The 71,915-nt window shown below is 47.3% G+C and overlaps 1 protein-coding gene across 1 annotated transcript; it reads left to right on the top strand.

The window, feature by feature from the left end:
- The first annotated feature begins 33,889 nt into the window (after positions 1–33,889).
- GAS1 (growth arrest specific 1) lies at positions 33,890–36,076 on the top strand. The gene has a single exon (XM_062207105.1). It carries the CDS (start codon positions 33,905–33,907, stop codon positions 34,970–34,972), a length of 1,068 nt encoding a protein of 355 aa, XP_062063089.1. The 5' UTR covers positions 33,890–33,904; the 3' UTR covers positions 34,973–36,076.
- The last annotated feature ends 35,839 nt before the right edge of the window (positions 36,077–71,915 follow it).

Here is a 71,915-nt window from a genome sequence, read left to right as displayed (position 1 = left end):
TTTGAATCTCTGCCTATTTTGCAAAGGCTTAGCGTCAGATTACATGCTCTGAGCTTCTGTTTTTTTAATATTATGTGTCTGTACTATTTAAACATACATGGAAAGTAGTATTTTTTTCCTAACAAACTAAAGCTTGCTGGCGCCGGCGTCGCGTTGGTGACTGTGACCGTTGTGTGAGTTGTGTCTCTGGGCTGTCTTTGAGGGCCTTGGAGAAGCAGTCGGAATGCACAGGACGGAGCCGGCATGGGACATGGACTGGGGGCTTTCCCTCGGCATTTCTGGAAAGTGTGATAATTCCTGAACTTACGCAGGCTTTCCGTTAATGACTCAACTGTCGCATCCTGTATCTCAAGGCGGGCCACGGATCCCAAATGTTATTCTCTTTATATGTGTAGACACTCCTTTTTCATCAGAGGATTTTTTTCCTTTCTGTCCTCTTTGTCAGGCTTAAAAAAAAATAAAAATAAAAAACTCAGCCCAGGGACCTAGACTACAGCAGCACGTGTGATGTGTAACACTCCATATTTCAAGAGGACACAAAGAGGTCCTCCGGACGTATTTTCCAAGACTCCCGACTGATCGGGGATCTGTCTTATCTTCCGTGTCTGGTGAATAGGCTGCCAGTGACGTGACCAGGGTCCTTGAGCCCTAAATCTCCTGTAGCGTCGTCAGGGTGGACCTCCCTGGGGAACCTGTGGGCATTTAAGCAGCAGCTGCTCTGATACCACGGTCTACAGTTCAGGGAGGAAAGGGTGAGTTGAATAAATGAATAATATAGATAAAGTTTTGGAAGGCATTTTACACTTGATCTTAGGCAAAAGGCCGGGAAGCGACGGAAGGCATTTTCAAAGCAGTTAAGAAAACAAGTGATTTCCAATCACCTCAGATAAATTATTAACATGCTAAATTTGAATACCAACTTTCTAGTTTGCTTTATTAAACCAGGCACTACCGTTCTCCCTGCTAAGAAGGCCCTGTTGAAAAAAAGTTTAAATTATTCTATCAACCTCAAATAAGTAAAACTACCTAGCTGAAATTATTAATCACCTTTAAACTTTAAGGCACAGAAAATGAGAGAGAGAAAGACAGGGGCCAGTGCTCTGGCGCAGCAAGTTAAGCTGCCGCCTGCAGTGCCAGCATCCCTTATGGGTGCCAGTTCGAGTCCCGGCTGCTCCACTTCCAATCCAGCTCTCTGCTATGGCCTGGGAAAGCAGTAGAAGATGGCCCAAGTTTTTGGGCCCCTGCACCCGTGTGAGAGACCCAAAAGAGGCTCCTGGCTCCTGGTTTCGGTTCGGCACAGATCCGGCAGTTGTGGCCAATTGGGGAGTGAACCAGCAGATGGAAGACCTCTCTCTCTCTCTCTCTCTCTCTCTCTCTCTCTCTTTCGACCTCTTTCTGCCTCTCCTTCTCTCTCTGTGTAACTCTGACTTTCAAATAAATAAATACCAAAGACATTCTTCTCAGATCTGGAAAAAATGATGCTAAAATTCATATGGATACACAGGAGACCTTGAACAGCTAAAGTACTCTTGTACAACAAAAATAAAGCCGGAGGCATCACAATACCAGATTTCAGGACATACTACAGGGCAGTTGTAATCAAAACAACATGATACTGGTACAGAAACAGATGGATAGACCAATGGAACAGAATAGAATAGAAACACCAGAAATTAACCCAAACATCTATAGCCAACTTATATTTGATCAAGGAGCTAAAACCAATCCCTGGAGTAAGGACAGTCTATTCAATAAATGGTGCTGGGAAAACTGGATTTCCACGTGCAGAAGCATGAAGCAAGACCCCTACCTTTCACCTTACACAAAAATCCACTCAACATGGATTAAAGATCTAAATCTACGACCCGACACCATCAAGTTATTAGAGAACATTGGAGAAACCCTGCAAGATATAGGCACAGGCAAAGACTTCTTGGAAAAGACCCCAGAGGCACAGGCAATCAAAGCAAAAATTAACATTTGGGATTGCATCAAATTGAAAAGTTTCTGTACTGCAAAAGAAATAGTCAGGAAAGTGAAGAGGCAACCGATGGAATGGGAAAAAAATGTTTGCAAACTATGCAACAGATAAAGGATTAATAACCAGAATCTACAAAGAGATCAAAAAACTCCACAACAACAAAACAAACAACCTACTTAAGAGATGGGCCAAGAACCTCAATAGACATTTTTCAAAAGAGGAAATCCAAATGGCCAATAGACAAATAAATAAATCTTTAAAAAAGAAAAGAAAAGAAAGACAGAGACAAAATCTCGCATCCCACACGTCACTCCCCAAGACGGGGCCAGGCTGATGCTGGGAGCCAGGTACTCAATCCAGGTCTCCCATGTGGATGGCAGGAACCCAAGGACTCAGGGGATCAACATTTGCTTTCTAAGGTAGACATTAGTAGGAAGCTGAATTGGAGAGCAGAGTCAACATTTGAACCCAAGCACTCCAGTAGGGGGTACAGGCACCCCGAGTGGTATCTTAACCACTGACTCAAATGCCTGCTCCTGAAATTAGTGTAAAAAAAAAAAAAAAAAAAAAAAAAAAAAAAAAAAAAAAAAACTAATGGGTTAATCCCTTCCTTTTTTTCCACTTAGAATTCCCTTTCAACTTCCAGTGGCCTTCCTTGAGAAGTGTTGCAAAATCCTGGTCCTTGCTTAACTTTGGCCCCTGGTCCCGGCTGCTAACCAAGCAGTGTTTCCAAGAATGTCTGTTACCCGAGTCCACTGGTGAAGTGGATCAGTGAAGTTGTTCTGTGCCCTGCATTCCACCTATGCACTCATAAAGGATACCTCTCTCTTCTAGGTCTGCATATGTAGAGGTAGAAGCCCACACTGTTGGTCTGCCTACTAAGCGCCCTGTTGTATGAAGCATCGCTGGATTGCATCCTCCCAGGACACCAATGACAAGAGACCAATGCCCTAAAACTTCCTTTTCTGCTTAGAAGAGCAGGGATTTAGGCTTAGGACCATTTGACCCCTAAGATCATGAGTACCATTGTCCCTCTCTGCCTGTGGGGGGCCAGGTCCCAGGACACAATCACTCCAGGAACCAAAACCCATGAGTGCTCATTTTCTTTATATAAAATGGTATAGCATATGCAGAGAGCCTAAACATCCACCTATATGCTTTAAATCATCTCTGGATTACTTATAATACCTAAGCAATGCAAATGCTATGTCAATAGTAGTTATATTATTTAGGGGATAATGACAAGAAAAAAAAGGCTCTACATTTCAGTACAGATGCAACTTTATTTCTTTTACAGATTTTATTTATTTACTTACTTGAGAGAGGGAAAGGCAGAGAGAGGTCTTCCATCAGCTGGCCACAACAGCCGGAGCTAGGTCAATCCTAAGCCAGGAGCCAGGAGCTTCTTCTGGGTCTCCCACATGGGTGCAGGGGCCCAAGAACTTGGACCATCCTCCATTGCTTTTCCAAGCCATAGCAGTGGAAGATGGATCTGAATAGGAGCAGCCAGGACACGAATCAGCACCATGTGGGATGCTGGTGCCACAGACAGAGGCTTAGCCTACTGTGCCACAGTGCCAGCCCCACAATTTTATTTTTTAGGACAGTTTTGATCTGAAGTTGGTTGAATCCATGATTGTGGAACCTTACAATGGAGGGCTGACTGTCTCTTACACCCAATAAAAGATCCAATAAACTATGCCGTTGAAAGAAAAGCAGAAACAACCTCACAAGTTAACCATTTCAGTGCAACTGAGCAGCTTTTTGAATTTAAGGAGACAGCTGGCTGACACATAGCTCTGTAGCTTGTAATGAATATTTCTCAGTAAAGCAGCGGTGTAACCACAAATCCTCGCAGCCTGAGTGTGTTGGAGATGGCTCGGCTGGAGATGAAGCCAGGGGTTGTTTATCCTTCGGCTTCTCAGAGTTGTTTTCTGTTTAGTCCCTGAAAGAAGTGAGATGGGAATTCTTTCTTTTCCACTTAGACCAGTTGGGCTTGTTGTAGCAAGGGGAGAAAAGCAAGGCATATCCAGAATCATCTTTAGAACCTGCAAAGTCGGTTGTATCATTCTCCACTTCTAAACACTTTAAGAACTCCCCAGCACCTACGATAAAACTGTCAGCTTCCGAGCAAGGCACACGGGGCACACGGCCTCAACCTGACAGTGACACCCTTCTGTACCAAGCAGAGGTGCTCCAATAGCAGCACATCACACGTGCTGGGTGTTGTTGGCCACCTTTGCTCCTATGTCCTGTGTCAGAAAACAATGCCTTCCTAAACACAACTTCTCTTCTTCTCCTTCCCGACTCCATGCAGCCTCAACATGGCAGCTGCTGGTGCATTGGGATCCCAGGGTTTGCACGTGGACGTCTCATGGACGTCCAGCCTGCCAAGGACAGACACTGTGCCTCCTCCACCTGGTGTTTCCACAGCTTGATGAATTCATGCTGTATGTGCAAGAAAGAATTCACACGTGAGCCCACTCGGAGACCTGTAAACCCAGGTCCGACAAGATGGCAAAATGAGGGAAATGACTTGATGCTTAGCTGGGCTCCGGACTCCTAGATGGCTGATAGCACTGTGTGTTTCTGCACCACAGGCCCCTCATCTTCTGACACTGGACTCTGGATGTTGTGACGATTTCAGAGCCTGCTGAGCTTACCCAGCACTGAGTCTGTAGCCAAAGCCTTCCCAGGGTGAACCACAGCAAGACCCCCGACCCCTACATCCCCAGTTCCTGCGTTTCCTATTGATTTGGTCTGGGCAAAGTGACCACTGGAGACATTATAATTCAGATCCTGCCAGCCAATGAGGTTTATAAACAGCGTGGTGCTGGGGATAAAGCAAGGGAGACTTTCCCTGTATGTTTTTTTTGACAGGCAGAGTTAGACAGTGAGAGAGAGAGACAGAGAGAAAGGTCTTCCTTTCGTTGGTTCACCCCCTACATAGCCACTACGGCTGGCGTGCTGTGCGGATCTGAAGCCAGGAGCCAGGTGCTTCCTCCTGGTCTCCCATGTGGGTGCAAGGACTTGGGTCATTCTCCACTGCCTTCCCGGATCACAGCAGAGAGCTGGACTGGAAGAGGAGCAACCAGGACAGAATCAGGAGCCCCAACCCGGACTAGAACCCGGGGTGCTGGCGCCGCAGGCGGAGGATTAGCCTAGTGAGCTGTGGCACCGGCCTCCCTGTATCTTTCTTTATAGCATTCATGAATTGTGATTGTCCACCAAAATGCTCCTTGGGTATACAATCTCCGACAATGGACAGTCACAATACCCTGAAGTATGTAAGTTTCAAAATTGAAAAAAAATAATATATCAAGGAGAGACATGAGCCCAAGAGGAGCCAGTAGTTCTTGAGAGTTACACAGTCAACCCTCTGGATCCACATGGTCCACACCTGCAGATTCAAATATCTCTGGGAAGAAAACAATGTTGTCGGCCCTGAACAGACTTTGTTTTCGTCATTATTCCCTAGGTACTACAAACATTCTCAGAGAATGTATGTTTTTATTAAGCATCTAAGTAATCCAGAGAGGATTTGAGGTACGTGGGAGGATTGTGTGGGTTACACGCAAATATTATGCTATTTTTTTGTAAGGGATTGGAACGCGGAATGTACTAGCATCACTGTCTTCCACTAACGAGCGACAACTACGCAATATGTTACCAACCAGGCAAAAAGAACATATCGGTCCAACTTACAAATCCAATCAGAAAAGCACAAGAAAGTGCCTTGTAAAAGCACATCCATCAGTCGATAAGGTTCCCTGAGTCCAGTTCTGTGCTGCGCTGGACCCTTGTGCGGGAAGAACACTACAGCTTGGGAGTATTTCATCATCAATTCCAAAGACAGACTTCCGTCTCAGGCTTTCGCAAGTTAGCAGACACGTTACCTATCTGAGGCTCGTGGCGAGAACGCACCCAGCACACAGCTGACTCTCTGTTGCCTGCTCTGCTCCTACAAAGCACAATGAGAGAGACCAATCCCTGCAGGCATGAGATAGGCTCTTTTTTCCCAAAAGGAGTTGCTCTTTCAAGATTTCCCACAAAACAGCTGCAAAAATACCTACAGTGGGGCATCTGGAATTCTTAAAAGTGACTTGTGGGTTTGTGGCTAATGAAACATTGTGAAATAACACTCACCATGTAGTAAAAAATACCCTTAAACATTTATTAGCATTTTTTAAGACAAAAATGGAAGGTTCCCTAAGTGTCTTAGCCTCAGTTGCTTAACAGAAAATACTAAAGTGACCAAGAAAGAGCGTAAAAAGTCGCCTTGCCAGAAACAAGGCTTGATGTAGCGACACGTCTGAATCTTGTTCAAAGGTTGGGAAGAAAGTGTGTTACAACCCCAGGGATCGGCTTGTGAGACATCGTAGCCAGCAATTTCCATGTTCTTTCAAAATGTGGTTTCCTATTGAGACCAAGCCTTGCTCCCAGGGAATTGAAGGGGGGGGGGGGGGGGAGAGAAAGAGAGAGAGAGAGAGAAGGAATTCTCTTAAAGATGTTTTTCATTTTTACCTCTCACAAAACAGGACTATCAACATGAAAGCAATGGTCTTTCCATGAGAACTTGGGTCAAATAAACCATGTATTGTTCAGTCTTAAAATGAAACATCTGGCTGATTTAAGAAGAAAACGAGCTTAATTATTCTTGAACATCTAACAGAGAAAGGTTAACTTCAAAATCTATATGTCTTTCCAAGCTAAACAAGGAGGGAGAAAAAAAAAAACTATGAAGTTATTTTTTCACTCAGGAAAGTAGATCTGGAGGTAATTTACTGAACACAAATTACCATTGACAAGGGAAGAAATAATTTATTCTCCTGGTGAGTTTCTTTATGTGAGTGGGCAGTGTGGAGCTGTCACCAGGGAAAAGGCATTTGGGATGGATTTAAAATAATTGAAATTCAAGTCCAAAATCCTCAAAGATATACAGGGTATCCTATGAAGTTGGGAGGCTTCTTGGTTTTAATTTCTAAACGGAAGTCTGAGAATGAAGCTAAGAGATATAAATTGAGGTGGAGGAGAGTGTGTAGCTTGGAGATGAGCGGATTGGAAGAACCACCAACTCTGATGTGCAAGTTGGTAATGGAATTAAAAGACGATGCATATTTTTGCACAAAGTTTTTGAGGACCCCTTGTGTTTCTTCACAAGTATCACATGTAAAGGTATCCACCTGTTCACTGCTGGAGCCATGGGGCATGCACAAAATAAGATGTTGCTTTGGTACCTGGCTATGCTGTTCCTCAATGTTTCCTCTTCTCCACCTGGGCATCATTTGAGACTGAAATGGGGGGAGAGGAGGCATTGAGCCTCCTGGTTAAGACGTGGAGTGAAATGCCCACATCCCTCACTGGAGTTCATGGGTTCAATCCCTGGCTCCGGCTCCTGACACCAGCTTCCTGCTAATGCAGATCCTGGCATATAGCAGTGATGTCTAAGTACACTGGGTCTACACTGGGAGACCTGGATTCAGTTTCCTGCTCCCAGGTTTGACCTGGCCCAATCCTGACTGTTGCAAGCATTCGGGGAATAAACCAGTGGATGGGGGTGTCTCTCAAAAATTTTTTTTATATTCTTCGTTTTTTTTTAAAGTTTTACTTATTATTTATTTGAAAGACTGAGTGACAGGGAGATGGAGAGGCAGAGATAGAGGTCTTCCATCTACTGCTTCACTCCCCAAATGCTTGCAATAGCCAGGTCTGGACTGAACTGAAGCCAGGAGACAGGAATTCCATGTTTCTCACGTGAGTGACACGAATCCAAGTACTTAGGGCCGTCTTCGGCCTCTCGGCCGCATTAGCAAGAAGCTGGAATGGAAGTAGAGCAGCTGGGACTCGAACCCAGGCACTCCAAACTTAGATACAGGTGTCCCAGACAGCACAATGCCACCAACCCCAAATAATTTTTGTAATTAAAAAAATTAATAAGACTGAAGGGATGATCAGAATTTTCTGAAGCTGTGGGGTAATTTTAGGATAATTACATCTTAAAAGAGGAAAACTCACAATTATGTTCCAAATCTGTCTTGACTCGTGGTCCTAAGTCCCTGGGGACAGATCTTGACCTCTCCGGCCTGTACCCCTCCCAGCCATTTCTTCTTCTACTCTGTGTGATGTGAAATTCCACGCAGCCTTTAGAGAAACCTCAACCTCCTTACCTATGTATCTGGGGTCCAACCTTTTCTCTGACCCGTGCTGTCTGACCATTTTTTTTCCCTCAAGTGTATGATATTTTCTCTCTGCGAGGAAGAGCTCTATATTTATAGAAATCACATCTAATCAAAAAAAGAAACAAAATAAAAAAAATCACATCTGTACGGAAGAGGTATAGGCATCTCTTCTTGTCATTATACCATCTCCGATGCAGCGTGAAAACCACCTTCCTGTGTGGGAAGTGCATGTGTATGAAAACCCCATGCATCAATTTCAGAACTCTGCACGACTTTGGATCATGCAGAATGTGCCTGGTGATTTGCAGGTAGCCTGCTCTTTATATGAGGGACTTGAGCATCCAATGATGGTGGTGTCCACGGGGGTGGGAGGTGCCATGGAATCAACCCCCGCTTTGTAGCAAGGAATAGTAGTACCAACTAAAATGCATGAAGAAATGGCGAGGTGATTTTAATAATATGCTTAGATAGCCAATCTGAAAACTGATCTCTGCCAAAGAGTCTTCATTCCTACATTGATTCCTGGCCATGGCTCTGAGTTGTTTGGATAGTCCTCTGATCATTCCAAGAACCGTTAAGGAAGTCTGCATTTGAAATTCTCTGGAAAAAATAGAAATACTCATCATCCAGTATTTGATGATTTTAGTGGGGAAGGAGGAGGTGTTGGGAGGTTAGAAGGACTCATGACATGAAAACTAAACAATTGAATGTCGCAACTCTCTTAATAAAATCAGATCCAGGATACACAAATCATTGTGTCCGGAGAGAACCTTCCAGAAGAGGTTACAGTTCAAGTAAGAAGCTTTCTCATCAGGACAAGGCCTCGGGATTTTGTTTTGGGGGCGTTAGCCTTATTTCCAGGAGAAAGGGAAAAAAAACTGCACCTTCTTTGAACTGATCTTCATTGCTTTGAAAAACAATAGGAGAGAGAGCCAAAGCCAGAGAAAGAGGTAGAGAATTTTAAGGAAACTCTGACACATAAAGGGATCAAAAAGAAGAAACCTCTGTAGGATAATGAGCAAATTCCTTCACAAACAGAGTATTTACAACTTGAAGCTCTTCAACACCCACAAGACCACATTGTTTACAAAATCCTGTTTACTACCATTTTCTAGCCTACATTCAGCAATTTCCTTACAGAGGTAACCAGAAGAGGGAGTGACTTCTTACGTAACTGCCATTTCAAATCCCAATTTATCACAAAGTGTAGCTATTTTGTTTCTTCCAAGAGGGGGAAATCGCTCTCAATAAAACCTCCCAGCCCACTAGATAGCTGAGGCTGCCCACGCTTTGAACTAAATGAATGTGGTGTGTCTGGAGACATCACTTTGTAACTAATCAAGTTCAGGGGTGAGTTGTATTTTTCTTCAGGCAAACATCAAAGAGAGCTGGAAATGGTTGCGTCCCGTATTCCACGGGTACCAAACGGCAGTCAGTTAGCCTGCAAAATTGGCTGGCTTTCCAGGAGAAACAAGGAAGTGAGATCCGCTGGTATAACTGAAGATGTCAAGAATAAATGGAGGAGTGGGCTTTTAGCCCAGCAATGAAGACGGCAGCTGGGACACCTGCGTCGCGTGTCTGGGTGCCTCGTTCCAGCTCCAGCGGCTCTGCATCGGAAAACGTGCCTCCTGGGAGACAGCGAGTGGCTGAGTCCCTGCCACCCACGTGGGAGACCTGGATGTGAGTTCCTGACTCCTGGCATTGGCATTGGCCTGGCCCAGCCCCAGCTGTTGTGGGCATCTGGGGAGTGAACCAGCAGATGGGAAGATCTTGATTTCTCTCTCTCCCTCCCTCTTCTTCTCCCTCTCCCTCCCTCTTCTTCTCCCTCTCCCTCTCATTTTCAAATAAAATGAGAAAAAAAAAAAAGAATAAAAACACATTTTGATTGTAAAAGGGTAAGGATAGGTGAGTTGAGGAAATGATACCTCCCTGCTCTCTGAGCTGAGATGAAAGCAAATTGAAGGCCCCACAACTCCTCCCTTTGCAGGGCTGGGGAAACTTTTATCTGCCAAAGGCCCTTTGGGTATCTATGCCTTCATTCACGGGCCAGACACAATGACCAACCTCATGAACAGCAGCCATAGGTTTACTGGATGGAAGTCCTGCCTGCAGACCCCTTGACAGGTCCAGGCCAAATAATCTCTCAGGCTTTCTGTTCCCCACCCGCTCTGGGGCTGGCGTGCTGACAGCAGAGTCCCTCCCCTAAGGCAACAAGAGAAGCAGAGATGGACAGAAGCCAGAACTAGCTTGGGCAACAGCGTCTAGATGGCCATGGCTTTCCCCTTCCCCCGTCTTCCTTGTCACCCTCCTCCCCTCCACTTCTCTTCCTCGTCCTCCCCTTCCTCCTCTCCTTGCTCCTCTGCTCTAAGACCGCACGGATGCACCTGCGTCCTCCACAGAGCCCTCTGCTGGAGTTCAATACCCTCTTGTGCCACCACAAAGAGCAGGACCAACAGGGCAGTACCCGAAAGTCTGGGCAACGATGCTTGCTGCTCCAAGTGCCAGCCCTCGCCCCCGCGAGTCATCAGCTGATTTTGGTCTGTGAAAATGCTCTATGACTTATCACCCCAATAAGAAACCTTCTACACATCCCTTAGTACATCCAAACATTCACAGTTACCCCATCACAACCGTGCTTTGGCAATTGTCCCAACCACTGACTACTGTGACATCAGGAAAAATGGCCCACCTGCTGCTGCTTCCTTCCTCCAAGTCTTAACCTCCTAGCTGCTGAATGCATTATCAGTATGGGGGTCTCTTGGATCCCCTAAGTCAGTGATGGGTGCTACATAAAAGTTCTCAGCGGCTTGGTTAGCTCAATACCCATCTATCTCTGTTAAGAGTAGGAGGATGGGGCCAGCGCTGTGGAGTAGCAGGTAAAGCTGCTGCCTGCAGTGCTGGCATCCCATATGGGCGCCGGTTCAAGTCCTGGCTGCTACACTACCGATCCAGCTCTCTGCTATGGCCTAGGAAAGAAGTGAAAGACGGCCCAAGTCCTTGGGCCCCTGCACCTGTGTGGGAGACCCCGGGGGAAGCTCCTGACTCCTAGCTTCGGATCTGCGCAGCTCCAGCTGTTACTGCCAGTTGGGGAGTGAATAAATAAATCTTAAAAAATAATAAATAAATAAATACATCTTTTAAAAAAAGAAACTACAGTGTAAATAACAAAATCGGTTGCACATGTCCATTTGAGGGGTATGTGCTTTCCTGGATGCAAAAGTGTTTCCCAGGCTGCTTCTTTGGCAACGGACACCCGCCACCCTGCTTCCCACACTCTCAGATGACGTCCTCATCTATGACACCAAGGGCTTCTGACATGGATGTTCCCAAACCCAGCCAATTAATGGGAAGTCACTAGCAGTATTGTTCCCTCTAGTTATTTCTTTTTAAAAAATTATTTATTTATTTATTTGAAAGTCAGAGTTACACAAAGAGAAGAAGAGGCAGAGAGAGACCAAGAGAGAGAGAGAGAGAGAGGTCTTCCATCTGCTGGTTCACTCCCCAATTGGCCACAATGGCTGGAGCTGCGCCGATCCAAAGCCAGGATCCAAGAGCTTCTTCCAGGTCTTCCACACGGGTGCAGGTGCCCAAGGACTTGGGCCATCTTCTACTGCTTTCCCAGGCCACAGGATAGAGCTGGATCAGAAGTAGAGCAGCCGGGACTCGAACCGGAGCCCATATGGGATGCCGGCACTGCAGGCGGCGCCTTAACCTGCTAAGCCACAGCACTGGCGCCTCCTTCTGTTATTGAGCATGACCAGTTCTAGAGATTTTTTTTTTTTTTTTCACTTTGAATGTGTTCATTGGGCCTTGGCAGCCTGCATGACGGAGAAGTGTTACTACTCACTGGGGAAAAGCCTGGAGGTGACCCCTTGGAAAGGCGTTAAGTACAAGGGCTAATGCAACAGGCTCCACCCCTTCGATGCAAACACTGCTCTCCTCTCCCTCTGTGCGCCTTCCAGCTTCTCTGCCCTCCTGTTGGTATTGCTTTCTTCCCCTGTGCTGTCTCGTAAACACAGGGATGGCTCTCCATGAAATTAGACACATTTAATTATTTATAGAAAAGCATCCAACAGGCCGTGTTAAAAAAAAAGGGGGGGGATACATATCCAAGTAATGATTTTAAGGATTTTGTTATTTCAAAATTTAAGAAATCTGTCCGCGAGAAGAGTCCAAAAAGGAGACGACTGCTTTTCTTTCAGGGGGTATGTTGACATCTTTGGCAAATAATTTCCAAAACCCTATGAGATGTTTGAAGTTGTTTTTCTATCTAGGCAATGTGTGTGGCTTGCAAATCACATTTGGGAAGTCTGTTTTCTTAGATCGGCTTGCCAGGTGACCAGAAATAAAAAGCAGGTTCTTCAAAGTTACCTCCCCCAATGCCCATCTTCCTCCCCCAGTCAAGGGGCTTCGCTGCATTCCAACTCGACATTTTTTTTTTTTTGCTTGAACGCCCTGTGTGGCCTTGCTCCGTTTAGATTTGAACCCAGTTCAAAAAAGCACAAGTCCAGGGAGGGATTGTGCAAGAGTTCATGTTTACGCTGCGCTGTACATTCTTAACAATGCTAGCCACGTAATCCAGAAACATCCATCTAAATTTTATGAGATTACCAATCACTTCTCTGCAAATATTACAGACCTCAAGGCAACTACGGAGAGCATACTAAATAAAGCAATGTTTTTCCCAAGAGTTTATATGAGACCATGAGCGCAAGTGCGTTCATCAAATCGCTGAGGCACACATTCGTGGAGTGGCTACTTTGGACCTGGCTCCACCGCTGGGTGCTCAGAACGCAAAAAGGAGGAAGACCAGCTCTGTGATGGATTCCGTCTCAAATTATTAAATTGAAGATATTTTTTGAAAGGAAGATTTATACACACACACACACACACACATACACACACAGAACGAGAGCGAGAGCGAGAGAGAATCTTCCATCTGCGCTTCACTCTCCAAATGGCCATGAAGCCAGGAGCCTGGAACTCCATCCAGGTTTCGCACGCAAGTGACAGTGACAGGGACCTCAACGATTTGGGCCATGATCGACTGCTTTCCCAGGCGCACGTTAGTGGGGGGCTGGACCACAGGTGCAGCAGCCAGGACCTGAGCAGGTGCTCACATGAGACTTCAGTGTCGTTGGCAACAGCTCAGCGTGCTGTGCCGCAATGCTGGTCCCTCCAGTTCTTAAGTTTTAAGGGTAGGTAACAGTAGTATTTTATTAAATAATTCCTCAAATTTCCCTATGCTTATCTTCAGAACTTTTAAAAAAATTACTTGTCTGGGGCTGGCATTGCGGCATAGCAGGTAAAGTTGACACCAGCAACCCATATGGGCACCAGTTCGTGTCCCGGCTGCTCCACTTCTGATCCAGCTCTCTGCTATGGTCTGGAAAAGCAGTGGAGGATGGTCTAAGTGCTTGGGTCCCTGCCACCCGTGTGGGAGACCTGGAAGAAGCTCTTGGCTCCTGGCTTTAGCCTGGCCCAGTGCTGGCTGTTGGAGCCATCTGGGGGGGGGGGGGTAGGGGTGTCTCTCCCTCTCTCTCTGTAACTCTGACTTTCAAACACACACACACACACACATATGTTTGAAAGTATTTATTCGAGAGGCATAATGGATCTTACCCATTAGTTCATTCCTCAAATATCCTCAATGACCAGGGCTGGACCTGCCTGAAGCCAGGAGCTAGCAACTCCATTCAGGTCTCCCAGGTGGGAAGGACCCCAGTACTTGAACCATCACCACCCACCTCCCAGGATGGGCATTAACAGGATGCTGGAATTGGAGCCGAGGCACACTGACATGGGATGCAGGTGTCCCAAGTGGTAGGTGAACTCCTGGACCAAACATCCACCCCCTGGATGTGCCTTTCATCACAGTCCTCTCAAAGTTAACACTTACTTGGTAGAGCCTCCGTGATTGGTCCAGGCCTAGTCCTAAATAATTCCCATGCAATATCTTCTTCACTTCTCAGAACAGTTCCAGAGATGGGATCCCAGTTAACTTTTGCTACGTAATCAAACTGTGCATTCTTGCAAATTAATCAACAAACATTTAGTGTGAGTTTACTGGGTGCTGGTCTCTGTGCAGGTTCAGGAGATGTAGAACTAAACAAAGTCGGAAAACACTCTTCTGTTAGTGGCTTATATTTGGTTCATGGGAGACAGGTAATAGACAGATAAACATATAAAGGCACTTGCACACCTGGGAAATGCGCCCTGGCGTGTTTGGTACATGACAGGTACTGGGGCTGGAACCCCTTCAAGCCACGGAAACAGAAGCTCAAGGCAATTGCAACCTCATCTCTCCTCCTCCAATCTTGGATGAGTGGCTTTATGAATGTGGTGTTGGTGAATTCTTCACACCCTGAGGGGAGGAAATTTTCACTGTCCAGGGGCCTTGGGGAACCCAAGCCAAAGCAATAACATATTCAGCAACACAGGCTTATAATGAGGAACTAGAAGTTTCTGTCGTCATTGGCATTTAAGACATGAAGAAAAAGAGAGACTTCTATGAAGAGCTATTTTTTTCTCTTCCTTTTGAGAAGATACTTTGATATAAATTATATAGTATTTTTGAATGCATGGAAACTTTTTTTATTTAGATGTACTTGTTTATTTGAAAGGCAGTGTTAGAAAGAGAGAGAAAGAAAGAGAGACAGAGAGGGAGATCCTCCATCGACTCCCCAGATGGCTGCAATGGCCAGGGCTGGGCCAGGCTGGAGCCAGGAGCTTCATCCGGGTCTTCCATATGGGTGCAGGGGCTCAAGGACTTGGACCATCTTCTACTGCTTTCCTAGGCCATAGCAGAGAGCTGGATTGGAAGTGGAGCAGCCAGGACTAGAACCAGTGCCCATATGGGATGCCGGCACTGCAGGGTGGGGCTTTAACCCACTGCACCACAGTGCCAGTTCAGGATTCATGGAAATTGAAAGAACAGAATTTTTTACTTAAAGTTGAACTTCCAGGAATGGAAAATCAGAGCACAGCATTAGTCTGAGTTCTTCCACCCACTAACACTTTACAGAATTAATAACAATAATGATACTTCAAAAATTGTGGGAAGTGTAATTAAAGTATGAGTTTATTACAGGGCAAAAACTTGTTGGTGTGAACATTTTTTTTTTCAGAATATGTGGGAAATATATCTTACAAAAAGCACTGTGCAAGGACTTTAAAATGTTTGCACCAAAACAAACTCATGCTTTTATGTTTTTTAATGTTATTTAAGAGACACAGAGAAAAGTGGGGGGAGAGTGCTCCCATCTACTCGCTCACTCCCCAGATGTGCAGGGTGACCAGGACAAAAGAGGGGCTGCAGCCAGGAGCCAGGAACTCAGTCCAGGTCTCCCACGTGGACAGCAAGAACCCAGTGACTGGAACCGTCGCCAACTGCCTCCTAGAGTCTGTATTAGCGGGAATCTGGAATCAGAAGCCGAAGCTGGGAATTGAATCCAGTGTGAGATGTAGATGTCTTAACCACTGGAACACTAAGTCCCACTTGTAATTCCATCTTTCCACAAACTTTTTGAAGGGCCCTCATATAATACATCAGGTATACAGACTAATTACAAAATTTGTCAGGACAACAAAGATAGTCAAAATGAGGTGCTTGATTGTTACATCGTGTAGGGGGGATGTCTTGAAAGTTTTCTGAGGAGCCAGCACTGTGACATAGAAGGTTAACTCTCCACCTACAGAGCCAGCATCCCATACGGGTGCTGGTTCGAGTCTTGGATGCTCCACTTCTGATCCAGCTCCCTGCTAATGCGCATGAGAAAGCAGTGGAGGATGGCCCACGTCCTTGGGCTCCTGCACTCAAGTGCGAGATCAAGAAGAAACCCCTGGCTCCTGGCTTTGGAGCTGCCCAACTGTGGTCATTTGTAGAGTGAACAAGTGGATAGAAGACCTTTCTCTCTCTCTCTCTCTCTCTCTCTCTCTCTCTCTCTCTCTCCCCCTTCTCTCTCTAATTCTGCCTCTCAAATAAATAAATGAAAGAAAGAAATTTTTTCTGTGAGAGAATGTTAGTGATCTGATTCCATTTCTGGAGAAATGGCATAGGCATAATACCAAAAGTTTTCAAGGCGAGGGAGGTAGGCTGGGCTCACAAAGGACCAGAGCTGGGAATTTGAGTGCCAAGTATAAGAAGTGATATGGCAGCCTTCATGGGTGGAGCAGACAACTCCTGTGCCAACAAGGGAGCGGGAGGGAGGTTAGGGAGATGCTGAGAGCCAGGTCCTGTAGGGCCTTGTGTGCCTTTGGCTTTAACTTAGAATGATTGGCATCTGGGGAGAGCAGTGACATGCTCTGATCAGGCTGCAGAGGCGGGGCCAGTTAGGAGACCACTGTCATAGATTAGGCCCAAGGCACAGCTGGGTTGAGCCAGGACAGCAGCGCTGGACGTGGTGGAAAATGGGAACAGTGTCGGTCAATTTTAAAAGTGAAGCTGAAATATCTGCTTCTGGAGCTGCGAGGTAATGGAAAAGTCAAGAGGCCCTGGAGGGTCTCACCAAAGGCAGTAGAGATGTCCACGGTGGAATGGGGAGGAGACCCCGAGGAGATTTCCAGCTGGACTCGTGTTGGTGACCGGCTCTGTTGACAGGGACTACTGGATTTCCAGGTAGAAATGTTGAGAAGACAGAGACAAGTCTGGGGAAAAGGAGAGAGAGGGCCTTGGGGTCCACAAGGATAAAGCCATCACCTCCAGTGCCAGCATCCCATGTGGGCGCCGGTTCGAGTCCCAGCTGCTCCACTTCCCGTGCAGCTCTCCGCTATGGCCTGGGAAAGCAGTAGAAGATGGCCCAAGTGCTTGGGCCCCTGCACCTGCGTGGGAAACCTGAAAGAAGCTCCTGGCTCCTGGCTTTGGATCAGTCCAGCTGCGGCTGTTACAGCCAATTGAGGAGTGAACCAGTGGATGGAAGACCTCTCTCTCTCCCTCTTCCTCTCCTTCTCTCCTTGTGTAATTCGTTCAAATGAACAAAATAAATCTTTTAAAAAAATTAATTAAAAAAACCCTTGCCTTCCTCTCTTCCTTCCTGTATTTGTCCTTTTCAATCATGTAATCAGTGGTGTCCTTTTTACCTTGAAACAATCTCTTTCCCACATGCTTTACTTTTTTTTTTTTTAATTGTTTTATTTATTTGAAAGGCAGAGTTTCAGAGCGGAAGAGAAAGAGAGAGGTCTTTCTTCCGCTGGTTCACTCCCCCAAATGACTGCAATGGCTGGAGCTGGGCTGATTTGAAGCCAGAAGCCAGGAGCTTCATCCGGGTCTTCCACATGGGTGCAGGGGCCCAAGGACTTGGGCCATCTTCCACTGCTTTCCCAGACCACAGCAGAGAGCTGGATCAGAAGTGGAACAGCTGGGACTTGAACCAGCACCCATATGGGATGCTGGCGCTGCAGGCAGCGGCTTTATCCACTAAGCCACAGTGCCAGCCCCTACAATTTTTTAAAGTAGTTCCTTTATATTTATATCAATTCCCATACAAAAGAGAAGATGTAATATCTTTCTGTGTCTGGCGTATTTCACTTAGCATAATGCTGTCCAGTTCCATCCATTTTGTTGCAAGTATCAGAATCTCACTTTCCTTTATGACTGCATAGTACTCCATCATAGATAGACAGACAGACAGATAGCAGATTTTCTTTATCTAGCCATCAGTTGCTAGGTTGATTCCATATCTTTTCGATTGTGAATGGAGCTGCTATCATCATGGGAACATTCCCAGAAGTGGGATTGCAATTTACAGATCTAATGCAACCCCCATCAAAATTCCCAGGACCTTCCTCACAGAACTAGAAATAACAACCCTAAAATCCATATGGAAAGAGAAAACACCTTGAATAACCAAAGCAACCTGAAACAATTTTTAAAAAACCAGAGGCATCACGATACCAGATTTCGAGACACGACACAGGGCTATTACAACCGAAACAGCTTGGTACCATCAGGAAAGTAAACAGGTGGATCGATGGAATGGAATAGGAACCCAAGAAATAAATGCACACATCCACAACCAACTAATCTTTGACAAACAAGGTGAAAACATTGCCTGGAGAAAAGACGACCTCATTAACTAACGGTGTTGGGAAAACTGGATCTCCACGTCGATGAGTTTCTTTGTGAGAGAGCCAGCTTTGGGTGGCTGCGACATCGGTGTGTGGTTCCTAGCATCAGGTAAAGGAATCATGTCATCTGCGGTTTGATGTACTCTGGGCAGTATCCTTAACGACGCTAGAAACCAGCTCTTCAGTGAATGGTGTTGGGATCTGAACCCCATTCAGTGAGTTGAGAAGCTTCAGTCTCAGGGGGTTTAATGAATTTCCATGATGCCGCCCAATGGATGAATTAGCCCATGGAGAGACTGGCCTTCGAAGCCTGGCTATGCCCAGCAGCTCTGCCTGTAATCGCCTCCCTTGAAGACGTTTCCAATGAGCAGCTATTTCGTGCCTATCTCATTTTCTAAGAACACACCTAGAAAAAGCTGCTTTTACTTGCTTTTCTCACTCTCCTCTCATATAGTCTCTCAATTCTCTATGATTAGTCTCTGTCTTACCATTTTACTTCCCAAGGCCACTGGCTGGAGTCTTGCTCAATCCAAGTCTCTTCTTAGTCAAAATTTCAGCTGTCCTTTTTTTCTTTTTTTAAAGGTTTATTTATTTATTTGAAAGTCAGAGTTACACAGAGAGAAAAGGAGAGGCAGGTAGAGAGAGAGAGAGAGAGAGAGGTCTTTCATCCGCTGGTTCACTCCCCAAATGGCCGCAATGGCTGGAGCTTTACTGATCCAAAGCCAGGAGCCAGGAGCTTCCTCCGGGTCTCCCATGCAGATGCAGGGGCCCACGGACTTGGATCATCTTCTACTACTTTCCCAGGCCACAGTAGAGAGCTGGATTAGAAGTGGAGCAGCTAGAGCACGAACCGGCACCCATATGGGATGCTGGCACTGCAGGCGGAGGCTTTACCCACTATTCCACAGCGCCAGCCCCTCTGCTGTCTTTTCAGCAGCAGTAGCCATGACTGATCACCATCTTTTGTTCAAACTGGTCTTCAGTATTTTCCATCTCAGTTGTTTTCTGAGAGAGAGTGAGAGAGAGAGATGGCGGTCCAAAGAACATCTCAAAAGCTGATGAGATTTGAATCAGAGAAGTCCGAGTGTGGCACCAGGTACTTAAAGGCAATGGGAGAATGACCGAGCCTTGGTCCTCCAAGGCAGTGCATTGTCATCGGTGAGGTATGGTACCCAGTGCTTAGGCATAAATGTCACTGTGCATATTTATTTTAGGACTCACTTCCATAAAGCTCGACTCTTCCTTAGCCTCTTACATCACATCCAAGAGACTTCCCTACTCGTCAGATAAGATGGATATTTTATTCGGAAGCATTTTTTAGGTGAGATTCCACATCCAGAGAAAAGGTGGGCATGGAAGACAGAGAGCAATGAAAGGAGAGCCATCTTAAAAGACTGAAATAGAGGTAGACAGGAATCCGATTTGTTGCTGGGTAGCCGTGGGTTGGTTGACCTTGTGTCAAATGCCACACCTCCGGTCAGTAAGAGTGGCGCCACATAGCACTTCTTTCAAACACGTGCATCCCAGGAGCCTGGATGTTTCTTAGTGAAAAGGCACTATTTTACAGTCGTCCGCAATCTACAGTGGATTGTGAATTTGCAAATAGCAAAGAAGGAAGTTCAGGTTTTCCTGACTAACACTCCCCAAGGCAAAGCTTTCTATACCATGATTAGTGAACGCTGCAGAACTTAGAATCCAGTGCACAGGAAAGAAAGCATTGAGACACCAAGGGGAATTTCAGAGGACTGAAATGAAGAAGCGGAGGGGAAATCAAGAGAAAAAGAACGGAATTTCCCAAATGGAATGTCTCCGCGGTATGTGCGCCTAGCAGAGACAGAATCCGTTTTTAGAGAAACAGAAATGCAAAGCCCTGCTTCTCTCCAGCCACCCCCCTCTCAAAAAAAAAAAAAAAAAAAAAAGGGCAACAGTTGGTTGGACGGTAGCCAGTTTTTCAGCTCCAGACATCTGGAGCCAGAGGGAAGGTGCGGGGCTGTCTTCTGCTGCAGCTCTTGTCTCGGTGGGGCTGGTTACTGGGGATATTTACATTCAATTAAGGTGGCGGACTATGGCTGTGTTCAGCACTTGGCTACGCGGTTAAATAATCAGTGTGGTTTGGCTGCTGGTTTCTTTACTGTGGTTAAATAATTGGTGTTGTCTTGGTTGCTAGCTACTTTAAAAATGTATATGTGCACTTGTTCCTCTCTCTCTCTTTTTTTTTCCCCCCTTCCTCTGGAGCGATTTTGACAAGCAGTTGGCAGACAAGGGGCTGAGCAGCTTTAAAGGGCCAGAGTCTTCTGCACGCTCCCAGATGCCTTACAAGCGTTTGCAAATCCTGCAGACTTGTCCCCCGCAACCCCAGCACTGGAGGGTCCTACGAAGGAATTCGGTTCTCCTCTCCTGTTTGTAGAATAAGATAAGGCTGAGAGCCGGTGCTGCGGCTCACTAGGCTAATCCTCCGCCTTGCGGCGCAGGCACACCGGGTTCTAGTCCCGGTCGGGGCGCTGGATTCTGTCCCGGTTGCCCCTCTTCCAGGCCAGCTCTCTGCTGTGCCCCGGGAGGGCAGTGGAGGATGGCCCAAGTCCTTGGGCCCTGCACCCCACGGGAGACCAGGAGAAGCAGCGCGCCTGCCGCAGCGGCCATTGGAGGGTGAACCAATGGCAAAGGAAGACCTTTCTCTCTGTCTCTCTCTCTCTCACTGTCCACTCTGCCTGTAAAAAAAAAAAAAAAGATAAGGCTGAGCTTAGGGGCATCGGTAGCTGTTCCAGAAATAAGTTCTGTGTTTGATGCCGATGCTGCCTTGGTTCTTAGGTGAACAGAGAGAGGTGAAGCAGGTTGGTGTATGAAATGATTCTCCAAGTAGATATTTCTGTACTCCTCCCCACAACGTGTTCTTTGTTATTGGACCTGTAGATCCCAGAACAGTACCGGCCACATAGAGATGCTCAATATGAGTTGAATGAATAAAACAAATGATGTTCATAATCCAAGATTGTTGTAGCTGATTCCAGAAAGTTCCTTTGTGTGGTCGCCTTGTAGCCTTGTTGAATATTTATCCAACGACGATCAACTGCTCTACCCTGGGACCCAAAAAAGCCTTCTCATCTCCAGGTGGCTCACTCCTTTTTGATATTCCTCCAATGACAGCTGGCCGAGGAGGAAACTCAAGGCCAAGGGCAAGCCTCCACCTCACAGCTACAGCAGACACAAATTATGCACGTGTACAAATTATAAGGTAAAGCCTTCCGTCACAGCCCATAAACCACAGATTCTCAGGACTCCTCAGGAGTTTTGAAAGGTCTTTTCTAGCATAATTCTCTTGTTGTGGGCAAAGGGAGTCCCTGAGATGTTAAAGGAATGCAGGAGGAATCTTTAGAATTCATCCATTTTTATTCCATTTTATTTTTTTAATATTGATTGATTGATTGGTTTGAAAGGCAGAGTTACACAGAGAGAGGAGAGGCAGAGAGATAGAGAGAGGTCTTCCATCCGCTAGCTAACTCCCCAGATGGCCGTAATGGCTGGAGATGCGTTGATCCGAAGCCAGGAGCCAGGAACTTCCTCTGGGTCTCCCACTCAGGTGCAGGGGCCCAAGGACTTGGGCCATCTTCCACTGCTTTCCCAGGCCATAGCAGAGAGCTGCATGGGAAGTGGAGCAGCCAGAACTCGAACCTGTACTCATATGGGATGCCAGCACTGCAGGCAGCAGCTTTACCTGCTATGCCACAGCGCTGGCCCTTTTTCCATTTTAAGTAAGAAGTCTTATTTCCCTTTGTGGAAAGTCTTGAGCAATTTTTTTTAATTACATATTTTCACTTATTTGAAAGGCAGATAAATAGGGACAGACCCACAGACAGAGTTCCCTCCTCTGGTTTACAGCCCCAGTGCTCTCAACACTCAGGGCTAGGCCAGGTTAAAGCCTGGAGCCATGAGCTCAATGGCAGGTCTCCCATGTGGGTGCCAGGAACCCGAGTGTCTGAGCCACCACCCACAGCCTTCTGGAGTGAACATTAGCAGGACGCAGGATCAGAAGCGGAGCAGAGAATTGGACCAGGCACTACAAATAGGATATGGGCGCCCCAAGCCCTGCCTTCCCTGCTATGAAAAATGCCCACCCATGTGTTTTCTTATACACAGGAAGATAAACTAAAATGGAAGCTGCAATAAGATATTGTTCTCAGCAATCCGATTCACAAAGCTAAAACAGCTAATCATATACTGTGTTGGTGATGACGTCAGAAAAGAAACATTCTTACACATCAGCAGAACAATTCACCTGTACATACAGAGAACAACTTGAAATGTACCTCTTTGACTCAGCAATTTCACTTCTAAACATGTAGCTTCTAGTTGTATTAATGCATTTATGAAATGACAAATGTCCGGGGCTGGCACTGTGGCGCAGTGGGTTAACGCCCTGGCCTGAAGTGCTGGTATCCCATATGGGTGCCAGTTCAAGTCCTGGCTGCTCCACTTCCAATCCAGCTCTCTGCTATGGCCTGCAAAAGCAGTAGAAGACGGCCCAAGTCCTTGGGAGACCTGGAAGAAGCTCTTGGCTCTTGGCTTTGGATCGATGCATCTCCAGCCATTGTGGCCATCTGGGGATTGAACCATTGGATGGAAGACTGCTCTCTCTCTGTCCCTCTCTATCTCTCCACTCTTTGTGTAACTCTGTGTAACTTTCAAATAAATAAATAAATCTTAAAAAAAAAAAAAGAAATGACAAATGTCCAAGGAAACTCATTGCCACGCTGGTATGATGCTGAAATGGACTTTCAGTGTTCAGTGGGAATGGACCTGTTAAATGACTTATGGAACACCCAAAACAATGCACCACTCTGCACTCAGCAAGAAGATAACCAAGTAATATGCCTGCTCTTTATAAAGTGACATGGAGTAGTATCCAAATATACTGACTGGGATACAAGGCAAAGATCACTATTTTTTAAAATTATTTTATATATTTGAAAGACAAAAGTTATAGAGAGAGACAGAGTCAGAGAGAGAGAGAGAGGTCTTCCATTCTTCTGGTTCACTCTCCAAATGACCACAACAGCCGGAGCTGCGCTGATCCGAAGCCAGGAGCCAGGAGCCAGGAGCTTCTTCTGGGTCTCCACGCGGGTGCAGGGGCCCAAGGACTTGGGCCATCTTCTACTGCTTTCCCGGGTCATAGCAGAGAGCTGGAACAGAAGTGGAGCAGCCAGGACTTGCAGCGGTGCCCGTATGGGATGCCGGCACTACAGGCTGGGGCTTTAACCCACTGTACCACAGCGCTGGCCCAAGGTCACTATTTTTTTTTTTGAAGATGTTATATTTTTGTGCACTTGTAATATCTCTGGAAACACGCACAAGGCACTGACAACAATGGCTCCAGGAAGTGAGTGCCTGGGTAAAGTTCAGGGGAAGCTTTCTGAAATCAAATACTCATTAAAGACTCTGGCATTTTGTATATATTTACGTGTCTCCTACTGAAAAATACATTTGAACAATTTTTAAATAAACTGGACACCTAAAAGAGAATACATAAGAGTTTTGTTAATTCTATGCACAAACGTATGTAGTATATCGCCAATTGCAAACTTTTTTTAAAATATATTTATTTATTTATTTGAAAGTTAGAATTACACAGAGAGAAGGAGAGGCAGAGAGAGAGAGAGAGAGAGTCTTCCATCTGCTGGTTGACTCCCCAAATGGCCACAACAGCCAGAGCTGCGCTGATATGAAGCCAGAAGCCAGGAGCTTCTTCCGGGTCTCCCACGTGGGTGCAGGGGTCCAAGGCCTTGTGCCATCTTCTACTGCTTTCCCAGGCCATAGCAGAGAGCTGGATTGGAAGTGGAGCAGCCAGGTCTTGAACCAGTGCCCATATGGGATGACGGCACTTCAGGCCAGGGCATTAACCTGCTGTGCCACAGAGCCAGCCCCCACAAACTTTTTAATCAAAAGAGAATATAGCAGAATTCTTGACCCAGGTGAGGCCTCAATACTGAATGATTGGTATGATTCTATCAACATAAATAATGACTCATTTGCGGAGACATGTACCAACGAGAGACCAACGTTCAAACGCAAATGACATCATCTCTGACCTTATGTGATTTAAGATTTATTTGTGTTTATGTTTACTTGAAAGGTAGAATTAGAGAGAGACACAGAGAGATCTTCCATCCACTGATTCACTCCCTACATGGCCACAATAGCCAGCCCTGGGCCAGGCCGAAGCCAAAAGCATGGGACTCCATCCAGATCTCCTACATAAATGGCAAGGGTCCAAACACTTGGGCCATCTTCTGCTGCTTTTCCAGGTGCATTAGCAGGGAGCTGGGTCAGAAGCGGAACAGGCAGGATTTGAACCAGTGCTCATATGGGATGCAGCAACTTAACCCATTGCATCACAATGCCAGCCCCTTTATTTTATTTTTAAAGTAAAAAAAAAAAAGAAAAAAGAAATATTACCTATGAAGCATTATGTGATAGAGCTAGACATGGAAAGATTAGATTTAAGGTCTCTTCTAGATCAAGACAGAATATTTCCAGGGATGCTCAGGGCAGTGAAACTATCCTTTATGACGTTCTAATGGTGAGCTTATGTATTAGTCAAAATTTACAGGATGTACAACACAAAGAATGAAGCTAATGAAAAGTATGGACTTGGTAAATAATAACGTATTATATTGGTCCATCGATTATAGCAATTACTATCAGACCAAGAGATTACAAAAGGGAGAGGGCAAGGAATTATGTAACAATTCTCTGTACTTTCCAGTAATTTTTCTGTAAACCTAAAAGTGCTTTAAAAAATAAAATATTTTAATAAACAACCCCAAAAAAGAAAGGGAGCAGAGCTGGAAGACTAGGAACAAAAAAAAAAAAAAAAAAAAAAAAAAAAAAAAAAAAAAAAGATGCGTTGGCTTCTTGGCGCAGATAATAGAAACACCATAAATATCTGTAGAATGCAGCTGAATCCGACTGTGAGAGACGAGGAGACGAGCAGGTCCCTGGGCTAACAGATTTAACACACAGGGAGACAGGGACGCATCACGGATAGGATTGATGGAGCCCTGGGAAACACTGTTCATCAAAAAGATTCTTTCCATGGCTTCCGATCTTCATCAGCCAATAAGGTCATATTTTCCCAAGAAATTCTGGGCCGATTACACATTTTCAGCAGTAAAGACGCAAACATTCTAGTGTGTTCCCCCCCTACTGTTTGAGCAGCATTAACCAGACATGAATTTTGTACTAGCTAATTGAGAGATCTTCGTGGTTGGTAGCCGTCTCTATCAAGATCCTTAAAGATAAAGCGCACACTTACAAACCACTGGATGAGTTCTCTTACAAATTATTCCTAGTTGGAAAGCAGTTTATTCCAATTTGTGAAGCAGTTAGGAAAACGCTTCCTTTTGGCTTCAATAATGAGAAACTAGATTTGGAAACGAGGCCCATGGTTTGGGTTTGAAACCCTGCATTGTAGAACTGGCCCCAGTTATTGGAGAACTAGGGGGTGGAGTCCCGAGGGGAGGTCCTGGAGAAACTGTTCTTGGTAGAAAACCTGGCTAGCAGCAAGCGGCTGAGGTTGAAGCACGCTGCCCCACGAGTGTTGCATACCGAACCTTGCAGTTGAACTTCAATTGTCATTTTGTTAATATCTCTTTCACAGAAGCAAGAAAGGCAAGGATCCTGAGAACAGAGGCTCCCACTGATTTTATGGGGCTTTCCTTGTGTTAGAAATGCTGAAACCCAGCCAGAATCTTGATCTGCGGACTGACAGTGCAAGTAGTGGTGGGTGTGTTCCCTGCTGCTGGGGGACAGCGGGCAGACAGGACTGAACAGCTGCCGTTTCTGTCCTGTTGTGCGTGGCTGCTGAGAGCAAGACCGGCTGCCATTTTGCATCTTGCATTTATTAACAGCCTTCCTTGAATAATCAGAAGTTTGCTCCTTATATTTTTTTTTATGAATCTTCACACAGTGCTAATCCTTCAGTTCCCGCACCTTAACAATTCATTTACTTCCGAAACCAAAGACAATAACGAGTGTCCATTCTCTTTGGGGAGCAGAAGTGAATATATCTTCTCCAAGGATCTGTGGTGAAAGAAGCAGGTTACTTTTTTCATCTATGACAAGACTTGCATAAAACACAATTTAAAAAGCATTAGAATAAGCAAACTCTACCCACAGACTAGCAGGCCCAATTTTTATGGCTAGATTCAACAGACAGAAAATTACTTTTCCAAATCACAATAAAGGTAGCCAAATACCTACTCTCGCCTTCTATGTCCATCTCACCATGGACCTCTAAGAAGCAACTCAGGAATCAGAATCCACCCCTCAGCCATGCTCATGGAGCCCTGATGGTACTGCTTTTTCTTTTTTTAATGATTTATTTATTTATTTGAAAGTCGGAGTTACACAGAGGAGAGGCAGAGAGAGAAAAGTCTTCCATCTGCTGGTTCACTCCCCAAATGGTCACAATGGCCAGAGCTGTGTCGATCTGAAGCCAGGAGCCAGGAGCTTCTTCCAGGTCTTCCATGCAGGTGCAGGGGCCCAAGGACTTGGGCCATCTTCCACTGCTTTCCCAGGCCACAGCAGAGAGCTGGATTGGCAGAGGAGCAGCCAGGACTCGAACTGGTGCCCATATGGGATGCCGGCACTGCAGGCAGAAGCCTTACCCACTATGCCACAGCACTGGCCCCGGGACTGCTTTTTCTTTTAAGGACACTTTGGTTTTCCTTTAGGAAGCTCTCTCTCTCTCTCTCTCTCTCTCTGTGTGTGTGTGTGTGTGTGTGTTTCTCTCCACCGTTCCTTCCTCTTCCTCCTCCTCTCCCTCGGATACACGGGCACATGACACAGACTAAGTGACATGCCATAACTTTTGCTAGAATTCCTTTGGGGAAAAAAGAAATTATTTCTATCAGCACAGCTAAAACATCCAAGAGTACTTCAAAAAGTTCATGGAAGATGGAGTTAAAAGATGAGTTTGTTTGGTGCAAAAACAATTTGGAATCCGTACATAAATTTTTCATAACACACATTTCCCATGAACTTTTTTGCAGATTTTTTACTCATATGCATGCGTTTCAAAATATTTTCACCAAAATAAATTTTTCTCTCATTTATTCAAGATGCAGAGAGACAGAGAGAGTTCCCGTCAGCTGGTTTACTCTCTCAATGCCTGTAATGGCCAGGATCGCATCCAGCTCAACGTCAGAAGCTGGGCACTCAACCAAGGGCCCCCGTGTTGGCACAGACCCAACTACCCGAGCCATTCTCGGCTGCTTCCCAGAGTTCTCATTGGTTGGAAGCTGGAAGCTGGAACCAGAGCTGGGTACTGAGCCCAAATACTCAGCTACTGGGACATGGATTCTTAAGTGGTGTCTCATCCACTAGGCCAAATGCCTGTCCCTAAAGTCATCTTTATTTCCATTTTCCACAAACTTTTTGAAGTATTCCTACATACATTCTACACGTTACCTATATTGCCAAATCACCCTCCCGAGAGGACTTAACACCTCTCAGTTCCATCAGCAATGTGTGAATGTATTCTAACAAGAACTAGCCAGGGTGCCTTCATGTTTTAGACAGTAATATAGTATGTTATGGCTTTCCAATTTCCTTTTAGCTGACTAACAGTTAAACATTTTTTCATTTCATTTATTTGGCTTTTAAAAGACTTATTTATGTGTTTATTTAAAAGGCAGACTGAAACAGAGAGAGGGAAATACAGACAGAGAGTGGGAGAGGCAGAAAGAGAGAGAGAGAGAGAGAGAAAGTCCATCACTCATTTACTCTCCAAAATGAATGTTACAGCCAGGCCTGAGCCAGACCAAAACCAAGAACCAAGAACTCCATCCAGGTCTCCCACAAGGGTGCAGGGGCCCAAGCACTTGGGCCATCACCCGCTGCCTTCCCAGCGCATTAGCAGGGAGCTGGATTGGAAGCAGAGCAGAGCAGCCAGGCCTCAAACAGACCATCTGATGCCAGCGAGGTGAGCAATGGCTTAACCCGTTGCACCGCGAGCTGGCCCAGGCATTTACTGTTGACAATTTGGATGTATGCGTCTGGGGATCATCCCATCTTTCCCCTATTTTCCCTCAGTCAGTCTTTCCCCCTCTATGTTTTTCAGAGCTCTTTGCTTTATTAAAAAAATAAATAAATAAATCAGGCTTTGTCATTTACCGTCTTAGACAATTGGGACAACCGGAACAGAAGACCACAGGCTGAGGGGGTTAGACAGCCGACACTGTGTCAGAGTCTGGAGGGGGGAAGTCCGAGACCAGGGTGCTAGCTAGCGTGGTCTCGGGGAGGACTCCTGGTTTGCTGATGGCCTTACAGCGTTTCTTTCTCCGCCACTCCAACACGGGGGTTTCCACTCCTGTGACGGCTCACAACTGCTTCCCAGATACCTCGGACTGGGGGGAACGAGAGTTCTAGAAGACCTGCTTACAAACTCCCTCTCCAGATCTGTAGTTTGCCTGTTGTCTTTCTCTCTTGCCCACGGGGCCTCATTTAGTTCTGCGTTTAGTCAAATAGGTGTGTTTCTCTCCATGGCTTCCTGTTTTCTAGTCTTGATTATAACTTTCCCTAAATGATGGGGTTATAAATGTCCCAGCTTAGATTTTATTTGATTTTTATCATTTTAACTTTCATTCTTAAGTTTCAGGCTTCTTTTGAAAACACATATTCAAATTTTGGCCTGAAAATTCCTTTTCATATTTTCATAAAAATGAATATAAAATTGTTTATTTAAGAGAACATACATTTTTGCACTAAATCATTACCTTTGTGAACTTAATTTTTTTTTGACAGGCAGAATGGACAGTGAGAGAGAGAGACAGAGAGAAAGGTCTTCCTTTTTCCATTGGTTTGCCCCTTAAATGACTGTTACGGTCAGTGCGCTGTGCTGATCCGAAGCCAGGAGCCAGGTGCTTCTCCTGGTCTCCCATGCAGGTGCAGGGCCCAAGCACTTGGGCCATCCTCCACTGCACTCCTGGGCCACAGCAGAGAGCTGGACTGGAAGAGGAGCAACTGGGACAGAATCCGGCACCCTGACCGGGACTAGAACCTGGAGTGCCGGTGCCGCAGGCGGAGGATTAGCCTAGTGAGCCATGGCGCCGGCCACCTTTGTGAACTTAATACATGGCAAACGTTGTGGCTTAATTAATACCATAATAATTTAATTATTAAGGCTGCATTGTATGCTCTGATTCTTCATATATTTCAGTTTTGTAGTTTCCTTAGGTATTTTGGGTCATTAATTTTTCCATATGAATTTTAATATAGCTCCATTCAATTCCAAGAAAAACCTGGTTAGGATTTCAGAATTGCATTAAATTTATATAATGTTTGGGGAGATTAGAATGTTATTGTATTTATTCCTTTCTTTTCAGATCTTATTTTAGTTTAACTTTATTCATATGGATTCCAAGTCTTCCCTGTAAAATACTTTGTAAATATTTTATATCCTTTTTCACAATTATGCATGAAGTATTTCTCCAAATTTCCTTTCTATATGCTGTCTAGAGTACAGAAAAATTTTTTTAATATTTATTATTTATTTTGAAAAGCAGAGTAACAGAGAGAGGAGAGAGAGAGAGAGAGAATCTTCCACCTATTAATTCACTCCCCAGCTAACTTCAACAACTAGGTCTGGGTTAGGCTGCAGCCAGGAGCCAGGAACTCCATCTGGGTCTCCCAAGTGGGTGGTAGCTGCCCAAGAACTTGAAGCATCTTCTCTCTCTCACTAGGCCCAGGAGTAGGGAGCTGGATTGGAAGCGGAGCAGCCAGGACTCATACAGGATGCACAAGCAGTGGCTTAACCTACTACACCCCAATGTCAGCCCCATGTCATTAGGCCGAATCATTTTGTGTTGAGTACTTCTGGGTCTCATAGCATGAATCACACTATGAGCTATCTCAGTTAGGGACAGCGCAAGCTATGCTGCGGTAACAAATATAAACCTCAGGGGTTATCGCCATAGAAACGTTTTTGCTCCTGCAAAAAGTGCTGCAGGCCCAGGGCAGCTGTGCCCCAAGTGCTGGAGGCTGCTTCGATCTTCCCAGCACCCCCGGACCAACTGGAAGCCTCCCCACTCGGCAAAGTGGAGGAAGATCATGGGAGAAAGGTGAGGCCCGCAATTAAAGGCCACGTCTCAGAAGTGATGGGCGCCCCTTCTATCACAACCCACGGACCTGAACTCCTCTCGTGTGCCCACCCAACTGCCGAATGGAGAGGGGAAGAACAGTGCATCCTTCCACGCGGCGGGGAAAGCTAAGGGGAACTGGAAGCCCTGACTCAGGCTGGTGACGTCGGCCACTTTTGTCCACAGAGCTCACCTCCAAGGCATCATGGGACCCAGGCTTGCAAGTCCTGGAATGTGAAGTCGCTGTTTCCTCTGTCCAGGTCACTAAGGTCTACGCAAGGTTCAAAAGCAGGGAATTAAACTCTGTGTATCAGAGAAGCAATGATAAAAAAAATGGAGAGAGAACATTGATGGAGACACAGTTTGGAGAATGTCTAGTGAATAAAACAAGTTTTTGGGAGAGGGGGGCATGAGAAGAGCTCTTGGGGAACTCGCGTGGACCAGAGAACTCCGAGGTGGAAGACATCGAATTGGATGCTGCAATTTAAAATCAAGGCACTAGATGAGACCAGTGGGGAGTGATTTGTAGAGAGAAAGGACTGCAAGGAGCATCATGGGAAAGAGGAGAGTGCAGAGCCCCAGAGGCCAGGTGGAAAACACTTAAAGGAAGGAGAGGGACCCACAGCCAGCAGGGCTGGGAGCTCCAGAGAGAGGCAACCCGGGTACAGCCAGATTCCTATTAGAGCGCTGGTTAGAGTCCCCACCGTGCTCAGCTTCCCAGCCAGCTCCCTGCTAAGACGCCCAGTCCATGGTAGCCCAAGGGCTTGGGGCCGCCACCCACGTGGGAGGCTTGGATGGAGTTCTTGGCTCCTGGCTTCCAGTCGGGCTTGGCCTATGCCTTACCACCGCTGGGGGAGTGAACAAGCTGATGGAACAAGCTGTATCTCCTTGTCCTCTGCCTGCCTGTGAAATAAATACATTCAGAAACAAATCTTAAAAAAAAAAAAAAAAAGTTTAACCTCTAGAGCAGAGGGCTTCGTCTTCAAACCAGCATCCCCTGAGAACTAGTTAGAAATGCAGATTCCCAGCCCCACCCCCTCTCCGGCCACGCCCCCCTCCAGTGGCCACGGATGGGAAACTCTAGGTTTGCAGGCGCCAGCCAAGGGTTGAGCCCCGCTGTGGGAAACAACTCGACAAGCGTTACCTTAAGGATGCCACTGCTGGCGAGCCCGAATCACGCCGCATTAAGGATCACAGGGCCTTGAACCCCGCAGGCGGAGGCCTCCCAGCTCCCCCTGCACCCCCAGCCGGGGGGGAGGGGAGGGCGTGTGTTGGTTTGAGGGACCACATGGTTGCAGCCTTTACCTCGGGGAGCATTTGAAAATAGAGGGCATTAAAAGGTGCATTTAGGCTGGTTTCCTAACGTGCATTTTGCACGAATGTGTAGAAGACGCCCTCCCTGGATGCGTGGATTTCGCAATTTTTTTTGGCACTACTATACATTGTTAACATCTCATTGCCCACCAACTTTTGGGAGACCCCCTTCGTGTTATTTTATTTTATTTTATTTATTTGGAACATGTGGATTTACCTGTGGCGTGCTTCTCCGGGGCTCAAATCAGAGCGAGATCTGGGTGAGGGTTGTTGGGGGGGTCCCCTAACTGCAGCCTGGCTGTGTTTTAAGGCTTAGCTCAGGGCGGGGGGACCCAGCGCCCCCGAGGCATGCAGCAGCCCCGGCTCTGACTTCTGCCTCTTGGAATTCCCTTGGCGTCCGGGGAGAGCGCGCCGGAGCCCGGGGCCGCGCCTGCACGCTGGTGACAGATGGAGTTGAGAGTCTCTCCACGGAGAGGGGAGGGGGCGCCCGCGTTTGACAGGCCGCAGACGTCCGCTGCCTCTGGCGGCCGGGGCCCGCGTTGCGCCCGCGTTAAGGTAGCGCTCGGGGTCGGCTGCACGGAGCACGTGGGGGCGGTCCCGGCTGCGGGAGCCCCCGGCCCTGCATCGCTCCAGGTCCGGGGCCGCCTCCAGTCGCGCCCTGGCGGTGCGGGTCGTCCTGTTCCTCCCTCCGAAAGACGCCCTGGGCTTTGGCTTTCTCTCCTGCAATCCGAAACCCAACGCTTGGGTGCGAGCGCCGGAGCGAGGCGGGGGGGGGGGGGGGGGGGCTGCGCGTCCCACGCGCGCGTCCCCCGACCTGGTCCCCCCAAAATGGGGGTGCGCCCCTCTGCGCTCTCGATGCCCCCCAACCCCCCAAAAAAAACACAAGGGACCCTAAAGCTGGTGGAAGGGACACAAATGGGGGGGGGGGTGGCGATCAACGATTAAAAAACAACTTAAGATCTGGACAGACAAAAAGGGTCCCGGGCTGAGCCGGACGCCCGCAGCCGGCGGCCCCGAACCCCCGGCGCTGGGAGCAGAGCGCGCGGGGGGCTCACCCCGCGCCTCCTTAAGGAGGAGGAGCCGCCGGGCCGCGGCGGGGCTCCGGGGCCGGCCTTTCAAGCCCTGAATGCCTGAATGTGAGCTGCCCACCGCCCTCCACCCTCCCCCACCCGCAGCCCCACTCCAGCGGCTCGTAAAAAAAAAAAAAAAAAAAAAAAAAAAGTTTCAACAACACCGGCCAGGACCAATGGCATCGCGAAGAGCCGGGAAAGGGGCCGAGCGAAGGGCGCGCCGAGAGCGGAGAAAGGAGAAAGCGGGCCGGCCGAGAGCGCGCGGGCCCGGGGCCGGCGAGCGGAGGAGCGTTGCTAATGTTTTTGTTTGTTTGGTTTTCCATGCATGCATAATGAGGGGGCACCGCGGCTCCACGCGGGGGCTCCCGGCCCACTTTTGTATTTAAAGCCTCGCTCGCTCCGGAATCCGCAGCTGGGCTCAGCGGATCCGCGCCGCCGCCGCCGCCAGCCCGGGAGCCGCGCGCTCCGGCCGCGCCGAGCGAGCTTCTCCGTGCGGCCCGCGCCCCTCCGGGAGCTCGGCCCCCCACCCCCCCAGCCCGGGGGTCGTCGCTGCGGGCGGAGGAGGGGGAGGGGACGCGCGGCGGCCCGGGCCGCGGGAAGGCGGGCAGCGCCCGGACGCCGAACCCGGGAGAGCCCGCGCGCGATGCGAGGCCCCGCCGAGCCGGCAGCGGCGGGGGCGAAGCCGTACTGAGCCGCGCGGGAGGAAGCAGCCGCGCGCGGGCGCCGCCGGCCGCACGACGAACGGATCTGCAAGCAGGGGCCGAGCAGAATGCACCCGCGGCGCCGCGCGGTCCTGCGGCCCCGCCGCGGCCCCGCGGCCTGCAGCCCCCCGGGGCGGCACTGAGCGCCGCCCGCCAGCGCCGGGGGTCGCCGCCGCCGCCGTGCCGGAGGGCTCTCGGGTCGGGGAGCCGGACCCCAGATCCCAGCGGCTCTGCAGCTCCGGGAGGCCCCCCTCCGCAGCCCCGGGGCGCCAGCCGCCCTTGTGCGCCGCCGGCGGGGCAGCGGCCAGCGGCGCGGCGCGCATGGATTTATGAGGACACCCATGCCCGGAGTGCGCAGGACCCGGGCAAACTTTCCCTCCGGCTCCGCGAACGCCGCGCCGCGCGCCTCGTCTCCCGTCCGCTGCTTCTCGCCCGGCGGCGGCGGCCGCCGCTGCCCGCGATGGTGGCCGCGCTGCTGGGCGGCGGCGCGGTGACCGTGCCGGGCGCCTGGCTGTGCCTGATGGCGCTGCTGCAGCTGCTGGGCTCCGGGCTGGCGCACGGCCGCCGCCTCATCTGCTGGCAGGCGCTGCTGCAGTGCCAAGGGGAGCCGGAGTGCAGCTACGCCTACAGCCAGTACGCCGAGGCGTGCGCGCCGGTGCTGGCGCAGCGCGGCGGGGGCGACGCGCCGGGGGCAGCCGCCGCCGCCGCCGCCGCCGCCGCAGCTTTCCCGGCCTCGCCGCGCTGGCGCTGCCCGAGCCACTGCATCTCGGCGCTCATTCAGCTCAACCACACGCGCCGAGGGCCCGCCCTGGAGGACTGTGACTGCGCGCAGGACGAGAACTGCAAGTCCACCAAGCGCGCCATTGAGCCCTGCCTGCCCCGGACGAGCGGTAGCGGCGGCGGCGGTGGCGGGGGCGCGGGCGGCGCGGGCGGCGGCGGGGGCGCGGGCGGGGTCATGGGCTGCACCGAAGCCCGGCGGCGCTGCGACCGCGACAGCCGCTGCAACCTGGCGCTGGGCCGCTACCTGACCTACTGCGGCAAGCTCTTCAACGGCCTGCGCTGCACGGACGAGTGCCGCGCCGTCATCGAGGACATGCTGGCCGTGCCCAAGGCTGCGCTGCTCAACGATTGCGTCTGCGACGGCCTGGAGAGGCCCATCTGCGAGTCGGTCAAGGAGAACATGGCCCGCCTGTGCTTCGGCGCCGAGCTGGGCAACGGCGCGGGCAGCAGCGGCTCGGACGGCGGCATGGACGACTACTACGACGAGGACTACGACGACGACCTGCGCCCGGGCGGCGCGGGCGCCGAGCAGCCGCTGGACGACGACGAGGGCGCCCCGCATCCGCCGCGCCCGGGCGGCGGTGCTGCGGCGGCGGCTGCTGCGGCGGCGGCGGCGGCGGCGGCGGGCGGCCGCGGGGACCTGCCCTACGGGCCCGGGCGCAGGAGCGGCAGCGGCGGCCACCGCTCGGCGCCGCTCGCCCCGGTGCTGTTGCTGCTGCTGCTGCTGCTGCTCGGGCAGCTCTTTTAGCCCCCGAGGGCCCCGCGCCTGCCTGCCAGCGTGCGTGCGCGCGCGCTCTCCGGGCCGGGCACCTGTGGCTCGGGGACCGGCTGGCCAAAACTTGGCCACCCCGCCCCTGCCTGGCACCTCCCCGTGACTTGTTGGGCCGCCGCCTGGCTTCGAGGAGAGACCCACCTCCATCCCCCACCAAAGTGTGGATGCGTTGCTTACGGAGTTTCGGGACGCCCGGGGTAGGGGGGGAGGCTCTGGGCGTGCAGCAGGGTAGGGGTGAAAGGAGCAACTAACGTTTGCAAAGAGGCTGTGGGATCGCGTGGGTCCTGCGTGGAAAACAAAAGGTGCAGGTCTTGGTCGGTTTGTGTCGCTTGTGGCCGATGAGGACATTGCAGTCGTTAAGTACCGGCCGTGGGTGCCTTGGGGGAAACCCTTGATTCTGTCTTGGGTACCTTGGAGCCGTTGGTACCACTGATGTCTTTAGCACATGGCTCAGGATGCGGGGCAGATCGCTGATCTAAAGAGTTGCCGTGGCGTGCAACAATGCAACGTTGTGTATTGGAAGACAGCGCCTCACTGCCATCCAGGAGAGTCTCTTCGTGAGGCCTCGAGACATTCTGTGTCCAAAAATGCGGAGAACTTAGCGTGCCTCCGCACCTATCAGGGTGCTGAGCCTTGGTACTTGGTATATAAAATGTATTAAAACTGGGGTTTGTTACCAGTTGTATTGTGTATATAGAATTTTTATAAATTGTATGCTTCGGAAAATAATTTATTTTTTAAAAAGAAATGAAAGGTTTTTTAAGTCCACATCCATGTGACCCCCCCTCCCCTCCCAGAAATGTCTAGAATCTGTCACCGGGGATCCGAGCCCAGAGTCCGTGGTGAAGTGTGGCCCGCCTACAACAGTCCTGAAATGTACAGTGTATTTTATAGATTTGAAGTTAACATTGTTATTTTCAAGAGAATTTATGGACATTGTAGAAATGTACAAATGCATTTCCAAACTGCCTTAAACATTGTATTTTTATAGACATCATTTTTTAAAAAGTCCTATGTTTTAAATAACTATGGCTTTGTGTATTGTTTTGGCTATTTGTTTTTATTAAAATGTGTACATCAGTAAAGAGTTTTAAACAATGAATATGGTGTAGTTACTTTCCAGAGTTACATTGTGGTTAACCCCATCATAGGTGGGGAGGGGGCTGGGGGAGACACTGGAACCCACCAACCATTAACTGGAATTAAAATACAGTATGAGACAAGAAATGTGGGCTATTATGTCTGCCTTTAATTTAATGAACAATTAGACAGCTGTAAATGAGCCTGCTAAAAAGATAATAATTGATTGGTCTCCACTGGTGTTTTGCATTTGTGGGGAGCCTTCGCAGTGTCTCCTGTGTATAACTTGGGGACAAGGCAGATATCACATTTTCCCTCTCCCCCTTTTCTACTGGGATCACCTCCTGTGTGTGTGTGCATGTGGGCGCACACACACACACTCTCCTCTCCCCCTCCCTCCTGCTCCTGACCCCAAGAGTGTGTCCTCTGTGGCTTCTTTCTCCACATTCTCATACATACAATCAAACCTGCCAATAACATCTGTTACCAATAGGGCTCAGAGACTCACTACTTCAAAGTCATTTTCACACTTAGGGTGAAAAAAAAAAATGGGAAATTTTGTTACAAAACATTCAGGCGAGCAAAAGTAAACAGGCTGGGGAGAGAAACAATTACCAGCGCTTGCAATATTGTTGTGAGGAGTTGTTTAGCAGTGGGCTGAAGGCTGGGTTGCTGCCAGAGCTACCGATCTACACTCAAACGCCCTTAGATAAATAATTACACTCTTAAGCTGTGTCGAGTGCTGATACACTTGACCTTGTAAATAGAAATGTTTGCAGTAGGAATAAACTCCCGCATTGGAAAATCTTTTAAACATTAACACAAAAGAGAGCGCTCTGTCCTCTGGGGATTTGAGCCTGAACCTCGCCAAGCTAGGCACTTGCAAGGGGGAAAAAAAAGTTTATTTATCTTCTATTCCTGGTGTTTATTTAAAGCTTTTCATTTTAAACGTCGTGATTGGGAGGCAAGTCAGGAGTTTAAAAGTCACCACAAATAAACTTTGTCTGAGGGGTCGACAGAGTAGCAAGATCTGGTGTCTCTTTATTTGATAGCAACATGTGCTGAGAAAGCATGACCAGATTCTTCCACCGCCTAAAGTCATTAACAAAAGTCGGCCCCCCTCCGACTTCCTCCCACCCACTCCACCCGGCTCCTTAGGAGCTTGCTTTTGCTTCTAACTAGCTCTGTTCCCAGCTTTTATGGAGGGATTCCAGGCACTTCTTGGTGCCCCTAAAGCTGAGATTCCTCCGTGTGTAGCATCCGAGAGTCTTAGAGAGATGTAGCCCAAGAAGGTGGCCTGCAGTGGGCCTCGCCAGTCACCTACCTGAATGGGGTTGAGTAAACATTATTAAAACAAAGGAGAGCTCCTGGCTCCCGGGGACTTATAAGAGAAATCAACTTTCTTTGCCATGGGACAAGCTAGCAAGTTTGTCCTTGGCTATATTGAAATCAGCTCCAGTGTCTGTTGTTTTAAACCCATTCTGGACGAAAAGTTAAGTCTTTGTCCCAGTAAGAGGGCCAGTTTTCCCCAGCAAGAAGTAAAAGGCATTAGCACTAGAAAAGACCTGATAATTAACTGCTACAATAAACTCACGGACTTGATTTTACAGGGCCTCCTCAAAAGCATCTGCTGGGAATAAATCAACAGGGCTCGCTCTTGGGGCGCGCGCGAGCACTAGGTTTTAGGCTTTCTTCCTTGAAGCAAGTGAGTGTTGATCCATGGCCCATTTGAGTTTAAACAATTACATACTGCAGCCCAGGAGCACCCCATCCCAATTCTTCCTCACCACTCTCCGCCCCGGCCCCAGCCCCAAACAGCTCTAGAAGAGTCCAAGACAGGTTGTTGAGAGGTGGTGGTCCTGAGCCTGTGGGTTCCGGAATTCTGCGTTGCCATCTGCTGCTTCCAGGCAGAAAGGATTTTTACAGATGTTGACATCTGTAATATCCCAAGCTCCCCTTGCGGGGAGCCTTGTGGAATTTCGGCCATTTGGCTGTCTCCAGTGTCTCCTGGAGCATGCCTGGAAGCACAAGAAGGGGAGGAAAGATATCTCCGGTTTTCCCGGAGCACTATCACCCTACCCAAGCAAAGACGCCTCCCTGGGGCCACAGGAACCCCCTTGGGAGGGTGTCCTCCGGGCCTTTACCATTCCCCCCACTTGGCCAATTTGACTTCTCCGTGACAGTTGATTTGTCTTCGGAGGCCCTTCAGTGACAAATGTTTAAGGGAGTGTGGGACAATGGTGGAGAACAAGGAGGCAGTTCATCGAACTGACAGTGAGCATACAGTAAATAGAAGGAAGTTCAGCCTGCACTGCTCAGCCGAGCACGAAGCAACGCTTTTGTGGATAATCACAATGGCCATAGCATAAGGTCTCTGTTGGTTTTTCACAATATATAGCGATGGACGTGAGCACGCCACGTACCAAGGGTGGAAAAAATGGCTGCATAGAGAGCTAATCGCCTCTGCTAAGGAGCCGCCGGGCCACACAGCTCACCGCAGCCACCACAGCAAATATCCACCAGGGAAGGAAACAGCCCCCAACATCCTGATCCACATGGGGTGAAGGGACCATCATGCCCCAACCCCTCTGGGGTGCACCACAGCTCCCCGTATGGAGTCCTGATGGCTGAAGACAGTCCAGTTAGCTCTCTCCACCTTGAGAGTGTGGAGAGAAAGGCCCTGGAAGGGGTTTTCCTCTCTCTGCCCTTACCCGATGGACTGCTGTACTTAATGCAAAACAAAAAGACACCAACAGGTATGGGAAATCTTGCTTCGTAGAAATTTTGAGAGTTGTGAGCTTGTTGAGTTCACTGCAGAAGCTCTCTCACAGCTTCATGAATCCGTGTTCCCACAAGGACCACCAGAAACTATGCCGATGGACCCCACTTCTCAAAGCAAGCTTGTTGGGGAGCACCCTGTTCCAAGAGCCTCGTGGCCCAGGGCTCCTTAATGGAGGGGCTGAGTTCCAGTGGGTCTGCTTCAAGTGCCCTGGGAGTGAAGTAGAGCTGGATGCTACTGTATTCTGAGAGATTGCTTCAGGAAGACAGTTGAAAAGGCTCACCCTGGGCTATATGAATGACACAAGCAATGCGCTATTAGCATAAATACCTTCTAAGCCATCCATTTAATCAATTTCTTACATAACAGAATGATCTACTACAAAATAGTGGAGTGTACACACTATATTTTGCCACAAAGATAGTCATTCTCCCACTAGTAACCAGGGGCTCTAAATAAATGATTTCAACAATGTTTTATTAAAGGACGACAAGAGCCCTCGAGTTGCATTAATCGGGGAGAAGTCGAGTGGCACTTTTGTTATGGAAATGTTAAGCACATAATAGCCAAACAATGTGCGGCCACTTCATTCTTCCAGCCACGCTGACACCTCTTAAAGAGGAACTGCGGGGAAGGATGTGGGAAAGATTTGCTTTCCGAGGAAGCTTTCAGCTCATATATTGGAGGGCTACCTCCAAACCCCTGTGGCATGCATGCGGAAGCGAGGAAGGCTGCGGAGACACACTCTTTGCTCCTCTGATTTCAGGGACGTGGGAGTTCCGGGGCTGGGGGGTGGGGGTGGGAGGAGGCCCGTCATAAATCACAGCTCCCAGGTTTTGGCATGGTATTGGTCCAAACAATATTTTGCTGATTTGTATAGGTCTGCAATTGTATCAAGTTGACCAAAGACATCATGACCCTCAAATGGTGTGGGTGGAGACCCGTAGGTAGCCAAGGTGGAGGCGTGGTCTCCTTAAGCAAACACACAGCATCTTAGCATCTGCAGACAGGTGAATCTACGCAGTGCAGTCACAGACAGCTTCAATAAAATAATATTACCAGTGTCTGGATGTTCTGGACACCCACCCCGTGTTCGCTGGGTATCCTTACTAACTTGTTTCTATACTTAGGGCTGGCATCGTGGTGCAGTGGGTTAAGCCAAGGCGTGCAATGCCAGCATTCCATGAGAGTTCCAGTCCCAGCTGTTCTACCTCCCATTCAGCTCCCTGCTAGTGCGCCTGGGACAGCAGTGGGAGATGGCCACCAGCATCCCATGTTGAAGTGCTGCTTCAAGTTCCGGTGGCTCTGCTTATATCCAGCTTCCTGCTAATGCACCTGGGAAGACAGGAGATGGTCCAAGTAGTTGGGCCCCTGCCACCCATGTGGGAGATCCGGATGGAGCTCCTGGCTCCTGGCTTCTGTCTGGCCCAGCCCCAGCTGCTGCAGCCATTTGGGTAGTGAATCAGTGAAGGGAAAATTCTCTCTCTCTCTCTCTGGCACTCTTTCAAGTACATAAATAAGCAAATAATATTTTTAAAAAATTTTTAGATGTTCTATAGAATATTTATGGGCTCTTGTTTACTGGGATGGGGTAAGTGGAATCTCACAACTAAATCTTATCATAACTTTTGTTCCTGATCAGATGTTACTAAGCATCAAAATGAGAAACATTACAGTGAGATTTAAGGCTTTTATTGTAATTATTTCTTTCATAAAAATGCAAGTCTTTGGGGCCAGCACTGTGGAGTAGGGGAAAAAGCCGCTGCCTGCAGTGCCAGCATCCCATATGGGTACCAGTTCAGGTCCTGGCTGCTCCACTTCCAATCCAGCTCTCTGCTATGCCTGGGAAAGCAGTAGAAGATGGGCCAAGTCCTTGGGCTCCTGCACTCGTGTGGGAGACCTGGAAGAAGCTCCTGGCTCCTGGCTTTGGACTGGCACAGCTCTGGCCATTGCAGCCAATTGGGGAGTGAACCAGCAGATGAAAGACCTCTCTCTCTCTCTCTCTCTCTCTCTCTCTCTGCCTCTCCTTCTCCCTCTGTGTGACTCTGACTTTCAAATCAATAAATAAATCTTTTTAAAAAATGCAGGTCTTCTACCTTCAGTCTTTTCTTTTAAAGGTTTATTTCATTTATTTGAAAGGTGGAGTGACAGAGAGGTAGGGAAAGATAGATGTTCCATCTTCTGTTTCACTCCCCAAATGGCGGCAATGGTCAGGGCTGGGTCAGGCCAAAGTCACAAGTCTCAAACTCCATCCGGGTCTTCCATATGTGTGACAAGGACCCAAGTACCTGGGCCATCTCTGCTGCTTCCCCAGGTGCGTTAGCAGGGAGTTGGATCAGAAATGGAGCAGCAAGAGTCAGTGCTATGGCAGAGTAGGCTAAGCCTCTGGCTGTGGTGCCAGCATCCCATATGGATGCCAGTTCGAGTCCCAGCTACTCCTCTTCTGATCCAGCTCTCTGCTATGGGCTGGGAAAGCAGTGGAAGATGGCCCAAGTCCTTAGGCCCCTGCACCCACGTGGGAGACCCAGAGGGGGCTCCTAGCTCCTGGCTTCACATTGGCTCAGCTCTGGCCATTGCGGCCATTTGTCAAGTCAACCAGCAGATGGAAGACCATTCTCTGTCTTTCCCTCTGTCTGTAACTCTACCTGTCAAATAAATAAATAAAATCTAAAAAAAAAAAAAAAGAAATGGAGCAGACAGGACTCATATCAGTGCCCATATTGGATGCCGGCGTCCCAAGCAGCAGCTTAACCCACTGTACCACATACCCCTGTCACTTATGCTCATCACTTCTCAACTATTTGGAGCATCCTTTTGTAACAGACACTGGAAGAAGCTTACATGATAATGGAAACACACATCTATAATTCTAAGCAGAGGGGGAGGAGGCATAGAAGTAATTCCATGGGCATTTCTTTTTTTTTTTTTTAAGATTTATTTATTTGAAACTCAGAGTTACACAGAGAGACAGAGAGAGAAGGGGAGAGAGAGAGGGAGAGAGAGAGAGAGGTCTTCTGTCTGCTGGTTTCCTTCCCAATTGGCTGCAATGGTCAGATCTGCACCAATCCAAAGCCAGGAGAAGCTTATTCTGGGTCTCCCACATGGGTGCGGCGACCCAAGAACTTGGGCCATCCTTCACCACTTTCCCAGGCCATAGCAGAGAGCTGGATCAGAAGTGGAGCAGCTGGGCCTCGAACTGGTGCCCATATGGGATGCTAGCACTATTGGCAGCTTTATCCACTACACCATAGCGCCGACCCATGGCATTTCTTGATGGTGCAGTTATGGGTAGGGCCCATGTGACCACAGCAGTCTTGGCCCTGGTACGCTGATGATAAGGATGGGAACTTAACCACGCATGCTTGTAGCATAAAATGGTGGGCCCGGGAGAGGATGATTCAGCCCACCTTACAGATGAAGAAAGGCTTCTTGGAGAAGGTGACACTGAAGCCAAGCCTAAAGATAGGAATGAGAGGCTGGCATTGTGGTGCAGCGGGTTAAGCTGCTGCTTGTGACACCAGCATTCCACAGGGGAGCTCCACTTTGAGTCCCTGCTGCTGCTCCACTTTTGATCCAGCTTCCTGTTAATGCACCTGGGAAAGCAGTGGAGGATGGCCCAAGTACGTGAATGCTTGCTACCTGTGTGGGAGACCTGGATGGATTTCTGGCTCCTGGCTTTAACCTGGCTTTGGGGGCCACTGGAGGAATGAATCATTGGATGGAAGATGTCTCTCTCTCTCTCTCTCTCTCCTCTTTCTCTTTCTACCTTTCATATAGATAGTTAGGTGGATGGATGGATAGATAGATAGATAAAAAATAAAGACAAGAATGAGAGTTAGCCAAGAGAAAGGTGAAGACATTTCCGTTAGAGGGAACATAGAAGGATGAGACAGCATAATGTGTGCGTGTGTGTGTGCAGGGACGCAAGCATACACATGTATAATCATTTGCTTCTACCACACTACAAATTAGGAAGCAACCGGAACAGAACTACAAGGAGAGCTGTTACCAGACCATGGAAGATTTAAAGACCGGGCTAGGAGTGGGAGTCTGGTACAGCTGATAAGATGCTGCTTGGGATACTCACAACCTGTATTAAGTGCTTGCATCCAAGTCCTGGCTCCACCTCCAATTCCAGACTCCTACTAATGCACGCCTTTCATGGTAATAATAATAGTAATTATAATAACCACCAATTCTCAGAAAATAAAAATCACCAAGATGACGCTATTAGATTAAAATAATAGCACCAGTAATCAGATAGTTAGCATTATCAAATATTCATTCTGTGCCATGCACATTGTATTTAATTGTTCAAACAACTCCACGAATTATAATTATTATTTTACTATCACCACTGTTTTATAGGGAATGGAGCAGGTACCTAAATGGCCTGACCTTGATTGTTTAGTGAGTAAATTGGTGAATATACAGCCTAGGTCATCTTGTGTCAAGATGCTGAGATCCTAACTTTAATGCCACATGGATTCTCAAAATGTAGAAAGTCTGAAAAGTTCAAGAACTTTCGGAGTGTTGAGCCAAATTCCAATGACTATCTATGTCCCTATCTATGAGAGGAAATACACTGTAATGTTAGCAGTTAATATCACTGTGGATCATTACTGCTTTCTTCCGTACAGACTGAACTGTTTTCCAAATTTCATGAATGAATGTATATTATCCCACTTTCATAATTAAAAAAGAATTTTTTAAAGATTATTTGTTTGAAAGGCAGAGTGACAGAGAAAGAGGGAGAAACCCACACACACACAGAGAGAGAGAGAGAGACAGAGAGACAGAGAGACAGAGAGAGACAGAGAGACATAGAGACAGAGAGAGGGAGACAGAGAAAGAGAGAGGGATGAGGGGGAGAGAGAGAGCTCTTGCATCTGGTGCTTCACTCCCCAATGGTCACAATGGTTAGGACTAAGCCAGGCTGAAGCCAAGAGCCAGGAACTCCATCTGGGTCTCCCACATGGGTGGCAGGTGCCCTAGCACTTGGGTCATCCTCTGCTGCTTTCCCATGCACATTAGCAGGGAGCTTGATTGGAAGTGGAGCAGCAAACATTCAAGAATTCCATCTCGGTTGTTCAAATATGCAGTATTGGTGTTGCAAGTGGTGGTTTAACCACTGTGCCTCAGTGCTGGTCCTTCCCAGATTTTTAAATAATAGCATTTGGGGCCATTTAAAAAAAGCAAGTAAATATAGATTCAATGCTTGTGATCATTGCCTACCCTGACCTACACTTTTCCTTACTTCCTTAATAGGCCTCAAATTCTCATGAAAAAGACTGTAAAACTATTCTATAGGAAGATAACAAAGGATAAATGAACATAAATCATTACACAAAAATGGTGGAGTAAGACACCTTCCCGAGACTGTTACTGCTCTTATTTGATCAACATTTACTGAGGACTTGCTGGGGCTGAGTGGTGCAGCTTCCTGCCAGCAACAAGGTAAACACCATACCCAAGCTTTCTGGACGCTCTCTCTCTGTCCTTCAGTAACTAGACTACGCTTCCTCTTTGAAGAATGACTGCTTCCTTTTCTTCTTCAACACTTATTCTTCAAGCATTTTGCTTATCTTTCCTTTCTCAGAGTCTGTTCCTGTCTTAGGGGCACGTGAGAAAGTACAAGCTTTCGTGCAGATGAAAATCATTCTGCCTTCACCTGTGTGTTTTAAGAGGAGGAACGGCATCCTACACGTTTTCAATACATAAAAAAAGTATCTAAAAATGCAGTTGCCTTACTCCTGCAACAATCTGATAGAAGGGCTAAGAACACCATTGTTATAGTATCTTCAAGGGCCCTGAGTTTCAATAGGCCCTTCTCCCTGAGATGACTAAAATGAAAACGCACTAATATTCTAGAAGGACAAATGACCTATAACGAGTAACCAATAACATCTTAATTAACCACAATATCTTAATTAAGCACAAATTCTTAATTAACCAAAATCTCATATTGCATATTACTTCTAAGATTCTCACCAGTATGTTATAGAAATAGATTTGTGTTTCACTTAAATTGGCAAATGGAGTCTTTGCTCATTGCCTCCCGATTTTTCTCTCTTTTCCAAGAATTCAACCTCTTGAAACTGATAGTGCATTACAACCAAACAAAAGAAAATTCTCAGTATTTAGGTTACTGGCAGGAAGTTAGTAACTTCATCGTTTGAATTCTGGTGCATACTAGGCCACCCCCAAACTAGGGGCTTAAAGTTTTTAATCACTGAATTGTTCACTTTCTATGGGCCAGTGGCTTGGGCTGGGCTCAGCTGGGTGGTTCTTCTGCCCCTTTCTGTGTTGCTGTGGTCAGCTGGTGGGTCAGCTAGGAGAGACTTGGCTCCTGGTGGCCTCATTCCCTTGTATGGTGATTGGCTGGGTTGACAGTAGCATCTGGATCACATGTCCCTGACATGTGGCAGTCTAACCCAGGTTTATTATCATGATACCAAAAACAACAAGAGAGAGGAAGCCTGGTGTGTAAGTACTTTTCAGGCTTCTGCTTCTATCACATTTTCCAATGTCCTATTGAACAAGCCCAGGTTGAAGAGGTGGAAAAATTGATTCATTCCTTGATGGGAAGAGGGGCAAGACTCCATTGCAAAGGGGTATGCCATAAGGGGTGGGAGGAATTATGATATTCACTCTGCAAACAATTTTCCAATAGATCTTTCTGAAATATATTTTCTTCACTCAGGACTTCTTTATTTGTTTTTAGATTTATTCCCACTGGTTTGTAGCTTCTGTTGGACTATTGGCACACAGCCTGATTCACTATTGAGAGAGTTAGGGGCAGCGCCTCCAGGACAGCCCACTGTGCTTTCCTAATAGAGTCAGGATGTGTGTGATAATACTCACAGATTATTGCTGCTGACTGTGGAAACTTGCTTGCAGAACCTCAATGAGCAGTTTTTACTGGGGTTCCATTATAAAGTCATGACTGGCTGATTTATTACCCGAGTGACCAATGTCAATCTCCAGGTTGACAGATGCCATCCTGACCCATAAATCACATTATTAGTCTTTCTGGTGAGGCCCCATTACAAATCATGCTGTTACTATTTGGTTAGCCCAAGGCCTCCAGATCAGCAAATACTAATTCCCGGGAGCCAAGGGAAAAACCAAACCATTGGCAGGGATCAGGGTGAACATCTCTGGGTCAGTGTTGTGGAGCAGTGGGTTGAGCTGCCACCTGAGATGCTAGCATCCTGTGTGAATACTGATTCTCTTCTCTTTGTCTCTCCCTTGCTCTCTGCTATTCTGCCTTTCAGATAAATAAAATAAATCTTAGAAGTTGGCATTGCGGTGTAGCAGGTAAAGCTGCTGCCTGGGATGCCAGCATCCCATATGGGCACCAGTTCAAGCCCCAGCTGCTCCACTTGCAATCCAGCTGCCTACTAATGGTCTGGGAAAGCAGCAGAAGATGGCCCAAGTGCTTGGACCACCACTAACCATGTGGGAAACCTGGAAGAAGCTCCTGGCTCCTGGCTTGGGTCTGGTCCAGCCCCAGCCATTGTGGCTATTTGGGGAATGAACCAGCAGATCTAAGATCTCTCTCTCTCTCTCTCTGTCTCTCTCTCTCCCTCCCTCCCTCTCTCTGTGTAACTCTACCTTTCAAATAAATGCATCTTTAAAAGAAATCTTAGAAAAACTAAAAAGCTTAGCAAGTTCACTATATAGTGTGTTATGTACATCTGTTTTTAACATAGTATAACTCAAAACAGATGAGTTTCAAATATCTTATTAAAATTAACTTTAAGCATAAGCCCATGATATGCTAGTGTAAATGATATATTTTTATGAAAAAATAAATCTGTTTTCCAAAACTAAAAAAGCTTGTGACAAAACCATTATCATTTTATATTATTGCAAAAATGTTTAATTTTTTAAAGATTTATTTGTTTATTTGAGAGAAAGATCTTCTATCCACTGGTTCACTCCCCAATTGTCCGCAATGGCCAGAGCTGTGCTGATCTGAAGCCAGGAGCCAGGAGCTTCTTCCGGGTCTCCCACGCAGATGCAGGGGCCCAAGGACTGGCTATAGCAGAGAGCTAGATCGGAAGTGGAGCAGCTAAGACTCAAACCAGCACCCAGATGGGATGCCAGCACTGCAGGCAGTGGCTTTACCTGCTATGCCACAATGCCAGCCCCTGATAGTTAATATCTGGCTTAAGAGAAGGTAGTTGAGTTCTCACATATTCCTCTATATTCAGTCTATTCCAGCATTAAAAAAAATACTTACTTATTTATTTGAAATGCAGAGGGACAGAGAAAGAGGGAGAGACAGAAGTCTTCCATCCTCTGGTTCACTTAACCATGTCCAGGCCAGACAGAAGCCAGGAGCCAGGAATTCCATCCTGCTTTTCCACATGGGTGTCAGAGGCCCACATATTTGGACCGTTATCTGCTATATTCCTGGGAAGAGAGTACATGGGACGCAAATTTATACTCTGATGTGGAAAGTGGAAGGCAGCTTACCCTGCTGGGCCACACAACATTGGTCCCTATTCTAATACATTTTACACACACATAGATCTGGCTTTCAACATGTAGTTGGAAAAGGGTAGTGTATTTTAATAGCCTTTCAGTTAACCATGAGCATTCTTTGACACATGCAACAATACTCGACAAGTGGGTTTGGTGCTGTGGCATAGCGGGTGAAGCCACCATCTGCAGTGCCAGCATCCTATATGGCCGCCAGTTCAAGTCCCAGCTGCTCCACTTCCGATCCAGCTCTCTGAGTGGCCTGGGAAAGCAGTAGAAGATGGCCCAGGTCCTTGGGCCCCTGCACTCGTGTGGGAGACCTGGAAGAAGCTCCTGGCTCCCGGCTTCGGATTAGCACAGCTCTGACCATTGCAGCCAATTGGGGAGTGAACCAGCGGATGGAAGACCTCTCTCTCTCTCTGCCTCTCCTTCTCTGTGTAACTCTGACTTTCAAATAAATAAATTTCTTTTAAAAAATACTCAACAAGTGTAGCTTTTTCAAGGTAACTTGTAAAGTGGAATCTGAAGCCATATCAATGAATGTTTCATAATCCATTATGTAAAGATTCATTGATCTATCTTGCATTTTTAATGACTCTTTTACCCATAAGTGATTTTGTAACATAATGCTTTGATCTTTTAGAAAACACTTGTTATTGAGTTATGAAGATAATGCAAAAACTGACACATTGTATTTTGATATTAAATGAATCATATCTGTTAACATTCCACTTATCTAGGCTGTCGCTGTGGCATGGCAGGTAAAGCCACTGCCTGCAGTGCCTGCATCCCATAACGGCACCAGTTCGAGTCCTGGCTGCTCTACTTCTGATCCTGCTCTCTGCTATGGCCTGGGAAAGCAGTAGAAAATGGCCCAAGTCCTTGGGCCCCTGCACCTGCATGGGAGACCTGGAAGAAGCTCCAGGATTCTGGCTTCGGATCGGCACAACTCCAGTCGTTGTGACCATTTGGGGAATAAACCAGTGGAAGGAAGACTTCTCTCTCTCTCTCTCTCTCTCTCTCTCTCTCTCTCTCTCTGCCACTGCCTCTCTGTAACTTTGCCTTTCAAATAAATTAATAAAATCTTCAAAAAAATCCCACTGATCTCATCATAAAATTCACTAACCATTGGGAAAATTTCAGGCTCACAGTGTAAGATCTGTTTTCCAAAGTTCTAAATTTTGCATAAAAAAACAAATTTTCATTGTTGGCAGCAAATTTTATTTTTTCCTTGCATTGTATTTATTTTTGATAAGGGCTAAATATGCAAGTATGAAAAACAACTTCTCTTAGAATCATTCTTTCAGGTAAAAAATGGTGTTCCAGGGAAAATAAAAAAAGCTAATTCTAGTCACAGCTCAAACAACTCAAGTGTTTATCCTTGAGAAAAACACTGTGTTGAGTAGGAAGCAGAAACACCTTATTGAATTTCCCATTCTACCAGATAGAGTATTAAAAACGTGTATCAGGAAATGTTGAGGCTGTTCTTAGGGGAAAAAAATGATCACTTTTTTTTTTCAGAAATTTGGAGTCCTGAAGAGCAGTGGTACTTTGGGGCTACTGCCTTTGTCTGTGCCAAATCACAAACATAATATTTCTACCACTGCTTTTACTCCATCAGTGCAAGCAAATGTCAACACAATGCCGAAGGAAACCAGTGCTCTGAAATTATGTGATCTCACACCATCTGCCCCTAACCCCCCAACCCCACCCCTGTACCCTGGCCTGCCCCTCACCCCCGCATCCCTGCCCTGCCAATGGAAAGTGCCTTGGGAATCTGGACACTACTCTTTGAAAACGGCTGACACACTTTTCCTTTCTGATACTTCTATATCTCACAATTATTTTTCATGTCTTATTGTCCTGGCTACGATTTCCAGTTCAAAGGGAATACACAGCATCCTCTTGTCTCATGGGTGCCAGGAACCATGCTGCCTACGACGGGGACAAGGTGACAATTATTGTCATCATTGTCGACACTGGTCAGCAATGCCAGCAGAGTTAAGATGTGGCCAGGGGAGAGGGGTACTTCAGCCACTCCCACAATCCTAATGACCCCTTCCTAGCCATCAAGATGGATATTGATTCGAGGTCCATAAAGATGATGACAAGCGTGCCGAGTCAGGCCAACTTCAGCGCACCTTCGCCAATCTCCCCTGTCCACCGTGTTCACATCCCTAAGCTCCTTGGTATAGAAATTTGGGGAGGAGGGGTTAGCACAGCAGTTAAATATTCTCCCGTAACCGATCCTAGGGGTACCTGGAGTCTCAGCTACTCTACTTCCGATCCAGATTCCTGCTAATGCATACTCTGGGAGGCAATGGGGGATGGTTTAAGTGTTTGGGCCCCTGCTACACACGTGAGAGACCTAGGTTGAAATTCAGGCTCCTGGCTTCATCTTAGCCCGACCCTGGCTGCTGAAGGCACTTGGGGGAGTGAACCAGGGGATGAAAGGTCTCTCTCCATCTCTCTCTCTCTCCCTGTCTCTTTCTGTCTCTCTCTCCCTCTCCCTCTTCTGTCTCTCTGCCTTTCAAATAAGGAAAGAAACCTTGAGACGGCATTGTCTGAGTCTACAAGAATGACAAACTCAATTTCTCCCATGTTCTAATAGCTCAGAATATGTCTGTGGCAACCAACAATTCGTCCTTAGTGGCGCCCTGTAGCGGAGCAGCCTCACCTTGATCCTGTCTACCTGAGGAAGCCTCCAGTACTCCCCGGTTGCTGGATCAGACTCAAGGTCACCACCCACCTCAGTTGTCAGTTGCAAGCCCCAGATTCTCCCTTATGCTTCTGACCAATGAATGACGAACAAGATTCCTGTGATCCCCTCCTCAAGTAGCTTCCAGTGTATTAAGAAGGATGCCCCATAGGCTGCAGACGGAAGAGAGGCACAGGGTGAGGTGTGGAGGAAGGAACAGAGTTTCCGAGCCCTCTCTCAGTGAACCACACTCTGGGAACTTCCAACATGCTGGGCTGTTGGAAAGCTCCTCAAACCCTGTCCTTCGGGGTTTTCACGGAGAATTCACAACCTAGGCAGGGTTGCCCACCTCGTGGTCCTAACACTCTCACCCTGCCCTGGTCTTTCCCATGACCAGCCCCCTCCTGAGCTATGTAAAACCTTGCCACCACCAGACACTGCACTGGTTTGTGAAAAGAAACCTCTTTCTTCATGAGCAACCTGCCTCAGTTGCTTTGCTATAGTTGTGATCTGATTAATAGACATCACATAATGATATCATAATATATGTGGCGATGGCTTTCTCTAAGGCTACCTTCATTTTACAGATTTATTTATTTATTTTAAAGTCAGAGAAGGAGAGGCAGAGAGAGAGAGAGAGAGAGAGAGGTCTTCCATCTGCTGGTTCACTCCCCAGGTGGCTGCAATGGCCGGAGCTACACTTATCCAAAGCCAGGAGCCAGAGTTTCTTCCAGGTCTCCCACATGGGTGCAGGGGCCTGAAGACTTGGGCCATCTTCTATTGCTTTCCCAGGCCACAGGAGAGAGCTGGATCAAAAGTGGAGCAGCTAGGACTCAAACTGGCACCCATATGGGATGCTGGCATTGCAGGCGGTGGCTTTACCCGCTACACCACAGCACTGGACCCACTACAATCATTTTAACAGAGGCTCAAAAGTTAATCCAGAGTTTCCTATCCTCTAGTGTACGAAAGATTCATCTGGAGAGCTTGACCAAAGTACAGATTCCGAGGACCCTCACTTCCTGAATCAGAATCTCTGAGGGTCTTTGTTTTTGTCAGGACTCTTAAGGGGAGTCTGTTGATCACTCTTTGAGGGACCAGAACATGAATTGAAGAAATGATAGGATTACCTAAAAGGTCTATTTGGTGTGTGAGAGGAGGATGCTTCAAGAAATTGGTGGAGAACGGACACAAATATTATTTTGGTGCAAAAATGTTTGAAGCCATGCATGACACATGTGATTCAGTGTATATTCAGCTACCTGAACAGAACACAACAGAGCGGGTATTTTAAAAGAAAGGACACTTATCTCTTACAGACCCAGAGGGCTGTACCTGGTGGGCAGCTTTGTGCTAGGCCATCTCATGGCAGAAGGCAGAAGGCAGAAGAAGAGGGAGCTAGCCCTAACCCTAATCCTAGCCCTAACCCTAACCCCTAAACCTAGGCCCTAACCCTAACCCTAACCCTAGGCCCTAACCCTAACCCTAACCCCTAACCCCTAACCCTAACCCTAGCCCTAACCCTAGGCCCTAACCCTAACCCTAACCTCTAACCCCTAACCCTAACCCTAATGCTAAGCCCTAACCCTAAGCTCTTACCCTAACCCTAAGCCATAATCCTAAACCCCAAGAGAGAGAAGGGACAAGGTCCAAGCTCACCCCTCTGCTGGGAACCCCCTCCCAGGATCACTCACCCAGTCTGGGATAACAACATCAACCCTCCATGAGCACAGAGCCTCACTCCCAGGGTCCCACCTCTCAGCACTGTTGTGTCAGAGGCTACGTTTTCAACATCCACATTCTGGGTGACACATTCAAGCCACAGCAGCACAATTCTACGAAGAATTCAGAAATCCCGCTATGGAAGCAGTAATCGTTCTGGCTAACATCTAAGGGAATAGCCCCAAAGTACTCATTATGTATCTTAAGTTAAAATGATCGTATTAGAGAGCTCCACAAAAACCACACCATTACAGTTTAATGAAGTGGAAAATTACTTCTAATTAGGTTTGTTTCCCGAGTAAAGGCAAGAGTCGCGAAGAGCCAGCAAATCCATTCATGTATCTCATAAATGTCTAGCACCCTTAGAGGCAGAGGAGAAAAAGGGCTGTGATAGAATAAGCCCCCGACTTCCCCACGCTGGTGCCCCAGAGGGAAAGAAAGCAAGGAACAAACCAGAAACAGATGAGGATCCTAGTCACAGCTGCCTCTCCTGCCCTTACACTGTTGGGCCTCAATTTTCCCTAGGCTGAAAATGGGTATGCAGGGATATTAAACAATCCACATATATATGCACACATGCATGCATGTCAAATTTTTTTTTTTTTGCAAAAAAAACATACACTTATGTTTTAATCTCATTCCCCACAGACTTCTGGTCAAGTCCTCTCATAGGTATAAAACCCTGACTTTTTTTTTTTTTTTTTTTTTGACATGCAGAGTGGACAATGAGAGAGAGAGAGAGACAGAGAGAAAGGGCTTCCTTTGCCGTTGGTTTACCTTCCAATGGCCGCCGCTGCCGGTGCACTGCGCTGATCCGAAGCCAGGAGCCAGGTGCTTCCTCCTGGTCTCCCATGCGGGTGCAGGGCCCAAGCACTTGGGCCATCCTCCACTGCACTCCCTGGCCACAGCAGAGAGCTGGCCTGGAAGAGGGGCAACCGGGACAGAATCTGGCGCCCCGACCGGGACTAGAACCTGGTGTGCCGGCGCCACAAGGCGGAGGATTAGCCTATTGAGCCGTGGCGCCGGCTTAAAACCCTGACTTTAAAAGGATGACACAAGATTGAATGACTGAAATGTCCAACGAGAGTTTCCAAGCCATAGGACCGCTCTGAAAATACAGCCCTGCTCCCAGGCTGTTGCTTAGCCCTTTCGCTTCGACTTCTCTCTAGGAAGAGGAGAGGTGCCTGCAGGCTGGCTGGTGTTAATTGTTCCCTTTAGCAGGCAACCCCAGGTTTTCTCAGTTATCCTAACCTTTCCTCAAGGATCCCAGAGAGATTAAATTTCAAGAGAAGATTTGATCACAGGTTTTCAAACAAGACAGAAAGGTGCTAATAAAAGAATTAACATTCCAAACCGCATGTGAAAGCAAAGAAAATAAGAATTAGAATTGCTGTTCTCTGTGATGACTATTGACTTCCCATGTTATTTGATAAAGTCAGGAGACAGCCAAATTGCATAGGGAGGGTCAAAATAAGGCTGCCTTTTCAATTTTAGGCTAATTTGATTGGGCTGGATGATGCCAAAATCGGTGCCCCAGCCAGTACTACGTTATAACCTAACACGGTTATAATGGTATAAATGGCTTTGCCAATGTTTACACACATTTTCTTTTAATATCCGTAAGTGCGTATTTCTCAAAACCCAATGCTAGATTTGAAAATAGAATTTCAGGGGGAAAACAGTAATCATGGACTACCCTGGGTCCACTACAAACAGGAAGAGACAAACTATGTAATTTAGCAGCCAATGTTTGTTTGGCTTCTAAGCTCCCAGGCTTGTATTTCAGAGTCTTGTGTTGTGTGGAGTTTCAGAAAGAAGGACCAAGACACGGTTCCCGAACCCACGGCCACTTTAAGAGGATACAGCATGCCTGTTAATAATCGTATCCCTCCTCTATTATTGCTAAGAATAACGATGGGTTGCAAGCGTTGGCCCCCGAGCAGAATTTATCCTGAAATGTTTTCAATTAACTCTTGGCACCAGCAGGAAAAGCATCAAACCTTTCCCAGGCTGAAATATGGAAAATCTGCAGGGAGCATCCCAGCAGGAGAGGAATTTCATTACGACGAGCACATCATAATCCAACGACTTCTGCTCTCCCCCTTAAGCCCTCCTATTGATAAGGAATCCCGGGCGATTTTTATGGATTTGCAAAGAGAAATGATTTCATAAGATCCTTTCAGAGAGCTTGCTTTTCGTCCGGGCCTTTGAATGATTATCTGCTCCCTGATGAAAAAGTGGTCGGACATTCGACTTGGCTGTGACTGCTCGGGGAGAGGCTGGGCCGAAGGCAGCCTGGTAGACAGCTGCTTTCTGTGGGCCACGCAGCAGGCTCCCACACCCAAGCCTGTTTTCCCAGGTCCTCTTGAAGCGGCAGACTCTTAACCACCTGTGTCTCCGCGGCCTGCCTGGAGGAAAGAGATCCGCAGCTACAGCGCCTCCCAGCTGTTAACAGGGTGCGGATGGACTGGAGAGCACATTCCATGGCTCTCCTGAGTGGGTGCTGGTCCCAGGGGGAGGGTGGTTGGGAGCCACTGTGGGGAAGTGATGGAGGCAAACCAAGAAATGGGTCCCTGGATTTTTAAACTGGACAGCTCCGTCCTCAACCCCCAGCTCCAGTTCAGCTTCTGGGTTCCGTTGTTGTATGTGTCATGGGACATGAACAAGAACCTCAGTTCCCAGACCTGGGAAGTCAAAACAACAGCAATGCTATGGATAAGTAACAAAGTACTGTGAATGGTGAGATACTGCATGTGGAACGCCCAGCAAGTGTTACTGCCTCTCTCTCTCTCTCTCAAGGAAAACAGCAAAATGCGTAACCAGTACTCCTCAAATCAAGGCAAGTCTAAGAAGCTATGAGAGATGAGAAGAGCCTCAGGAGACCACAGCATGTAGATGGATCCTTCCTGGAGGGAATTCTGGAACACGAAGATGACTAAGGCAAGGGGCCGGCACTGTGGCGTAGTGGCATCCCCTAGGAGCGCCTGTTTTTGTCCCGGCTGCTCCACTGCCGATCCAGCTCCCCTGCTAATGCTCCTGGGAAAGCAGCTGAGGATGGTCCAAGTGCTCGGGCCCCTATTATCTCCATGGGAAACCTGGATGAGGCTCCTGGCTTCATTCCTGGCTCTGTCCTGGCTGTTGGGACCACCTGGGGAGTGAACCAGTGGATGGAAGACCTCTCTCTCTGTCTCACTCTCTCTCCTGCTCTAATTCTCAGTTTCAAATAAATAAATAAATTTTAAAAAAGGAAGGAAGAAAGATTATTACTAGGCAAAAAGTAAGAGAATCTGCATGAATGCTCATCTCAGGTTCAGATCCACATGGGCTCATTGATGATAGCAATGGGTCATACAAGCATGAGATGTTGATAATAGTGAAACCTGGGAGAGAGACGCATCTGGGGGCTCTTTTATACTATCTTCTCAATTTTTCTGTAATTGTAAAACTAGTTGTCTGTTAAAAATCAATGAGAGGGGCCGGCGCTGTGGCTCAGTAGGTTGATCCTCCGCCTGTAGTGCCAGCATCCCATATGGGCACCGTTTCGAGTCCCGGCTGCTTCTTTTCCAGTCCAGCTCTCTGCTGTGGCCTGGGAAGGCAGTGGAAGATGGCCCAAGTGCTTGGGTCCCTGCACCCACCTCGGAGACCTGGAAGAAGCTCCTGGCTCCTGGCTTCGGATTGGCGCAGCTCCGGTCGTTTTGGCATTTGGGGAGTAAACCAGCAGATGGAAGACCTTTCTCTCTTTCTCTCCTTCACTGTCTATAACTCTTTCCCTCAAATAAATAAAATCTTAAAAAAAAACCAACGAGCAAGGGCAGGCGGCAGGCCTAGTGGTTACGACACTGGTTGACATGCTATGTCCCATATTAGAGTTCCTGGGTGCAAGCTCCAATCTCAGGCTTCATTCCAGTTTCCTGCTAACGTGCACCATGGGAGACAGCAATGCTGGCTAGGGGAGTCCAGTCCCTGCACCCACAAGTGAGACTCAGCTGAGTTCATAGCTCCCGGCGTTGGCCTATCCTACCCTCAGCTATGGTGCACGTTTGAAGAGTGAGCCGAGCCAGAAGTTAGAAGACGTCTTCTTCTCGCCTTCTGTATCTCAAATGGTAACTGAGCTGTAAGAAAGCGATACATCAGTTGAAAACATAAAATGAACTTTTATGGATTGTATTTCATCCTAATAGAAGCAATTTTTAAAAAATAGATGCATAGAGAGCATTTGTCCTTCAGCACAAAACATTCTGTTTTGCATGGGTGCCTGCATGCACAGAGAGAGAGAGCGAGAGAGCGAGAGAGAGAGAGAGAGAGGTCCAGCTGCTATTGAGAAGCTGGTATTTCATGGTGGGTCCCTTACAGGACATTTGGGCCCTGGAGGCTGCCATGAGTTCTCATCTACTCAAGCTGTTCACACTGTTCTGCCGCTACCTTCCAAGGAGATGGCTCCAGGCCCCCTCTGTCTGGCCACTCTTCTCAGCCACGTCCCTCCAGGCTCCTCCTTCTCAGCACCACCACCTGGACTTTGAAACCAAACAGACACCTGTGAACTGGTCCTCTGTGCCCATGACTCCCACCCCTGCCCCACTTCACCCCGCCTGGTAATTTCCCAGTGACCACGAGGCCCGTGTGGCCGTGGGTAGGCAAGTGAGGAATGCGCAGCCTCTCCCCTCATCATGCCACGTGTCCTGTTTCCAGAATCCTGCAGTTCTTTCTTACTGGTGTCACATCTGTCCCTCCCCCTCTGTGTTTGAGTTGTCACCCTTTTCCAGCCCTTGAAGTTCAGATCGCTCTGCCATCTCCCATTTTGCCTCTGCAAATCCATTTGGCTTCTAATTGGAAAACCTTTCCCCAGCACTGTGTGCTCTGAGTGACATGCACGTTTAACACCAATGTGGTCTTGCCAGTTTTTTCTTCTCCAAAGCGGTGGTGCTCAAACCTGCATCCAAATGACCGAAAAGATTGATTCAAATGTGGATTTCTGGATCCAACCCCTGGCATCCTGCCTCTGCAGTTGCAACTGGAAATCCTTCTATCCAGAGTTTAGTAGCTTTCCTGCCTTTCGTCCAACCCTTCTAATTCCTCTACCTGTAACTCCCAAGTACCCGCTATGGCCCCATTTTGTCAGTTCAATATGCACACTCCTGATTTGCGCATGAGCTGTTCTATTTCTTTCTTTCTTTCTTTTTTTTTTTTTTGACAGGCAGAGTGGACAGTGAGAGAGAGAGAGAGAAGAGAGAAAGGTCTTCCTTTTGCCGTTGGTTCACCCTCCAATGGCTGCCGCGGTTGGTGCACTGCGGCCAGCGCACTGTGCTGATCCGATGGCAGGAGCCAGGTGCTTCTCCTGGTCTCCCATGGGGTGCAGGGCCCAAGGACTTGGGCCATCCTCCACTGCACTCCCTGGCCACAGCAGAGAGCTGGCCTGGAAGAGGGGCAACCGGGACAGAATCCGGTGCCCCGACCGGGACTAGAACCTAGTGTGCCGGCGCCGCAAGGCGGAGGATTAGCCTAGTAAGCTGCGGCGCCGGCCAAGCTGTTCTATTTCTTATGTCAGTTTTCCCCTCCCAACCAGCAACTGTTTTTCACCCTTTCAAACCCATTCTGGGGCTTTCCTCTTGCAGGCTCTTTCCCCAGTCAACTCATCTTACCCTTTAGAGCTACAGAGCACTTCTCCAAATATCATGCAAACAACCAACCAAGTAACCAACCAACCAAGTTACCAACCAACTAACCTACCCTACCTGCCAGGCCATCAGCTCAGCATGAACCACGATCAGGATATGCAAGGTTCTTCAGATCACATAGCCATGAACATTCTACCAGCACTGCTAATCCTGACCTACTGAACCAGAATCTCCAGATGTGGGACCCAAGAGGCCAGGTGTTTCAAAGTTGACTACTCCAAACCTGCAGGTGATTTGAGAATAAATGGTCCTTGCTCCTTTGCTTTCTCAACAGCCAGCCATTTAATTCCCTGGAGTTGGCTTTTATGCTCCCACTTTGCTGAAATTGTTTTCTGGGAAGTTATTCATGATGTCTGCTTGAATAAGCCCAAAGGTTTTTGCCTATCGGTGATGACAAGTTCTTCCTCATTCCCTTCTGCTCCCTGCATTTTTCTGGCATTGAATTCTCCTGGTTCTGTTAGGGGTCTGCGCTAATCCCTTGCAATCCTCCCACCTTGTAATGTAAGCATCGCTTAACGCGCTGATTTGCCCTTGTCTTCTGCTCTCTATGGTCTCCTCTTTGGAAATTTTACCTCCTAGCATGCTCTAAATTCTTGCCTCTGGGCAAGCGATTTCCAGAGCTCGCTCTATCTGCAGCTCAGCCTCTCTTGCAACAGTTCCCTGAACAGGGATCTTCCTGCTGGTGTCCAACCACGGGCCAACATCTCCACAGCCATCCTCATCACTCAACATGCATGTCAATCATGTCTGACTCCATGGTTTGAGTGGCAGATTCACACAGATGATCCTGGCAGCCAAAGGGAAAAGGAAAAGATGATTCCATTTTCTACAAAGACAAAGCTCAGCAATTCCTTGGAACAGCAAAGTCTCTGGTACTTCATCTGAGAATCAACTCCCCAAGAGCGGTTGGCGTCAAGGGAGTTACCACGGTCCTTCTTCTAAAGCATGGCTCCAATCGTTCCATGTTTTCTCTTGAAAACTTTCTAGAATCATCTCCCAAGCTGAACAACTGCATCTAAGCTTCATGGACCGTGGTCTGAGCACTGGGGGATGCTTCCTCCAGCCTGGCCTCTTATCCTTTCCTCCTGTGCCCCAGCATCTCGGGCGAGCAGAAGAACCCATACCTTTGACTTCCCAGCATCCACAGCTGAGCCCCGGGTCCCTATAATCCCCTAGATTTCTGTTTTTAGGAGTTCTTTATGTATTGTGTTCAATCATTTCCATTTCCTAATGGCCTGTGATAGCAGCAATACTATGAGCCCATTTCATGGATGAGACTACCCACAGGAGACAGTCACTTGTTCTAGGTTGCACAGCTGACTGGATTAGAACATAAGGGTATGGGGCCGGCACTGTGGCTCACTTTTTTAATCCTCCACCTGCAGTGCCAGCATCCCATATGGGCACCACTTCTAGTCCTAGTTGCTCCTCTTCCAGTCCAGCTCTCTGCTGTGGCCCAGGTGGGCAGTGGAGGATGGCCCAAGTCCTTGGGCCCTGCACCCACGTGGGAGACCTGGAGGAGACTCCTGGCTCCTGGCTTCAGATTGGCACAGCTCTGCCTGTTGTAGTCAACTGGAGAGTGAACCAGTGGATGGAAAATTCTCTCTGTGTCTGTCTGTCTGTCTCTCTCTCTCTCTCTCTCATTCCCTCTGTGTAACTCTTTCAAATAAATAAATAAATCTTTAAAAAAAATAAGGTGTACGACTCAGTGATTTTTAGAGGGTTCACAGATGCATGCCACCATCACCACTATCTCATTTTAGAAAATTGTCATCACTCTTAAGAGACCGAGCTTCCATTAGCAATCATCCCTCTTCACCAAACACTCCCTCCCTCTGCTGTCCTAAAAAATCACCGATCGACTTCCCATCACCACAGATTTGCTTATGAAGGACATTTCAGATGAATGGAACTGTGCTATGCCTTGGTCTTTCATGACTGGCTTCTTTCATTGAGCATAAAGTTTTCAAGGTCCATTGCATCATAGCGTATATCAGTACTTTCCTTTTGATCACTTACCGTACTCCATTGCATACACACCACACCTGGTTGATCCATTCACCAGTTGCTGGGCATTCGTACTGTTTTCACCTTGGATAATGCTGCCTTGAACATACACGTACAAGTTGTACATGAATGGGTCTTCAGTCCTTGGGTGAGAAGTGGAGTAGAAATGTAGGGTCACGTTAATAACTCTTTGCCCACCTTTTCTGGGGAGCAGTTAAATTGCTTTCCAACACAGCTCCATTGAACGATGTTACCAGTAGATCTAGGATGTTCACACCTGCTCTGCCTCCTGCTATCATCTGTACTTTTTATTTCAACCACTTGAGCTTCTAGGTTTAAGCAGCCCCCAAGGGTCCTGTGTGTTTGGAGCCTTGGTCCTTGGGGTGTGGATAGCAGGAGGTGAATTTTTGAAAGGTAGGTTTAGTGGGATGTCCTCAAGTCTTTGAGAGCATGAGGTCATTCTTGGCAGTTCCCATGCGAGAAATGCTTCGCTTCCCAGCTCACGATGTGGTCACTTACCTTAACAAGCCCTGTGCCATTGCTGCCTGCCGTCCAGCATGGGGCCCTCATCAGAACCAAGCCAATGCAGATGCCATGCCCTCGAACCTCCAAAACTGTGAGCTGAAAAACTTCTTTGTAAGTAGCCTGTGTCTGGCATTTCACTTCAGTGATGACAAACTGACTAATTTCCTCGATTACTAATGGTATTGAGCACCTTTCCTTGTGTGTATCGACTGTACAGCTCTTTGAGAGAAAAATCTATTCCAATTTTTGTTTTATCTGTTTAACTTGTGTTACTTGTCTTTTTTAATTCTTTAGTAGAAATTTTTTACATATTCTGGACACAAGCCTCTTGTACTGATATTTGCAAATGTTGTCTTCTATTCTGTGGATTTTCTTTTTAATTTCTTGCTACAGGCCAGCGCTGCGGCTCACTAGGCTAATCCTCTGCCTGCGGCACCGGCACACCAGGTTCTAGTCCCGGTCAGGGCGCTGGATTCTGTCCTGGTTGTCCCTCTTCCAGGCCAGCTCTCTGCTGTGGCCCGGGAGTGCAGTGGAGGATGGCCCAACTCCTTGGGCCCTGCACCCGCATGGGAGACCAGGAGAAGCACCTGGCTCCTGGCTTCGGATCAGCGCAATGCGCCGGCCGCAGCGCACCAGCCACGGTGGTCATTGGAGGGTGAACCAATGGCAAAGGAAGACCTTTCTCTCTGTCTCTCTCTCACTGTCCTCTCTGCCTGTCAAAAAAAAATTTCTTGCTACCATTTATAACATGGAAATTTTTCATTGTAATTAAATCCAATGTATTTTGCTAGTGCTTTTGGTGTCGTAGCTAAGAAATCTTAACCAACCCAGGTTCACGAAGATGGAGTTTGGTCTTCTAAGAGTTTTATAGTTTTAGCTGTTATGTTTAGGTAAATATTATGTGGCCCATTTTTATTTACTTTTGGTGTACAGGGTGAATGAGAGGTTCACCTTCAGTGCCTTTTGTTTAGGACTTCCAATTATCTCAGTACCACTTGCTGGAAACATTATTTCCATCATTGAATTGTCTAAGAATCCTCCTAGAAAATGATTTTAACACAAGGGGGAGAGTTTATTTCTAAGCTGTCAATTCCATTGCAATAATCTATATGTGTACGGTTGTGTACTCTTTACCGTAGCTTTGTAATATGTTCTGAAATTGGGAGATGTGAATTCCTAAATTTTATTCCCTTTCAGAATTATTTTGGCTACTCTGGACTTGTGGTGTTTCCATAAGAATTTTTATAAATTTTAATTATTCTTATTTCCTTATTTGAAAGGGAGAGAGAGAGAGAGAGAGAGAGAGAAGAACAGAGATCTCTCATCAACTGGTGCACTCCTCAAACGTCCACAACAGCTGGGACTAGGCCAGGCCAAAGGCAGAAAGCTGAAAATCCATCCGGGTCTCCCATGTGGGTCTCTGGGACCCAACTACCTGAGCCATTGCCTGCTGTATCTCAGAGTGTGCATTAATAGGAAGCTAGCATCAGGAACAGAGCTCAGACTCAAACCCAGGTGCTCTGATATGGGATTGCTAGTGTCCTGAGCAGTGTCTTAACCACTGCACCAAAAACCTGTCCCATAAGAATTGTAAAATCAACTTGTCAATTTCTGCAAAAAGGAAAGTCAATTTTTAAAAAAACAATTTTATTTATTTATTTGAGAGAGAGAGAGTTATAGACAGAGAGGGAGAGACAGCGAAAAAGAGCTTCTAACCACTGGTTCACTCCCCAAATGGCCTCAATGGCAGGAGCAGGGTTGATCCCAAGCCAGGAGCCAGGGACTTCTTCTCGGTCTCCCGCGTGGGTACAGGGACCCAAGAACTTGGACCATCTTCTACTGCCTTCCAAGACCATGGCAGAGAGCTGGATTGAAAGAGGAGCAGCCAGGACACAAACCGGCGCCTCTAGCGATGCTGGCGTCACAGACAGAGGCTTAGCCTACTATATTGCAGTGCTGGCCCAAAAATTGATATTTTGATAGAGACTTGTTGAATCAGTAGATAAATTTAGAGAGCATATTTACTTTAACAATATTAAGTCTTCACATCCATGAATATGGAATGCTTTTTCATTTATTTAAATCACCTTTAATTTCTTTAAACAAAATTTACAGATTTCAGTGTGCAAGTTTTTCTGTTAGATTTATTACTTAGTATTTTTGGATATTATTCTAATTGGAATAATTTTCTTAATTCTATTTTTGTATTTGGAGGTGTTCATCACCAGTGAAGAGAAATACAACTGATTGTTTTCCATTGATCTAGCATTTTGCAACCTCAATGAACTCGGTTATTACTTCTAATATCCCTTTTGTGGCTCCATTAGGTTTTTCTATATTCAAAGTTATGTGAAGATGTTGTGGCACAGCAAGTTAAGCTGCCTACTGGGACAGCCATAGCCTGTATGGCAGTGCCTGGGATCGAGTCCCATCTCTGTTTCCAATCCAGCTTCCTGTTAATGCACCTGGGAGGCATCAGAAGTTGGTCAGCTTCTTGAGTCCTTGCCACCCACATGGGAGGACCCAGATGGAGTCTGAAGCCTACTCCTGGCTTCAGCCTGCCCAGCCCTGGCAGTTGTTGGCAGACATTTGGGAAGTGAACCAGTGGATGAAAACTATCTATCCATCTCTCTCTCTCTCTGTGTGTCACTTTGCCTTTCAAATAAATAAATAAATCTTTTTAAAAAATGATTATGTCATCTGTCAATAGAGATCATTTTACTTCTTCATGTCCAATATGGATGACTTTTGCTTCTTTTTCTTGGCTCATTGCCCTGGCTTGAACTTACAGTACAATGTTGACTCAAATTAGCAAGAACAGACATTCCATATTTATCTATTTATTTATTTATTTATTTTTAACAGTCTACTGAACTGCTACTAAATTCAGGAGCTTGTAGCTTTTAAAGATTTATTCATTTATTTGAAAGGCAGAGTTACAGAGCGAGAGAGGCAGAGAGAGATCTTCCATCTGCTGTTTCACTCCCCAAATGGCTGCAATGGCCAGGGGCTGGGCCTGATGGAAGCCAGGATCCAGGGGCTTAATCCAGGTCCCCAACATGGGTAGCAGGGACCCAGATACTCGGGCCATCCTCTGCTGCTATCCCAGACACATTTGCATGGAGCTAGTCTGGAAGTAGAGCAGCAGGGCCTCGAACTGGTGCTCACATGGTATGCAAGTGTCACAGACATTGACTTAATCTGCTGCACCCCAATGCTAAGCCTTTTTTGCTCCTATAATTAGGGGAAAATATTCAGATTACAATCATGACCAATGATGCCAGATGTGGGGTTTTCATAGATGGCTTCTGTTGGGTTGAGAAAGTTCCCTTTTATTTTTAGTTTGTTGAGGTTTTTTTTTTCTTTCTTTGAATCAGGAAAGGCTGCTGGATTGTGTCAAATGCTTTTGCTGCTTACACTGAGATGTGGTTTGTGGTCCTTATTCTGTCAACATAATTGATTTTCAGATGTTAAGTAAATCTTGCATTCCTGGGATAAATCTTACTTAGTCATGATGAATACTCTTTTTATAGTCGCTGGATTCAATTTGCTAGTATTTTGCTGAGGGTTTTGGCACCTACGTTCATAAGAAATCTTGATCTAAGATTTTCTTTTCTTGTGATGTCTTTATTTTTGGTATCCAGTTAATAATGGTCTAATAGAAGGAGCTGCTGTTTTCAAGATTCTCTGTGACACTTGACATTTTGTGATGTGTTCAGGTATGAATTTCTGTTTTTATCCTAGTTGGGGTTTTTGAGCTTCTTACAAGTTAATATTTGTCATTAAATTTGAGAAGTTTTTAGGCTAGCATTTCTTCAGGTGCTCTACCAACACACAAGCCTTTTTGGGACTCATTACTGGTATTCTCAATTTTGGTGGACATTTTTTCCTGCTTTACGGTAATTTTTCAGTTTCCTTTAATCCATTGAATGTATTTGTAACAGGTGGCTAGAAGTTTTGTCTGGTAACCATACTTCCCTGTTTCTTTGCATGCTTTATCATTTTTTTTTTTTTACAGAAAACTGAACAGTTTATTTTTTTAAAAAAACTTTTATTTCATAAATATAAATTTTGAAAGTACAACTTTTGGATTATAGCAGCTTTTCCCCCCATAACCACCCTCCCACCTGCAAAACATCCCATCTCCTGCTCCCTCTCCCATCTCGTTTTCATCAAGATTCATGTTTAATTATCTTTATACACAGAAGAGCAACTCTATACTAAGTAAAGATTTCAACAGTTTGCACCCACAGACACACAAAGTATAAAGTACTGTTTGAGTAGTAGTTTTACCATTAATTCGCATTAAGGACAGAGATCCTACATGGGTAGTAGGTGCACAGTGACTCCCGTTGTTGATTTAACAATTGACACTCTTACTTATGATGTCAGTAATCATCCAGGGCTCCTGTCATGAGTGCCAAGGCTATAGAAGCCTCTTGAGTTCACAAACTCCGACCTTATTTAGACAAGGCCATAATCAAAGTGGAAGTTCTCGCCTCCCTTCGGGGAAAGGCACCTTCTTCTTTGATGGCCTGTGAACTGAACAGTTTGGATAATAAAATGCAGTACCTGTGGAAATCAGATTACCCACAGCCCAACCACATTTTGATTTCCATTGCCTTGCTGTTATCATTGCTGCTGATTTCTAGCTTAGCGACCTCCCGGGATTAGCCCTGCAAAGCCTGGATTCCCTGTCATGTAGAGTCACTGAAGGCTTCTCTCAGCTTAATAGTCAGCGGATGATTGGTCGCAGACTTCCTTACAGGCCTTCGATCAACGTGCCTTTTGCATCTTGCCAAGGGGCTCTCAGCATGGATGAGTGCATACTCAATGCTCCAACATTCTACTACTCTGCCTTAGCCTTCAATTCCTGCTTGTGCAGGGCCTTGACGTCAGTCACATATGAGCTCTCAGGGTCCTCTCGGGCCTTTTCTGGTTATGCACACAGCCTGGCACATACATGTAGTCACATAAATCCCCAGAATACGTCAGAGTTTCTCAAAGCCCCCCATGAGCCTCTCCTTTTCTTTTTCTTTTTTTATTTTTTGACAGGCAGAGTGGACAGTGAGAGAGAGAGACAGAGAGAAAGGTCTTCCTTTTCCATTGGTTCACCCCGCAATGGCCACTGCAGCTGGTGCACTGCGGCCGGCACACTGCACTGATCCGAAGCCAGGAGCCAGGTGCTTCTCCTGGTCTCCCATGTGGGTGCAGGGCCCAAGCACTTGGGCCATCCTCCACTGCACTCCCGGGCCACAGCAGAGAGCTGGACTGGAAGAGAGGCAACCGGGACAGAATCCGGCGCCCCAACCAGGACTAGAGCCTGGTGTGCCAGTGCCACAGGCAAAGGATTAGCCTAGTGAGCCGTGGCGCCAGCCACCTTTGGTTATTTTTAACATATGTCCTAGGGTTAGGATTTTTCCTGTGGAACAAGCTCCAGATAATGTCAGATGTGACACAGCTCTGCAAATGGGCTTTTCCAAAGAGCTGCAAGGCAGATCAGATAGTGGCAATGTTTTGGAGATGGGACACCATGCTTGGCCTTCTTCCTCAGGTAGCTTCTATAATGGTTGTGAGGCTCTTGGTTTTCAAGGCTACTGTGGAGCTGGGGAAAGTTAAAAATATATCAACTAGGGGTTGGCGCTGTGGCGCAGCGGGTTAAAGGCCTGGCCTGCAGCACTGGCATCCCATATGGGCACCGGTTCTAGTCCCGATTGCTCCTCTTCCAATCTAACTTTCTGCTATGGCCTGGGAAAGCAATAGAAGATGACTCAAGTCCTTGGGCCTCTGCACCTGCATGGAGACCCAGAAGAAGCTCCTGGCTCCTGGCTTTGGATTGGTGCAGCTCCAGCCATTGCAGCCATCTGGGGAGTGAACCAGTGGATGGAAGACCTCTTTCTCTCTCTCTCTCTCTCTCTCTCTCTCTCTGCCTCTCCTCTCTCTGTGTAACTCTGACTTTCAAATAAATAAATAAATCTTTATATACATATATACATATATATATATATAAATGTATCAACTCTGTTGTTCTGAACACTGTTCAATGGTTTTTCTTGCATAAACACTCTTCAGATTGTTGCCGACTTTGGTTAATTTCTGGAAGTATAAAAAAATAACAATTTTCACCATTTTTGCTCATTTTTGTTATTGGGTTTATAGAGGTCTTGACTCCACTGTTCTGGAGGACTTGTCTTCCAGTGAGGTTCTGAAAGTTGACTTTTCACATCTGAAATGGTTTGGGATGAGCCGCAGTCCAATATGTGTAATAATGCTACTGGCACTTTGCTTATTTTTGTCAGCTCTGTAAACAGCAGTATCCACTAAAGCTAGATTGTTCTTGCTCTCATCCCACACCAAGAGTGGCAGTAACTACAGCAAATGTCTCTCCCCACTCACTTGTTGCAGATGTCTGAAATAAACCCCTGAAACTATAGAGCTATTTTGAAGCTAGTTGAGTACTCATTGAACAGCCCTGAAAGTCAGCTCCACTCTACTTTTCTTTGGCTGAAAAGAAATCTTGGCAGAACTGATTAAATTCAGGTAAGAGAGTAAATAACAAATGCAACATAGTAACACCTGTCAGAGTTTCTTCAGGGCTGTGTGTTTTACTTTATGTACCTGTCACAGGAAAATAATATCCACATCTTAGTCATCTGGCTTACCTGGCTAAACAGGTAAGAATCTTGAGATGAGGGGATTATTCTGGCTATGCCACGTGGGCCCTACGTAGCCATTAGGGTCCTTATAGGTGAAAGACAAAGGCAGGGGAGTGAGGAACCAGAGAAGGAGACCTGGAGGGGTTGGCCGTGATGGCATTATTGGCTTTGAAGATGGAGGGAGACCATGTGCCATGGAAGCCTGCAGACTCCAGAAGCCAAAAGGGGCAAGGAAACAGATTCTCTTTTAGAGTCACCGGAAGGAAGCTTGATTTTTTTTTAGACCCATGAAATTCATTTTAGATTTCTGACCTCTAGAATTCTAAGATACTATGATTGTGTTTGCTTAAGCCACTCAATTTATAATCTGCTATAGCAGGAAGGGAAACCTAAGTCAGGGCCTTTATGTATTTTTACCTTATACAGGAAAGTCTAAATTTGTTTGCTATAAAATAGATACAGCTCCATATCCTGGTAATAAAATATTTTCAGAGGAGAGCAAATAAGAAAATGGAGTGAAGAGTTGAGAGGCTTATAAGTGCAAATGAGAGGAGTACTATCCTGCTCTTTGACTTCTGTACTTAAATGGCTAATGCTGAGAGGCATGGCCCAGTTGGGCTAATACTTTCTGTTTCATCAGCTGTCATATCTACCCTGTCAAGCCCCCAGCTGCTAACACCACTGATGAACTTACATACAATTTGAACTGGATTCGCTCCACCATCCTTTCTGTTCCCGATGCTGCATGGACCTTGCCACTGGGCAAAGAATTTACCAGAGTTTCTGTTGACATTGTATGTGGAGGGATGGGGGATGGGGAGAAAATGCCCCCAATGACTCCTGGATCCTCCCAGAAACAATAAGGATGCAAATTATCCAGGAGACTAGTAACGGCCCCAGCACTGTTAGAAGACGATGAATCCCGTTTTTAAAGAAAACTGCAGCTGTTAAGAATGTGGGCCTTGGAGCAGGTATTTAGCCTAGCAGTTAAGAAGTCCATGTGCCATATCACGGTACCTGGGTTCAATTCTTGACACAGACCCCCAGTTCTGGCTTTCTGCTGATGAGACCCAAGAAAGCAGCAGTAATGGCTCAAAAACTTGGACTCCTACCACCTACATGGGAGACCTCAATTGAGTTCCCTGCTCCCAGCTTGGGCCTCAGCCTTGCCCCAGCTGAAGTCTAACTCTTTCTGTTTCTGCCTGTCAAATAGATAAGCAAATATTTTTAACAGAATTCAAGCCTCAAAAACCACGTACGGAGACCATACTTCATCCTCTATGTTGCATCCACCATGCGTATATACACCATGTTTTTGTTTTCACTCTGTTGTCTATGTGGGGGGTTTGATATCAATGATTGTACACAATGAAGGTGGGCAGTCCAGGAGACAAGATTCTCTTTTTTTTTTTTCCAGGAGAGCCTGTTCTCTACATGCAAACACACTCTTTTATCTTCCAAGCTAAGAATCAGAAAAATATCCTTCTGCTACACAAGTAACCTGATACTTAGCCCATTTTTTTTTTTTTTTTTGGGCTATTCTTTGTCTCTGTAAATAGACCTCCAGTGAAACATACATATAAATACATGGTCCCCCCACATTTATGCCTCTGCCAATTCTTCCCTCACATGTAAACTTTAGGAAGTTCCACTCTAAATAGTTTTCCAATCCAAGCTGCCACTTTGATTTCATCAAATCAAGCCCTTGTTGAGATCAAACCTTTGAAATGAGAAAAGATTTTTAATCCATTTACACCAGATGGGGTCCAGCTCTTGCAGTCTGGAGAGCTACAGGATTAGGATTTCTCAAACCCTTTCCAAGCTCCTACCTCCCACATACCCGGCATATTTCATAGCTACTTTCATCAAATTATATCAGTGCTTGCATTTGAATAAAATTGAGATAAGAATGTTCTTTCTAAGCCAGCCTTGCTATAACTCTTGGTGTAGGTTAGTGACAAAATGCTGTCTTTATCTATGAGGATCAGCAAATAAAAAGTGAAAGCCGGACTTACATAAGCCTCATGCTAACTAAGCCTTTCAGAAGGGGTCACAAAAAATAAGGAAGTGGCCCAGATTGTAAGAGAGAGGTGTTTCTGTAATAAACTTTAAACATCCATGCAGAGGGTGAATGCAGGAAAACAGGACATGTTTCTTCAACAATGAAATCCTGAATTTAAAAAGCCTTGTCTAAAGTCGTTGTTTTCATGGTCACGAAGGCAGAAATAAAGTTTGCAGTAGCTGCTGCCATTGATTTTGCTTTCTGGCCAATGGCCCCTGGGAGAATTATTAAAATTTCTTGCAGCTCTTTGCCTTTCAGTGGACATTACGTTTGCTGCTCTCCTTTTAAACTAGAGTGCGAGGCAGTCAGTGGAGTTCTGTGCTACACAGACAAAATTGCACAAGTCCCCCACCCTGAGCAGTGTGGGCAGAGGCGTGGGCAGACATCATGACATTCATTCAGAATCTCAGTGACAGGAGCACCTTTCTTTCCGGAGCCTGCATGGGGACCAAGGCACTTCCTATGGGAAGCAGCCCTGCTGGCCGGAAAGGCCATTTGTTACCTGTGCCTTTTGCAGGGAGCTGATGTCCTCGGATACCATCTCAGGTTTCAACAAATGAATGCCGGATGAGATTTTTAAAAGGAGGCCTGAATGGTTTAGGATGAACAAGCGTGGTTGCAGTTTGCCTGTACCCAGGAATCCATACAAACGATGCAGTAGAAAAATGGAAACTTGCTGTTTGCTGGCCCGGAGCAAGCCAACAAGCGGCTACGCACAAACACAACATTAAAAGCTTTTCATGAGAACAGCCCTGAGTAATTTGATCAGGATGAGCTCCGGCCCTCCAGAAGTCACTGCCCGGTCAAGATGCCTTAGGGGCTGCAGGCAACTCAGTAGGGCAGTGCTCTGCTGTTACTGGGGCAGAGCTCTGGGACCCAATGCTGAGCCTGGCAACTGCTGATGGCCGTCAGGGACTCCCTACAACATTAATCCAGGAGTAGGGGCATGGATGCCACAGTTCTGTTGCTCCTTGCTTGGCGTTGGTCTGATGGATGCACCTGACCCAATTTGTGGAGCTTCCTGGTGGGGCATTCCATGTTAGCTGGCTTTCCCTTCCTCCTGTTACCTCCCCACCCGTGCTGTTGTTACCTCCCGCTCCCAAAACGTAACCTGCCCTCACGTCCCTGCTCTGGCTGTTTCTATTTTTTTTTAAAGATTAATTATTTAGGCCGGTGCCGTGGCTCAACAGGCTAATCCTCCGCCTTGCGGCGCCGGCACACCGGGTTCTAGTCCCGGTCGGGGCACCGATCCTGTCCCGGTTGCCCCTCTTCCAGGCCAGCTCTCTGCTGTGGCTAGGGAGTGCAGTGGAGGATGGCCCAGGTCCTTGGGTCCTGCACCCCATGGGAGACCAGGAGAAGCACCTGGCTCCTGCCATCGGAACAGCGCGGTGCGCCGGCCGCAGCGCGCTACCGCGGCGGCCATTGGAGGGTGAACCAACGGCAAAAAAGGAAGACCTTTCTCTCTGTCTCTCTCTCTCACTGTCCACTCTGCCTGTCAAAAAAAAAAAAAAAAAAGATTAATTATTTATTTGAAAGTCCGAGTTACACAGAGAGAGGAGAGGCAGAGAGAGAGAGAGGTCTTCCATCTGCTGGTTCACTCCCCCAGATGGCTGCAAAGGCCAAGCTGCACCAATCCGAAGCCAGGAGCCTCTTTCAGGTCTCCCACATGGGTGCAGGGGCCCAAGGACTTAGGCTGACTTCTACTGCTTTCCCAGGCCACAGCAGAGAGTTGGATCAGAAGTGGATGGTGGGCGATGTGACCGGTGCCCAGGCCTACGCCTCCACCGCCAAGTGCCTGAACATCTGCGCGCTGATCGGCAGCCTCCTGTCCGTGATAGGCATCGTCCTAGTTGCCACCAGCTCGGCTGTGATCCTCCAGGCAATTTCTCCCTAGCAAGGACACTTGGGAACAGCACGTCTGGCGCCGGCCTCTGCTCCCCGCACCCTGGCTGCTGGCCCTGCCCCTGGACCCCATGTCCCCAGGAGCATTTTGTCCAGAGCAGGGCTCAATAAAGTGTGTGTGTGCACACACACACAAAAAAGTGGAGCTGCTGAGACTTGAACCGGCACCCATATGGGATATCAGCACTGTAGGCAGCGGCTTTACCCACTATACCACAGCACCACTCTGGCTGGTTCTAAGAGAGACGATCCTTTTAGAATCACTGCAAGGGAATACAGTCTGCCCTCCCCACTCATGGTGTAGGCACCCATGGTTCAATCAACCCAAGATAGAAAGTATGTGAAAGACAATTGAAAATGCCCAGACTTTGCTTCTTGCTATTACGCTATAAATGATACAGCATAACAACAGGTTTTTTTTTTGTTTGTTTGTTTATTCTAAACACAGAGTGACAGAAAAGGGGTAGAAGAGAGGACAGAGAGAGAGAGAGATCTTTCATCTACTGGTTCACTCCTCAAATGTCTGCAAAGGGAGAGGCTGGGCCAGGCTGAAGCCAGGAGCCTGGAATTCCATTCAGGTCTCCTACATGGGGGTAGGGGCATAAGCTCTTGGGCCGTTTTCTGTTGCTTTCCCAGGGGCATTAGCAGGGCGCTGGATTGGAATCAGAGCAGCTGGCTCTGAACCCTGCACCCATATGAGTTGCCAGTGTCCCAGGTGTTGGCTCAATCTGCTAGGCCACAATGCCGTTCTCTGCGTGGCAGCTCTTCACGAGTGTTTATATTGAATTCAATAGTCCATGGCATCTCTAGATGTCCACAGTGTGTGGGAGGTTGTGGGCAGGTTCCACGCAAATATCACTGAGCCATTTTTAGAAGGAACTTCAACAGCTCGGAGCTTAGCTGGTGAGGGACATCCTGGAACCAATCGCCCAGTGGGTACAGAGGACGATCGTAAGTGGTCTCTCTGGGCCTCCTGTGGTACCTAGAAGTGGAATAGAAATCCAAGCAGAAGTGACACATGCGAGATCAGGCCTGGAGCGAGAGAATGGGCTTGGGCAGTCTGGGAAAAGTGGAAAGAACCCTTCCTGAGCTGAAACAGCTTTCACGACTTCTGAGCAGATCCATGGACACAACGCTCTTACCACTGAGCCTCGTTCCCAGCACGTGGAGAACACCTGTGTCTTGGAGCCCAGGGACAGGAACACACAAGCCCAAGCAGGTGTGTGGCTCAGACGGCTCCGCTCAAGCTCCCGACACACAGCTCCCATCTGCTAGGGGCTCCTCCATGGCGGCTTACTTGATGCGTGCATGGTCTACAAGGCC

Source organism: Lepus europaeus, chromosome 12 (genome assembly GCF_033115175.1).
Source record: "Lepus europaeus isolate LE1 chromosome 12, mLepTim1.pri, whole genome shotgun sequence".
Lineage (NCBI taxonomy): Eukaryota > Metazoa > Chordata > Mammalia > Lagomorpha > Leporidae > Lepus > Lepus europaeus.
This window is presented reverse-complemented; position numbering and strand designations above follow the sequence as displayed.

Bases quoted from the DNA above. Each gene is read 5' to 3' on its own strand.
- GAS1 (XM_062207105.1), top strand. From the start codon at position 33,905: ATGGTGGCCGCGCTGCTGGGCGGCGGCGCGGTGACCGTGCCGGGCGCC.